Source organism: Podarcis erhardii (assembly GCF_964252035.2).
Source record: "Podarcis erhardii genome assembly, chromosome: 6".
Taxonomy (NCBI): Eukaryota; Metazoa; Chordata; class Lepidosauria; order Squamata; family Lacertidae; genus Podarcis; species Podarcis erhardii.
This window is the reverse complement of record NC_138510.1, coordinates 6,731,684-6,802,434: the sequence shown is the minus strand read 5'-3', so window position 1 is coordinate 6,802,434 and position 70,751 is coordinate 6,731,684. Positions and strand designations below refer to the sequence as shown.

The 70,751-nt window shown below is 48.2% G+C and overlaps 2 protein-coding genes and 1 long non-coding RNA gene across 4 annotated transcripts in view; 2 read left to right on the top strand and 1 right to left on the bottom strand.

Annotated features, from left to right (window-relative positions):
• Window positions 1–10,863, top strand: part of LOC309344905 (ammonium transporter Rh type A-like) — a 13,948-nt gene extending 3,085 nt beyond the window's left edge. The window contains exons 1-3 of one of the 2 annotated variants that reach the window (XM_081867791.1): window positions 4,617–4,766; window positions 6,849–6,923; window positions 9,071–10,863. In XM_081867791.1, the coding sequence (XP_081723917.1) occupies window positions 9,098–10,519 (1,422 nt within the window). In that variant the 5' untranslated portion in view covers window positions 4,617–4,766; window positions 6,849–6,923; window positions 9,071–9,097 and the 3' untranslated portion in view covers window positions 10,520–10,863. Of the gene's footprint in view, window positions 1–4,616; window positions 4,767–6,848; window positions 6,924–9,070 lie in introns of those variants that run through there. The other variant, XM_081867790.1, reaches the window with a different exon arrangement.
• Window positions 10,864–24,221: 13,358 nt separating this feature from the next.
• Window positions 24,222–70,503, bottom strand: PRPF6 (pre-mRNA processing factor 6). The gene is made up of 21 exons (XM_081867582.1): window positions 70,240–70,503; window positions 67,640–67,808; window positions 67,340–67,458; window positions 67,059–67,137; window positions 66,553–66,729; window positions 63,378–63,533; window positions 62,407–62,501; window positions 61,146–61,302; window positions 58,109–58,271; window positions 44,540–44,658; window positions 43,001–43,219; window positions 41,796–41,918; window positions 40,508–40,629; window positions 39,375–39,513; window positions 37,055–37,174; window positions 36,137–36,313; window positions 35,392–35,525; window positions 35,200–35,291; window positions 32,438–32,552; window positions 26,574–26,700; window positions 24,222–25,824 (listed from the first exon to the last, which is right to left on the bottom strand). The coding sequence occupies exons 1-21, from the start codon at window positions 70,464–70,466 to the stop codon at window positions 25,672–25,674; spliced, it is 2,982 nt and encodes a 993-aa protein (XP_081723708.1). The 5' UTR covers window positions 70,467–70,503; the 3' UTR covers window positions 24,222–25,671.
• Window positions 55,495–57,528, top strand: LOC309345224. Its single transcript, XR_014158114.1, has 2 exons — window positions 55,495–56,891; window positions 57,249–57,528. It is a non-coding gene; the product is annotated as an uncharacterized lncRNA (long non-coding RNA).
• Window positions 70,504–70,751: the final 248 nt, after the last annotated feature.

The window sequence follows — 70,751 nt, the reverse complement described above, 5'->3', positions numbered from 1 at the left end:
AAAGGCGCTATTGGATTCAGGTAGCTCATGTAATTTCATGAGCAAAGAGTTTGCAGCTGCACACCAAATACAGACTATCCCATTGAGTAAGCCTTTGCAGGTTACCACGATTGATGGGAGGGAGCTGTTGGGAGGAGAAGTGAGCCAACAGACTGTACCAATGATAATGAGGGTGGCACGACACACCGAACTGATAGCGTTTAACGTAGCCACCTTGGGAGGAGCTCCTATTATCTTGGGTATGAGCTGGCTGGCGCTACACGATCCGCTAGTAGGCTGGCATCAGAGAGTGGTTTCCTTTGGATCAGCACATTGCCTAGAACACTGCAAGGAGGGAGAGGCTCAGGCAGGCGCCAGGGGCACTCTAGCAGGGATGGAAGTGATGGACAAAGGGAGGGTGCCACCACAATACGCTGACTTGCTTGACGTATTCAGCGAAAAAGAAGCAGATAAACTGCCCCCGCACAGACCCTTTGATTGTCAAATTACCTTACTCCCAGGAGCACAATTGCCAGTGGGCAAGCTGTATGCAATGTCAGACAGTGAGATGCAGGAGTTAAGGGAGTTCATTGACAAGAATCTCAAGCGAGGTTTCATCAGAGAGTCACGAGCGGTGGGGGGCAGCCCAGTGTTCTTTGTGGACAAAAAAAACACGGGCAAGCCCAGGCTTGTATGTGATTTCAGGGCCCTAAATGCAGTGTCAGAACCAGTGACTTTCCCTATGCCCAGAATTGATGACATTCTAACACGGGTGAGAAAAGGGAAAATTTTTACCAAGCTGGACCTTAGGGGGGCATATAACTTGATACGTGTGAGAAAGGGGGATGAGTGGAAGACCACTATGTTCACCCCCTTGGGGGCCTTTGAGTACACCGTTATGCCTTTCGGATTACAAGGGGGCTCCGCCTGTTTTCAATCATTCATGAATCACGTCCTGGGGCCACTGCTCTACAAGAACTGCGTAGCGTTCTTAGATGACGTTCTGGTGTACTCAGACAATGAGGAGCAGCATGTGCGAGATGTAAGAGAGGTACTGAGCAAGCTGCGAGAAAACCGGCTGTGGGTGAAACTGGAGAAGTGTCAGTTTCATACCAAGGAGGTGGAATTCCTGGGGTACCGGTTGTCTGACAAGGGATTGGCCATGGATCCCAGCAAGGTTCAAGCGGTACTGGAATGGAAAACACCAAAGACCAAGAAGGACGTGCAAAGGTTCCTGGGCTTCGGAAACTTCTATAGGAAGTTCATCAAAAACTTTGCCCATTTAACAGCGCCCATCACGGATTGTCTTAGTAGCAAAAAGAAATTTGTTTGGACGGGAGAAGCGCAACAAGCGTTCGAACGCTTAAAGCAGGCGTTTGCGTCGGAAGAGCAACTCTTGCACGTGGATCTACAACAACCAATGAGAGTGGAGACTGACGCGTCAGACCGAGCGGTGGGGGCCGTTCTTCTCCAGCCGGGAAAAGATACGTCTGAATGGAGACCGTGTGCATTCTTCTCGCGGAAGTTGAACAAATCAGAGAGGAACTACACAGTGTACGACCGAGAACTGCTCGCCATTCATGAAGCATTCCGGAAATGGCGGCACTTGCTGATTGGGGCGCAGCACAAGGTTCAAGTCCGAACTGACCACAAAAATCTGGAATACTGGAGAACAGCCCGAGTGCTGAACCAGAGACAAGTGAGATGGGCCCAGGAGTTCTCCAAATTCCACTTTGAGATTCGTTACGTGCCCGGCTCCGAGAACGTGAGGGCGGACGCTCTTTCCAGGAAACCTGAGTACTTAGAGGGGGAGGGAGCGCCTGAGGCAAGGCATGTAATCCCTGAAGACCGCTGGGTGTGTGGGGCGGCATTGGTGGGGCAGAGGGAACTGATAGAGGGTACGGAGAACGATGAATACGCCCAAGAGAAACTCAGAGAGCTCCGGAGGACAGAGGAGAACACAGGGGGGTTCGAAGAAAAGAACGGGGCGTTGTATTACAAAGGGGCACTGTACATACCCGACGGGGAACTGAGGGGCAGAGTACTCAAGCAGTTGCATGACAGCCCCACAGCGGGACATTTTGGACAGCACAAAACCATGGGGTTGGTTACCAGGGAGTTTTGGTGGCCCAAGGTGAGGGAGGACGTACGGGAATATGTCAGGGGTTGCGACAGGTGCCAGCGAGCGAAAGGAGAGAGGGTGGCGCCAGCGGGGCTATTACAACCCTTACCCACGCCCGAAAGGCCATGGGAGGCAGTATCCATAGATTTTATGACGGACCTGCCAAAATCCAAAGGCAAAACAGCTGTCATGGTGGTGGTAGATCAATTAACCAAGATGTGTCATTTTATAGCTTGTTCACATGCAGTCACAGCGGAGGAAACCGCCAAGTTGTTTGTAGAACATATTTTCAAGTTGCATGGCGCCCCCTTGAGGGTGGTCAGCGACAGAGGGAAACAATTTACTTCCAGGTTCTGGAGGAAACTTATGAGCTTACTGCACGTAGAACTCAATTTCTCAACTGCCCGGCACCCAGAAACCAATGGGCAAGCGGAAAGGGCAAATGGGGTTTTACAACAATACTTGAGGTGTTATGTAAAGGACAGAGAAAATGATTGGGTGGATAAGTTACCTCTAGCAGAATTTGCCTACAACAACGCGGAGAACGTGTCCACAGGGATGAGTCCCTTCCTGGCAAATTATGGGTGTCACCCCCGGGCATTCCCAGGAGAGGGAGGGGAGAGGTGGAGCGTGCCGGCGGCGGAATATTTTTTTGAAGAGATGGAGGCGATCCACCGTCAGCTTCAACTTAACTTAGAGAAAGCCAAGGAAGAATATAAGAAGCAAGCAGACAGAAATAGGAGGGAAGGTGAAACTATAAGGGTGGGGGACCGGGTGTGGTTGTCCACCCAAGGGCTACCGTTCAAGGGCGGGAGTAAGAAATTGAGGCCCAAAAGATTGGGACCCTTTGAGGTCATACAGCAGGTCAACCCAGTGGCATTCAAACTCAGGCTGCCCAGTCACATGAAATTACACCCAGTATTTCACAGGTCATTACTGTCGCCGTACCGAGAGGGACGCGAGTGGGGGGAGCGTGAGAGAGAGGCCACCCAAACGCCCGTGATAGAAGAGAGAGAGCGCGACATGAACGTGGCAGGAATCATTGATTCCAGGTGGAAGGGAAATCAGGTGGAATATCTGGTAGAATGGGAGGGGGAAGCAGAGTCGGAAAACACTTGGGTACCAGCAGAGGTAGTCAATGACGAGGTTTTAATAGAAACATTTCATCAGCGTTTCCCAAGAAAACCGCAACCCGTGGCTCGATTTAGAAGGGAACACTTTGGGACCACCGATGAGGAAGGAGAGTTTGAAGGGTTCCCAGAGTCAGGGGTGGGTGAAGAAGCCGACTCCGACGAAGAAGAGGAAGACGGGGAGAGAGACGGTACGCCGTGGCCGGAAGTGTTAGAATCCTCGGACGACGAGGAGAGTTCCTTCAGGGGCTTTCCGCCCTCACCGCCAGTGGGAGAGGAGGCGGGAGGGGGTGAAGGGGGCCCTGGGGGGGAGGTGGATGTCAGGGAACTGCCATCGGAGAGACAGGTGGTGGACAGGCTACAGGAGAATAGGAGAGAATCTGCAGTAGAAGAAGGAACCAGCAGGGGGAGTGCAGGAGTCACAGCGGAGGGGAGGCTCTGGGATGCTTCCAGTGAGAGTAGTGGAGAGGTAACGGGACCCCCGTTGGGAACGCCCACCCTTCGCCGGAAACTGTCACGCAGAGAGTCTCGAAAGCGCATGTCTGTCAAAGAGCTTTTATGTTGGCGTAAATTCCGTAGACGCCCACTGTCAGATTACTACCAGCGACTGACGGAGTCATGCTTTGGGGGCTCCATTAGTGCATCGGTTTGGATGACCAGCCAAACCCCAGAGGGATCAAGCTTTTACGCACAAGCAGCTCACTATCCCATCACATTTTATATATGTTGGAACCTGCCCAGAGTGGCTGGGGCAGCCCAGTAAGATGTGTGGGGTATAAATAGTAAAATTACCATTATGGAATGGGACTATTTTCATTGGGGAAAAGTTGGAGGTTATCCTGTGCACACCCAGCATCTTGTACAATCTGGACCCTCGGCAATGGGAGTGCGAGACGAGTGAGTTAGTCCAGCCACCTCTCTAGGCCACCAACCCCTGGCATGCAGAAACATCTGGAGCCCAGAAACATCTGGAGGGCACCAGTTTGACAGAAACTGGTCTTCTCTAACCAGCAATGTCTCTCCAGGGCTTCAGAAAGGCCTTTCCCCCACTATCCGTATAATCATAGATCCCCTTTCAAAATGAAAATCTGAAAAGGCAAGGATCTGAAACCGGCCCCTTCTGCACGCAGAGCGCATTTTCGACCAGCGACAGATCCTCTTAATTTTCGAAATGCCAGGCTGCAATTGCAGAGCATTCCATCCCAATTATGATTTACAATGCTAATATAAACTAGTCCCTGAGAACAGCATTTATATGTGAATTGCGGTCGGGGTGGGGAGATTTTTTCTGCCAACTTCTAAGTGGTACTAACATCCCTGAAGCGCATTCCGGAGACAAACCGGCTCTGGAGTGCTCTCACTAATGACTGGCAATAGGTCAGAAGGAACCTGTTTAACCTGATGGGACGTTTATAAAAGGCCCCAGAGGAGCCAAAAGCATTCAGAACTAGGCTGGCTCGGTTGAGGCTTTAAGTCCAAGACTTACTTCCCCATCCCTCTGGGAGAAGGCGAGAAGCTCATCAGGACAGCGGCCGGTATGTATCTCTGGAGAGTTTGATGATCTGCCTTTGGAATAGACACCAGAATTGAGTGGCATGGGATTAGGGACATCAAGAGCAAATTTGGCCCTCAACACCCTCTCCAAGTGTCTCGATTTTCCAGGGACAGTCCCGGAATTACAAAGCCATTCCAGCTTTTGATTTAGTCCCAGAAAAAAAATATAGAAGTAACTTTTTTAAAAAAACAAAAACTTCAAAGAAAGGCTCAGAAAATAAATATCCCGCTGATGTAGTTCAGAAGCGTCAACAAACCTAGGTTAAAACTTTATAATAGTATTAACTCTTCAGTAGTGTTGATTCCTGCATTGCAGGGGGTTGGACTAGATGACCCGTAGGCCCCTTCCAACTTCAGTTCTGGGTTATAGTAAATGTAGACCAAATGAGAGATTCTGAACCCTTATTGCATTATTGGAAAATACATATCATGCTCCATCCCAGTATATCCTACTGAGGTTCTATAGTCAGTCTCAGACTCTCTCTCTTTTTGAGAGGAGCAGGTGGCACTGTGGTCTAATCCACTGAGCCTCTTGGATTTGCCAATCAGAAGGTCGGCGGTTCAAATCCCCGCGACGGGGTGAGATCCCATTGCTCTGTCCCAGCTTCTGTCAACCTAGGAGTTCGAAAGCACGCCAGTGCAAGTAGATAAATAGGTACCACTGCGGCAGGAAGGTAAACGGCATTTCTGGGCGCTCTGGTTTCCGTCACGGTGTCCTGTTGTGCCAGAAGCAGTTTAGTCCAGCTGGCCACATGACCTGGCTGTGGATAAACGCTGGCGAGATGAGCGCGGCAACCCCATAGTCGCCTTTGACTGGACTTAACTGTCCAGGGGTCCTTTACCAGAGAGCCAGTGTGGTGTAGTGGTTAAGAGCGGTAGTCTCATAATCTGGTGAACCAGGTTCGCGTCTCCGCTCCTCCACGTGCAGCTGCCGGGTGACCTTGGGCTAGTCATATTTATTTGAAGTCTCTCAGGCCCACTCACCTCACAAAGTGTTTGTTGTGGGGGAGGAAGGGAAAGAAGATTGTTGGCCGCTTTGAGACTCCTTAAAGGTAAAGGGGCCCCTGACCATTAGGTCCAGTCGTGACCGACTCTGGGGTTGCGGCACTCATCTTGCTTTATTGGCCGAGGGAGCCGGCGTACAGCTTCCGGGTCATGTGGCCAGCATGACTAAGCCACTTCTGGCAAACCAGAGCAGTACATGGAAACGCCATTTACCATCCCGCCGGAGTGGTACCTATTTATCTACTTGCACTTTGATGTGCTTTCGAACTGCTAGGTTGGCAGGAGCAGGGACCGAACAACGGGAGCTCACCCCATTGCGGGGATTCGAACTGCCAACCTTCTGATCAGCAAGTCCTAGGCTCTGTGGTTTAGCCCACAGCGCCACCCGCGGGATATCAAATCCAAACTCTTGTTCTTCTTCTTCTTTTACCTCTCTCTCGCTCCCTCCCTCTCTCCCTCCCCTATCCTCCTGAGGGAGGGCACATGCTGCAACTTGCAAGGGTATATATTTGACACTGGTTCCCAAGAGTTTTCCCCAGCCCTAGCAAGGGTTGCACAGGATTGAACCTGGCCGATGTTCACCCACTGAGCCACAGCTCTTCCCGTTTCTGTGAGATAAGTAAAGCAGCGCAGGCCTGCTGGAGATGAAAGGGTTATGCTCCCTCTCTCAGCTGTATGTCTATGCTGGATCGTTATCACCACGAATAGACACAAGCGGAGACTTTGCCCTCTGGGGCTTGCAAGGCAGAGAACAGGTGAGGACAAATCATTTCTCAGTCCTTGGGTGGGTTCGGTCGCACCTGTTCAGCGATCGCTTGTAGGCTTTATGCTGGAGATCCAACCATCACATGGAAGTGGGATAGACAGTTGGAATCCCCCTCCCCTTTCCACCCATTGGCTATTCCCGGAAAACAGGGATCAGGTGCCAAGTGTCCATATCAGCAGGCATGTCGTATTTATTACGAATCTGAGGTAAGCACTGTCTGTGTCCTTTCAAACCTCGTCAGAGCACTCTTTCTCCTCAAGACGTAACGGCTCCTTTCCTCTTTCTACAACAGGTGAAGCAAACCCCAAACTGGCTTAGAAGAGAGAACAGCTCGGAAGCTTCTGAATTTGCAAATTCCTGCTGTCAGGCAAGTTGTTGTTGTTGTTGTTGTTGTTGTTATTTATTTGTACCCCGCCCATCTGGCTGGGTTTCCCCAGCCACTCTGGGCAGCTTCCAGCAAAGATTAAAAATACATCAAAATGTCACACATTAAAAACTTCCCTGAACAGGGCTGCCTTCAGATGTCTTCTAAAAGTCTGGTAGTTGTTGTTCTCTTTGACATCTGGTGGGAGGGCGTTCCACAGAGCGGGCACCACTACCGAGAAGGCCCTCTGCCTGGTTCCCTGTAGCCTTGCTTCTCGCAGTGAGGGAACTGCCAGAAGGCCCTCGCGCTGGACCTCAGCGTCCAGGCAGAATGATGGGGGAGTCACAGAGGGTCACCTTCCCCACCCCTAGCGCTCTCGAGAATTTTCTAGGCCATGGTTCCCATCCTACCTAGCCATTGGTGACGCTGCCTGGGGCTGATGGGAGTTGCAGTCCAGTAATGTATGACGGTGACCGAAATTCTCCTCCAAGGTGATAGAAATTCTGTCACAATAACAGCTGGATTTGGCAAGGGTGCATATCATTTGTTTCCTTATACCCTGCAGGAAACTCCAAGATTTGCAGTCTTAGAAAAAGGGAGGATTGTACTTTTGCATCACTGTACAATTTTGGGGGACTAAATTTAAAGAAAATGAGGGGAGATGGTCCAAAGTAGTTGAGCTTTTTTTAGGGGAAATTGCACGCAGCTTCCCCTCCACACCACTATCCATGTATAGGACAAACCCAATTTTTTTGACATGGTTTCTGAGTAAAAAATACATGGGGAAATTCAGTATTTATTTTAAAGCCCTTCAGCATTTTAGTGTGCTTTAGTCCTAATTTTGTACGCAATTTTGCTTAATGTGTACATTTACGCAAGCCGTTTCCCCCTAAAAGAGTGTGTTTCATGTGCTACTTTCGTTTGCATAACCATTTTTATACGCACTATCCCTAATGCATTCATTTATGTGCACATTACCGGCTTGGAGAATTGCATTGCAGCATTCAGAGGACTGCAGATACTGAAGGATAGATGCGTTTCAGTTTATGTTATCGTTTCGATAAGTGGAAATTGGAGACAAGAGTGCTGTTGCTCTCAGGTCCTGCTTGAACCCTGTAAGGACAGGATTCTGAACAAGTCGGGCTTTAGGCGAGGACACACCCCGCCCCCAGGATTTTCTTAGGTCCTTAGGTTTATTTGCCATTTGTCAGTAACGCCAGAAGCCTATGCAACAGTGCACACACGCATCCTGGGGGCATCCTTGGCAGCCGGCAACGTTTGTATTTGCACACATGTCTTTTAATGGTTCAAGAAATCCAAAAACACGTGCAGTTTGGGAGTGCTGCAGAAAAAGAAGCTCAGTTGCCGAACAGTTCCGAATCTATCGCTGGTTAATGTTTAATGCCACTAATAAAAGATAAACAGTGACAGTACCTTAAGCGCAGCGTTTAGACCAGAGCATCAGTTGTGGAAGTTATCAGTCTATTTTTCCCCTATGGGTCTTCCCATATGGTGGTTAAAAAAAGAAGAAAGATTTAATGTCCTATTGTGTTGCGTAGTGCTATCTCCAATCTGCCCTTGAAGCTGACCCAGAAACTCCAGTGGGTGCAGAATGCCACGGCGAGGCTCCTTACGGGGTCCTTACAGCAGGATCACATTCACCCAGTGCTTTACCAACTGCACTGGCTCCCGGTGGAGTACAGGGTCAGGTTTAAGGTGCTGGTTTTGACCTTTAAAGCCCTATGCAGCCTAGGACCCTCGTAGCTACGGGACCGCCTCTCCTGGTATGCCATGTGGTGGACCTTAAGGTCCACAGATGACAACATTTTGGAGGTCCCAGGTCGCAAGGTGGTTAGATTGGTCTCAACTAGAGCCAGGGCCTTTTCAGTACTGGACCTGACTTGGTGGAACGCTCTGTCACAAGAGACTAGGGCCTTGCGGGACTTGACATCTTTCCGCAGGGCCTGCAAGACAGAGCTGTTCTGCCTGGCCTTTGGTTTGGACTCAGTCTGACCCTTATGTTTCCCTCCCCTTATGGTTTTGATCTATCAGCTACTTTTAAAATGAGGCTGCATTTTAAATTGCATGACTACAGCGCTTGCCAATGAACTGGCTGACCCCCTTGTGGTTTTGCATTCCCCTTTCTGCAGGATCTTCTTGGCGTCTCCTGCTGCAAGATGTCCAAAGTGTTCTCCACCAGCCTCCGCTGTCGGTTGCCTGCCTTGCTGTTCCTTTTCCAGGCAGCTGTGCTGGTGATCTTCGCCTTCTTTGTGACATACGATGAGCACACGGACGCCGCCAGCCAGCCTGCTGATGCTGACCCATCCGCCAACCAGGTCTACGCCATCTTCCCCCTCTTCCAGGACATCCAGCTGATGCTGTTGGTGGGGTTGGGCTTGCTGCTGGCTTTCATGAAGGGCTACGGAGTCAGCGCCGTGGCCTGCAACTTCCTGCTGGCCAGCTTCTCCACCCAGTGGGCCCTGGTCGTCCAGGGCTTCGTACACTACAGCCAACATGGGAGAGTCCACCTGGGCCTCTACAACATCCTCACGGCCGAGTTTGCAGCCGTGACAGTCCTCATCTCTGCTGGGGCCATCCTGGGTCGAACAAGCCCCATCCAGCTTCTTCTCATGAGCTTGTGCGAAATCCCTCTCTACGTGGCCTGCGAGTGGCTCATCGTGAGTTATTTCCAGGCTGTGGATGTCGGAGGAACCCTAACCCTCCACGTCTTTGCTTGCTATTTCGGGCTGGGCACTTCTATCGCTCTCTACCGGCCGCAATTGCAGCTGGGGCACCCAATGGAGACTCCATCTTATATCTCCGACCTTCTGTCCTTGGTGGGGACCATGTTTCTGTGGGTGTTCTGGCCCAGTTTCGTGGCTGTCCTCGCCCACCAAGGAGATGCTCAGCACAGGGCTGTGCTTCACACGTGGCTTACTCTCAGTGCCAGCGCCCTGACCTCCTTTGCCACCTCCAGTCTCCTGGAGAAGAAGGGGAAACTGAACCTGTGCCACCTGCAGAATGCCACGTTGGCCGGAGGTGTGGCCATTGGCGCAGTAGCAGACATGGTCATTTCACCAGCTGGGGCATTCGCCCTGGGAATTGTTTCCTCGCTAGCCTGCATCCTTGGGTTCAAGTACATGTCACCGTTCTTGGCCACTAGAGTTCGCCTCCAGGACCAGTGTGGAATCCACAACCTTCACGGCTTACCAGGCATCATTGGCGCTGTGGGCGGAATCATAGCCATCTTGTTGGTGCCGGATGAGGCCTACGGACCTCGCCTTCACCAGGTCTTCCCTCAGCGTGGCCTCCTGCCACAGAACGTCACCCTGGAGGCAACCTTGGCAGGGGAGAACATGGGAAGGAGCACCACGCAGCAAGCTCTCCACCAGGCTGCAGGTCTCGGTGTTTCCATACTCGTGTCCCTTGTGGGTGGCTACTTCACCGGGTTGGTTTTGAAACTGCCTTTTTTAGCACAGCCGCCTGACCAACTCTGCTTTGACGATGCTCTTTACTTCAAGATCCAAGAGTCAACGGAGAACTCGAGTGTTGAGCAGGCTGGTGGTGACCTCCTGGTGCCCCTGAAGGACAAAGCTTGAGGGTCTGTCTGCTTGTGCCTTCAAAGCAGAAATAAAACAGAAGGGCATCACTGAGTGGGAGAGTAACATTTGCCATTCTTTTCCTGGAGTGTCGTGCTGTCAGGGCTGGAAGATTTGAAGTAGGACCTCCTGCTTGGAGGCAGATGGGACAATTGACCCAAACACAGAGGTAGCTTCTGAAGTGAGGGCAGCGAAAACGCAACTAAGAAGATCAAATCATATATATGACTGACACCTTTCTGTGGAAATTAAATCACTGTCCAGACTTTAACATTCAAAAACTTGACTTGCAGAAACTTATTGTTGAATTACAACATAATATTTACAGTCACATGCTTCTCCAAGCATGGGTTTACAGTCTCTTCTTCTAACTTCCAAAACAACTGCATTTGCCTTTCTTTCCAGAGCTCAGCACTCAGTTTTCTGCATCTCAGTTAGGCCATGCCATGCAGCTCCTATGAAATATTTCTGCTTTCACCTTCTCCTGCAGCTTAGCTCTTTTTTCTTCCAAGCAGAGAATAAGCACTCCAATGCTCTATTCAACTTAGCAGTGTTCACAGTGGATTCTAAAACACAGTCATCTTGCTTCACATAAAAAATGGAGTCTCTCCTTCACTAAACACCTCTCATGTGACCAATGTTAGCCAATCACATGAGAACGTCTAGAGAACTCTCTAGAATTCAGCTACCAACCCATCAGATTTAAACACATAGTAATGCATGCAAGCATTTACTGTTTTGGTAAATTAAATCACTATGCCTAAGAGTAGCACAGAGTTGTCAGCTGCTGGGGCACCTAGGTTGATTTCCCCCAACTATTTTAGCAGCTCCAAGATGAGTTGTTTTAGCCTCCCCTTCTCTTGGACTAGACAAAATGACTAGGCCAGGGCTTTGGTAGCAGATATGTTAAGGGTGGGCAACTTTTAGTTACCGCGGACATTTTTCATGGACATTTTTACTGTATTGGACTTGAAATTGCATACACACATACACACACACCTGACCAGGTGTTAAGCACTTTCTCTCGTCCCATCGACATCAGAGGCATGGTTGGTGGTGGGACAAGAGAGAGCCTTGGACCACATCAGAGAGGCTGAGAGTCTTGTCATCTGGGCAGACCAGGACCTCCATCCACACTGCCCAGGCTTGAGCCCTAGGGAGCTCACTTCGGTGCTGCAAATGCAGTGGTTTGACTTCACCCCTGGAGGCATACTCCATTGTATCTCAAGACAGATGGATGCCAACATACACATACAGTGGTACCTCAGGTTAAGAACTTAATTCGTTCTGGAGGTCCGTTCTTAACCTGAAACTGTTCTTAACCTGAGGTACCACTTTAGCTAATGGGGCCTCCTGCTGCCGCAGCGTGATTTCTGTTCTCACCCTGAAGCAAAGTTCTTAACCCAAGGTACTATTTCTGCGCTAGCAGAATCTGTAACCTGAAGCGTCTGTAACCTGAGGTACCACTGTATATGCACCAGAGGGTGAGGAGAGTTGGGTGCAGAGTGTTACGGATATTGAAAATTCGGCATGCGGCGCTTCGACGCATGAGCAAGGAGGTCTTTGCGAGGGAGTGAAGCTTCCCACACTCACGAGGTACCCCAGGGACTGGCCCGAGGACATGTTGGCGCCCTGTCAGCACTCTGGGAGATGCCGGGACGTTCCAGGTCCTCCTCGTGGAGCCAGAAGCCACCACCAAAAAGCAGAAGAGCTTCTGGAAGACGTACTCGACAACGGCGCACTCCCCCCCGCCCCCCGCTTGGCGCAGGGCCACGCGTGAGAAAAGGCCCGAGAGCGAGGCTGGGGAATCGTTAAGGCAAATAATCGCAAACAGACCCGAGAGCGGCCTGTGTTTGTTTTGTTAATTGTCAGCGTAAAATGCTGTGCAGAGCCTGACAAAGGAACACCAGCGCTGACTCCTCCACTTGGGGAAAAGAAAAAAGCATCGTTCTCTTGAAAAACAATCCTGTCTCCTTTCGAGGCAGGAGGCAACCGGGGGGGGGGGATGCAATGCCATGGGGAGGCCTAGGGGGAGCGAACCTCAGGAGTCTGTGTGGTATATGGAGAGTACCAGAGGGTACGGAGGTGGTGCGTCAGAGGAAGAAGAAGAGTTTGGATTTGATATCCTGCTTTATCACTACCCTAAGGAGTCTCAAAGGGACGCGGGTGGCGCTATGGTCTAAACCACAGAGCCTAGGGCTTGCCGATCAGAAGGTTGGCGGTTCGTATCCCCGCAATGGGGTGAGCTCCCGTTGCTCAGTCCCTGCTCTTGCCAACCTAGCAGTTCGAAAGCACATCAAAGTGCAAGTAGATAAATAGGTACCACTCCAGCAGGAAGGTAAACGGTGTTTCCATGCGCTGCTCTGGTTCACCAGAAGCGGCTTCGTCATGCTGGCCACATGACCCGGAAGTTGTACGCCAGCTCCCTCAGCCAGTCAAGCGAGATGAGCGCCGCAACCCCAGAGTCATCCGCGACTGGACCTAATGGTCAGGGGCCCCTTTACCTTTAAGGAGTCTCAAAGTGGCTAACATTTTCCTTTCCCTTCCTCCCCCACGACAACACTCTGTGAGGTGAGTGGGGCTGAGAGACTTCAGAGAAGTGTGACCAGCCCAAGGTCACCCAGCAGCTGCATGTGGAGGAGCGGGGAAGCGAACCCGGTTCACCAGATTACGAGTCCACCCCTCTTAACCACTACACCACACTGGCTCACACCAACTAGCATGGAATTGGTATCTATAGCACATTGTTTTACATGTTAAAGGCCCCAATGTGATGCTCAAGGCTGCCCAGCAGAGATCAGAAAGACCTGTGTCTCAAATGCTGTAGAGACACGGCTGGTCAGGGGTGTCACATGGAAGAGGGAGCAAGCTTGCTTTCTCTTGCTCCTGGGGGTACGACTTGAACCCATGGCTTCAAGTTACAAGGAAAGAGATTCCGACTAAACATCAGGAAGAACTTTCTGACAGTACTAGCTGTTCGGCAGTGGAACAGACTCTCACGAGAGGCGATGGACTTTCCTTCCTGGGAGATTTTTAAGCAGAGGTCTATGCTATAGGTTGAGAGTCCGCTGTGGAATCCCCTTACACTAGGATGCTATGTCTTCTCACACTTTTCTTCACCCTGTGTGGGATGCGGGAGAAATTCAAAGCCAAACCTATAAAACCCACGCTTTCCGAAATGATGCACATCTTGAAATACAGCTATCCTTCGAAAATTCGCACTGCTCTGAATTCTGCAAGGCAGTTTTCCGGCCAAAGAAGGTGTTTTAAAATGCAACATACTAGGGTCAAGTGTGCATGAAAAAAATATACATATTAATGAAAATAAACTACAAAAATGCATTATATTGGGAGAAATCGCTTTGCCAAAACTGGTATATTTGACAAAATTGCATGCAAAAAAAAAAAGTGTATATTAAGAGAAATTTGCACTAAACTGCTGGTGATTTTTTTCAGGAGGAACTTTAAAAAGGGGGAAAGCAAACAGCTGTGGGAAAATGTGGAGAACTGAAATATAAGAAACTGAAAGAAACCAGAATAGACAGCTTCACCCTTCAACCTATGTCACATAGCTATATCTATTTTGCCAGTTGAGGACACATGTTTATTGGATTACATGTTTATGCAAATATCAAAAAGTATTGTGTTGAAAGTGGGCAGAAAAATAAAACAACAACGAAATAAAAACTCTTCACTTGGGCACAAGACAGCCCAGCCGAATAATAATAATAATAATAATAATAATAATAATAATAATAATAATTTATTTATACCACACCCATCTGGCTGAGTTTCCCCAGCCAATTGAGTGTTAAAAACAATACAGCATTAAACATTTAAAACTTCCCTAAACAGAGCTGCCTTCAGATGTCTTTTAAAAATAGGATAGCTGCTTATTTCCTTGACATCTGATGGGAGGGCGTTCCACAGGGCGGGTGCCACTACCAAGAAGGCCCTCTGCCTGATTCCCTGTAACCTCACTTCTTGCAGGGAGGGAACTGCCAGAAGGCCCTCGGTGCTGGACCTCAGTGTCTGGGCTGAATGATGGGGGTGGAGACGCTCCTTCAGATATACTGGACCGAGGCCATTTAGGGCTTTATAGGTCAGCACCAACACTTTGAATTGTGCTCGGAAACATACTGGGAGCCAATGTAGGTCTTTCAAGACCGGTGTTATAGATTACAAGTTACACCTAATAACCCACAGTCGCTGGTCTTCATATCTGGCTGATGGCTGTCCTGGGAAGGAGAACACACACATCAACTAACACTTTTGTTGATCCATGCCTGGTGGGTAGGAATAGAAAGTGCCATTGCAAGAGGCAAGGATGTAGACCTCTACATGCTCCTTGTTCAGGCATGGTGCGAACTGTGTAGCTCCCTCCTAAATATAAGATTCCCCCACTCCCTCTCGGCTTTCCCTTTGGTCTAGGAGACAACCTGTCACAGGCCTGTATAAAACCCTGTTAATAAGCCTGTTAAGCCAGAGAGACAGGGGAACTCACACCCGTAAGAAGCAGTGAGGGCTGCCAACCTGGGTGGCTTTCAAAGATGATGAGGCAAATTTACGGAGGAGAAGACTAGCCATGATGACTCTGCTCTGCCTCCACAGAATGCCAGTTGCTGGAAACTATTAAAAAATGTCCTTGTGCTTGAATCCTACTTGCAGATTCTACACAGGAATCTGGTTGGCCACCATGAAAATGGGATGCTGGAATAGATGGACCACTAGTTCGATCCAGCAGGCTCTTAACTTCATCTTCATTGGTAATCATTCATAGCCGAGTAAGATTGTCTTCCATGAGGTACGGCCTTAACCTTAATCAGGCTTCCTCAACCTCGGCCCTCCAGATGTTTTGAGACTACAATTCCGATCCTCCCTGACTACTGGTCCTGCTAGCTAGGGATCATGGGAGTTGTAGGCCAAAAACATCTGGAGGGCCAAGTTTGAGGGAGCCTGCACTATATGAAGCTTGAATTGGATTTGCAAGGTTTGGTGGCCAGGATACCTATTTAAAAACGCTGGGCAGGGCAGGTAATGGGGGCTGCTCATGAGGGGCAGGCAGTCATCCCTTATCCAAAGTTTCTGTCTTCACACACATACACACCCAAGGGATTCTCTATCCCCTTTCCCCTTTGTTCTGCACTTCACACACCTGCCTGCCTGCCCTCTCTCAGCCTGTCCCATCCTGCCACATCCTGAACGGAATTCCTCTTGTCTGTCTGGAGCCAGCGAGAGGACAACAGATGGACCCTCCCTAAATGGCTCCAAAAAATCAGGACTGTCTGCCGAAAGTCTGGCCCACGAATTCTTATTAACCACAATCACCGGGCCGTGCGCTTGCAGAACTGAGAAGCTGGAAGAGGGTATTTATTTTTTTATTTAATTGGAAATGCATGTAGATGCTGCCCCTTCCGTTCAGGACCTGCAACCATGATCCAGGGTGGCTAACGAGCCTCTGTTTCATCATGTGAGTAAATCATTCCAGCAAATATGAAAAATAAACAATAAAAATCACACACGAGCCGGGGAAACAGAAGCATAAAAACATCGAGTCGTGGCAAATGGAATAAAACAAATTCAGCCAGAGCAGGATTTGCAACACAAAAGATGCAACTACAATCTCTGCGCCAGATGAGCATCTGTTCTCTGCTTAAATACCCAGTCCTGAGGCAGCCTGTGCCACTGCTTTGGCCATTAGGAGTCCAGCTCTTTCCGTTAGAAAAGTTCCCCTGATGTTTAGCCCCAAACTGCTTCCCTCCAATTTACATCCCTTGGCTCGAAGTCCTTCACTCGGGACGTTTGCCCAATCTGCTCCAAAGCAGCCCTTTGGATATTTGCAGGCAGCTATCAAGCATTCCTCATCGGACGCGATTTCCAGATTCCTTACCGCGTTTGCAGAACTCGCCAGTATCATTCCTCCCCTTTGTCTGCTTTCTCACCTAAGAAAAAACCCCAGATGCTTCAGTCTCTCCTTGTAGGGAAAAAACCCACTTTCATTCTCATCCCAACATTTCAGTTGCCCTGTTCTCCGCAATCTGTAGAGTCACGCGTGGGCTGGGAGAAAGTGCAATATAAGTACAATATAATATATTTTTCCAAGGGGCAATCAGAACTGTATGCAGTATTCCAGCCAGGTGCATGTGGAGAGGCCTTGAAGGCTTTCCTGGGCCTTCCTCAGGAACCCCAGCCCCTCACTTGCCCCCCATGGCTGCTCTGGGAGGAAACCTCCCTCACCTCCTTCTCCCCCCTCTCCGCTGCTATTTTGGTAAGAGTCTCCTGTCCCCGTTTCCTTCTTCCGGTTGTTTTGCTCTGATCCCTTCTCCCTGCCTCTCCTCTCTCTCTCTCCTGCCCCCTCCACTCTTTCCTTCCTTCCGTCCTGAGTTTCCATGCCATCATCCCTCTGAGGACATTTGGTGACATTGTTTTTGCTATGAGGAAATCCATCCCTGCTTTCCCCACCCTTTCAGGACTAAACTAGCAACTTGCAACTCCCACACTCCCCTCCGACTGAGATTCCCTTCCCTTCCTGGTCTTCTTCCACTCCCCACCACCGATTTTGAGAAATGGTGGAAAGGGTTAAGCATCCCCCCTCCCTCTGCCCTCCGCCGAAATTGGCAACCTCCCACGCCTGCTTTTCAACGACATAATAATTTGTAAAAATCAAAACAGAAGATGGAAAGAAGATGTGCATTTTCTCCGTATCTTCTGCATTCGTGCACGAACGTTCTTCCGGCCAAGAATCACATCACAACATTTGGAGAAGTGTGATATCTGACTGATTGCTGGGCTATATCCTGCACAATGGTTCAGGGCGGGGGGTGTCAGTGTACATGTGAATTGGCCTGCTCTGCCTCAAAATGCAGGGCAAACAAACTCCTGAAGCATCCCTGGGCTGGAAAACACCCTCACCTGCCTTCATGGCCACCAAAATCAGGTACCATATTTTTCACCCTATCAGATGCACTTTTCCCCTCCTAAAAAGTAAGGGGAAATGTGTGTGCGTTTTATGGAGCGAATGCAGGCTCCATGGGTTCAGCAAAAGCAACGGGAAGCCTCCGAAGTGCAGCAGGAGCGCTCCCGCCGCACTCCGGAGGCTTCGCGTTGCTTTTGCTGAAGCCTGGAGAGCAAGAGGGGTTGGTGTGCACCGATTCCTCTTGCTCTCCTGGTTTCACTTCGCTGGAGAGGCACGGCACAGCTTTCCCTCTCTGCGCAGTGCCCCTTCAGCGAAGCACTGAGGAGAAATGGAAGGGGCTCCGTTTTTCCTGCTGCTTCACTGAAGGGGCACTGCGCAGAGAGGAAGAGAATATATTTTTTTTCTTGTTCTCCTCCTCTAAAATTAGGTGCGTCTTATGGTCGGGTGCGTCTTATAGAGCGAAAAATATGGTAGTTTTTAAAGGCATGTGTGTCTTCATGGATGATAAGGCTACGAATGAATACCAGCTATGAAAACGTCAAGATCAGAGGGAGGATATCTCCGAACACCGGTTGTCCGGGATCTCGAGTGCTCGGGTCCTGTTTGCAGGCTTCCCAAAAGCATCTTATCGGCCACTGAAGGAGGACTGGACAAGGTGGGCTGTTGGCCTGATCCTGTCGGGTTCCTTCTTGTGTAAAGCAAGGTCTCTTTTTAAGGAAGAGTTTTGATGCCTGGGCAACGCAACCGAGGAACTGCGGGAAGGAGGAAGGGGGAACAGAAGGCTGCCTGTCTATGGAGCGTTCATCCTGATGTTTTCAGGAAGATTAGGCAATGTTGGTTATTCAGTGAGCATTCATGCTGTCCGATTGCAGAGAGATTCAATGCCATTGCCAAAGAAGTCTTATCCTGCACTGCAGGGGGTTGGACTAGATGATCCTCAGAGTCCCTTTCAATTACAGTGGTGCCTCGCAAGACGAAATTAATCCGTTCCATGAGGCTCTTCGTATAGCGGTTTTTTCGTCTTGCGAAGCAAGCCCATTGACAGCTTAGCGGATTAGTGCTATTAGCGGTTTAGCGGCTTTTAGCGGATCAGCTGATAAGCGGCTTAGGGCTTAGGAAAAGGGGGGGGAGGGAAAAAACCCCGCAGGAACTCGCAAGACATTTTCGTCTTGCGAAGCAAGCCCATAGGGAAATTCGTTTTGCGAAGCGCCTCCAAAACGGAAAACCCTTTCGTCTAGCGGGTTTTCCATCTTGCGAGGCGTTCGTCTTGCGGGGCACCACTGTATTCTCTCCCACACTTTCAGGCACATTTCCCCATCATGTCCCCCTTTTTACTACCTGCATTAAAATAGATTTCTTTTTACATCAGCTTTGAATTCTGTTGTCGTTTACCTACTTTTTTTTGCTGTGTTTTTAGCTATCTGTGCTTTATCCGTGTTCGTTTTAAATTTTGTGAGCTGTCTCCTGCCCCAGTTCTGGGGAAAAGACACAATACACACACACACACACACACACACACACGGATGGATGAATTTTGGGAAATCAGGTTTGCAGCACTAATTGCACAACCTGGATTTGCCCTGATGTGTCTGAATGCCACCCTAAGACCATGACAGTCTTGAAGTGCCCCGAGTTTCTGCTTCAGACACTTTTCCAGTATGTATTTTAACACTCCAGAACGCTCTTGCTTATCTGCTTTAGTGATAGATTCCTCACTTCTTCTTTTAACTGCCTGTGCCTGTTTTTGTTTTTTTTAAAAAAAGTGGGTAGTTGTGGAAATTTAGCAGGGGAATCTTCTGACAACATTCGTTTCCTTGCCAGGAAAATAAACACCATACAAAACCTTCCCCCTGCTAAAATGTCTCTTGTGCTGGGCTGCTGTGAAAGGCACAGGAGGGGAACTAGTAAAATAAATATAATTAAATATATAGCAATTGTCAGAAAGTGCTGCCTTTTAGGGTCTGGGTATGAATGAGTGAGAGTCTTTCCTCACCCACCATTTTCACCTTTCTGATTTGGCTAGACTGCTGAGACTTCCAGCCGAAGCAAAACATAGCAGCAGGTAAAGTATCAGGTTTCTGTCTTGCTCTCTGTATGATTTGTGGATGGTTCTCAGGCCGATTTTCAGTGTGTTATTCAAAATACGCTCAAAAAAGAGCGGGGAGACTCTCACTATTTAAAGTGAAACCTTGGCAAAACAACCGTTTTTACCAACTGCACATTCCCCTTTCATGCTCACCGGGCAGGATCCATCCCTGTGTGTGTCCCGTCCCCCAATTATCCTGCAAAAAGTGAACAAAGGGGCACAGAAAGCCCCCTTCCACCGAGTCAGACCACTGGTTCCATCTGCCTCAATATTGTCCACCCGGACTGGCAGCAGCAATCTGGGGTTGCGGACAGTGGGACAACACAACTTGTCCTCCCCATTGGCTATTGAACCCGCGACCTTCTGCATGCAGAGCAGGTGCTGTAACCACTGAGCTACGGCCTGCCCTCTTTCACAACCCCCAGACCTTTTCCTGTGGGGTTAAGCAACTCCAGTGAAGCTCATCTGCCGTGCACACCTCAATTTCGCCAAGTATCGCTTGTGTCCCACTTTTGAGTTGGCCTGGACTCCAACCCCTCACTGAATACAGTCACATAAATAGGGCACTGTTTGAATTGACCATAGGGAGGCTCTGACTTTCCTTTCTTTTTTAAAAGGATTGTTAAACGAAAAATTCGGAATGGAGCATGAAGTTACATCTGTATAGATTTCAGGAAGAGACGCTGGACGGCTCTCTACTGCCCCTTGGTGTTGAGGCCAGCAAGGTCTAAGTGAGGGAAAGCCTTAAAAAAAAGTGCACAGTATAGAAATATGCTCTAATGTGGACGTTTCTGCACAAAGGAGATCCTTTATTTTTATTCAAATTTTTTTATTGATTTTCAGAAATTCATAACAAACAGACAAACATACATACATACATACATACATCCTCTTTAAATCTTGGTAACATTATCAAGTGACTTCCTCAAATCCCCTTGGTTGAATTTCATTGTATATCATTTTAACAGTTTTCCAAAATCGATTTTCTCAAAAAATTAACTTGATCTCTTAACATCTTTCATTCTTTCTAACTTAACTTTAAACATCTTAAATCTTCTCCTTACATATTTGAATCCTAAGCCTATTATTTGCAACCTTTTCCAATTAAGTTACCTTAACATATTTAGCTAAATAGTCTTTAAATTTCATCCATTCTTCCTGATACTCCTCCTCCTTCTGGTCGCGGACACTTCCATTCAGGTTAGCCAGCTCCGAAAAGTCTATCATCTTCATCCGCCAATCTTTCACTGTTGGTATTTCTTGTGTTTTCCAATTCTTGGCTAACAAAATTCTTGCTGCAGTTGTGGCATACAAAAATAATTTAACATCTTTTTTGGGCAATTCCAAACCTTAAAGGAGATCCTTTAGACAAGGGCAATGGATGGTTTGGTTTTGAACGAGTGCATTAAGTCAAATGTGTTGTAGCTCCTCAGCTCTACACTCAATGGGTTGCGCTGTCTTTAATTAAGTTTTCAAAGGCACAATATAGGCCAGAATAACCCCTCTGCAGCACCACAAATCCAACTCAATGGTGTAACGTTGGAAAATGTCAATCACTTCTCCTACAGTTACGCATTTTAAATAAAAGGGCACATTCTACCCATGTGAAAACACGCTGATTCCCAGACCATCTGCGGACCAGAATTAGAAGGCGATTGGGTGGGATCTGGCCCCTGGGCCTTAGTTTTCCTACTCATGATCTAAAGGTCTGTCACATGGAGGGTGGAGCAAGCTTGTTTTCTCCTGCTCCCGAGGGTAGGACTCGAACCCATGGCTTCGAGTTACAAGGAAGGAGATTCCGACTAAACATCAGGAAGAACTTTCTGACAGTGGAGCAATCTCCCTCAGGAGGTCGTAGACTCTTCTTCCTTGGAGGTTTTTAAGCAGACTGGATGGCCATCTGTCATGGATGCTTTGGTTGAGATTCCTTCACTGCAGGGGGCTAGACTAGATGGTCCTTGGTGTCCCCTTCCAACTCTGCAAGTCTACGATTCACCAGTGAAAGATGCCAGGTTTAAGTCTTGCCATTACAAGGCACGGCTCCCATTTGAAGCCCTAGTGAGCTACTGATCCATCAGTACTGCTAGAAAAACCTACAGAGGGCGGCTTTCTTTTATACCATTCTTGCCTCTCTCTCTCTCTCTTTTTGTAATCAGCATCATCTAGTAATTTACACAGAACATAGAGAGGAGTTATACAGGCACCCATCCTAATTCAGTGGCTGATCTATAAAGTAGAAAGGGAAAGTAGAAAGGTAAAGGTAAAGGGACCCCTGACCATTAGGTCCAGTTGTGGACGACTCTGGGGTTGCGGCACTCATCTTGCTTTATTGGCCGAGGGAGCCGGCATACAGCTTCTGGGTCATGTGGCCAGCATGACTAAGCCGCTTCTGGCGAACCAGAGCAGCGCACGGAAACGCCGTTGACCTTCCTGCCGGAGCGGTACCTATGTATCTACTTGCACTTTGACATGCTTTCGATCTGCTAGGTTGGCAGGAGCAGGGACCGAGCAACGGGAGCTCACTCCGTCGCGGGGATTCGAACTGCCCACCTTTTGATCGGCAAGTCCTAGGACCCACAACGCCACCTGCATCCCATGGCTGATCTATAGCCGATGGGAAAAAGATTCAAGTGACCTCTAGGAACAGAATCTGCCTTATAGTCAGGCCACTAATCCACTAAGCTCAGCATTGTCAACACTGGCAGTATCTCTCAAAGCTTTTAGACAGGTTTTCTCAGCCCTACCTGCAGATTGCAAGAGCCAAACCTGGGCCCTTCCCTGAGCAAAGCATGCTGTACTGCTGAGGTGCAGTTCTTTCCTCTGGCAGATCTTATCCATTTCACTCTGCATTCCCATCACCCACAATTCAGGATCTGGCCCCATCCAAACCATCTTTGGAGATACAGCAGTGGAACAGCCTTTTTGCTGGGCCTCAGCCCACTGCAAGCAAGTTGGATCTATTCATTGCCGTGTGCACAATTCAGCCTTCAGCCGCCATTGCGGTTTATGGCACAAACACGCAAACTGAATGCAGAATCCTGCGCTGACCAGCTTGGCAAAGGCTCCCAAGGATTTCACAGGAAACAAAAAAGTTACTAAGACGATGGTCAAGGAGGATGCTCTTCTTTCTTTCCACCAGCAGAGGAGGCTGAAGGTAAATAAATCTCCCCTTCAGGAACAAGAACTGCCACAGTGTTTTTAAAAAACCCAAACAAACAGGGCTGTGCTTTCGATATTCTAATTACAGTATAAGAATCAAGTTTGGGCATAAAAATACACGCTGCCCTGTCATTCGGAGAAGGATCCAGGAGAATCTACAGTGGTACCTTGGGTTACATACGCTTCAGGTTACATACGCTTCAGGTTACAGACTCCGTTAACCCAGAAATAGTGCTTCGGGTTAAGAACTTTGCTTCAGGATGAGAACAGAAATTGTGCTCTGGCGGTGCGGCGGTAGCAGGAGGACCCATTAGCTAAAGTGGTGCTTCAGGTTAAGAACAGTTTCAGGTTAAGTATGGACCTCCGAAACGAATTAAGTACTTAACCCGAGGTACCACTGTAATTGTTTTGAACCCAATTATTTTGCCAGAATCTTCAGAGAAGGCTTTTTCAGGGTTTCGCTTCCCAATCCTTTCCCAGAGATTGTACTCCCAAATCTGGCACGTCCAACAAAAAGTGAAACTACATAAAGAGTGGAGTGGGGAGGGCTTTTGGCACTGCAAGATCAGCAACAACAAAACCACTGCCACCCAAAAGTGGTGTAGTGAAAGAGCCCACTTATTAGCCGAAGTAGAGGATTAACATGCCCCATTCAGCATTCATTCGATTGCTTCTAGCAGTTATCCCCTCCTGAGCACTGAGAAAAGGAGAGAGAGATAACACGGGCCCAGTTCACTTGGAGATCACCCAAAAGAAATGATGTTCTTCGTATTATAAATATGGCTGTCACAGGCAAACTGGGCGTCTGCCTCTAAAGCTGGCTTCCTCAACCTTGGGCCTCCACATGTTTTTGGCCTACAACTCCCATGATCCCTAGCTAGCAGGACCAGTGGCCAGGAATGATGGGAACTGTAGTCTCAAAACATCTGGAGGCCCAAGGTTGAGGAAGGCTGCTCTAAAGGCACACACACTAGACATGGAGGGCAGACCAAGCTGCCAAACACCTTTAGGCTCTGAAGATTCCCATGCAGGTTCTCTCATGAGTGCCTGCACAGAGATCACAATGAAGAATTGAGAATGGGGCAGCTTTAGCCTTAGCCCCTACCCTCTCTCCATGCCATTTCTGAATGTAGAAGGGAAACCTGGAAACATTAGAAGTGTGATTGGTCTCAGAGCCCCATGGCGTATGCTGGGGAAACTTACGTGGCGACCTTCGGATATCGCTGGACAACATCTCCCATCTGAAAGGCATGGCATGGGCTACTCCTGCTGTATTTTCAAGTGGTGTATCTCCCAGCCTGGGGCCTTCCATGGTTGGGGGTGACACATGTTTCAGTCCGAAACATCTCGAGGGCAAGACATTGGAAAAGGCTAGTCTACTGAATGTCTGAACAGCCATGCCCCCTTCCCCCTTCCCCCCTTTAGAGGTTTTCCTATAGTGAACACTCTGCTTCCACTCCCACCTACATTTTTTGGGGGGGTCAACTCCAAACAACCGCACTCATCTCTCACACGCAGTAAAGATCAGAGTCAAAAAAAAGTATCACAAAACAAAACAGGATTGTATTTTACAGCTTCTTACTATGTACAACCATCATTGGTTCATGTTCTTTTAAAAAAGACCCACCAAGGTCTCATCCAGAAACACACAAGATATATCTTAACACAGAAGACGTTTTGGGAAAAGAAATGGTGTCAGGGATGCTGGATCGTTTCATCTGGGGATGGGAAAGCTTTGGTGTGTTGTCGTGGGAGGGACTCGAGCAAGGAGTCAAGCTGGGATTTATTTATTTTTTTAAAAAATCCTACACGAAAAAAAGACTTTCATCCAAGGCAGCCACACACGTCCATCATTGGGACATATTTATGCAAGTTCCAGTGAAATGAATGGGAGGTTCACACGTATCTGCTGGGACAATTGTGTTGCACCCATTTATTTCACTGGGACGTGCGCAGGTGACATTCTTGCTGGGCTCTGTGTACAACCCACAGACCTCACCAATCCACCTGTCCTCCTCGAAAGCCGCCTCTTCTGTCTGACACAGAAAGGGGTTTCCTTCTTGCTTTTCCAGCCTTATGCCACTGACTTCTATGGTTAAGTATGTGGACTGCAAAGTCTATTTTCAACTGTTGCTCTACTCCTGTGATACCTTCCTCTTAAGACAGATGACATGTCTTAATTCCGGAGAGAGAAATTTAATAATTGACAAAATAGTCTCTCTACTTTAATGAAGCTAAAGGCATTTTGTTGAGGTTCTGTCCTAACCCCACTGAGCTCCAAACAGGTCTCATCCTGAAGTCAATCTTTTCAACTTTTGCCTTTCAACTGCCATCTGTGGGTCTCTGAGTGATCGTTGCCTTTCAGGCCTCGATGGGGTCACATCTACACAGCAAACCTGAAATGGTTCCAACATCGTAGCTTCCCACACAAGAAGCTCTGAAAACTCCGGAAAAGGTCTTAGGCTTTCCTTAAGGATCCCTAACATTCTCTGTCAGAGAAAATCTCCCTTGTGGAACACCAGGACAGCTAAACTCGTTCGAAAACAGATTATATTTCACTGTTTGTGTTCCGCAGGCTGCCATGCTCTAAACAGCTAGGAGTCACTTTCATCAAGGACACAGTGAGACAAACTGAGTATTGGAAAACTAAAAAGGCTCAGTTGCTTTTCAGAGGTAACACACCAGGTGGAGTCCAGGCAGAGTGAAATAAAATGCTTGCCAGCTGACAGGCCAAGGTTCCCACTATTCATGCTGCAGAATGGCCAAGATGGTAAATAAAGCTCTCTCCCTACACAATCGTTATTTTGCTCATTAAGAAGCGCTTGGGGGAGGGACTGGCCTTCCTTTTAAACCTGACCAGGGAAAAAAGTTACCCCCTTTTCTCTGCCCTCCAGACTCCTTCCAGGAGCCATAGCTTGAGGGGATGAAATCCAAGGGGGGGAAGCCAAGCAAAGAGGCCACGGCGTGGCTCAACAAAGCCTCCTCTTTCCTCTAGAAGGTGTTCTTTATCTTGGCCGCCACCAGCACCAGGATCTCCCCAATCTTGCTCTGCCAGTTGCTGATGTCCTTGGAGACCTCACACCACAGCTCTCCGTGGCGCGGCTCTGCGTTTTCACAGCGCTTTCTCACCTCCTCTTGCTGCTCCTGCAGGGAGAAAACAGAAAACAGCAGAGGAATCAGCTTTAACCATTGACGTCCAGAAAAATCCCCAAGAACGGTGCAATTCTAGATATCTTTACTCAGAAATGAAGTCCCACTGCACTCTGTGAGGCTCACTCACCAGTATGTGCATTTAGGACTGCAGCTTAGAAGGAAGCACATGTTTCTTCCTAAACTCTGACCTGTTATGTGGGTTCAGTTTCCCTGGGCTGAGAAGGCCAATCCACCCCTCTCTATGAATTCCACAGTCCTCAGTCATGTGCATTCAGTTGCTGAAATGACTGGCAGTGTTGGGGCCAATGGAAAAGCTCACCGTTGCAAAGGGGATGCCCTGAGATCAGCCCAAGGAGTTGTGGAACCACAGGCTGGGAGTACTGCACCCTGCTTCCACATATGAAGTAGCAGGTACAATGCACAGCACGTCCTTTTTAAAAAAAGGCCTTTGCCAGAGAACGGCTGAAGCACTTGGAAGGGAGTGACATCCATCAAGAAGTGCTCTTTCGAGAAAGGCAGTCCAAGGGGAGAGATATGGAGCAGGTGAAGGAACTCCCATGAGATCCTTGCTCACCCTCCCCAGAAGATCACTGAAGCTTCTTCCCAAGAAACATGGAATCCTGCTCAGCCTCAGCTTTTGCAGACTTGGAAATGGAAAGGACCAGGAAACTGAGGTGCCCCAAATCAGCAAAATCTCCCCAGCGGGTCCAATTAAAGATTGGCAGATCCCTTGAAGTTACCTCTGTGCCATGCTGAAGCTCGAATTTGTAGAAGAAAGCCCAGGCGTCCCCTAGGTCAGAATCGATCTTCACCGTCCGATGGAACCACTCACGAGCCTTGGTTATTTTACGTTCACTCCAGAACAACCTATGGAGGAAAGAGAGTTAAAGAAGTAGGTGAGCTGAGGAGACCAGCAACACCATTCTGATAACACATTATGCATCGGGGCATTTGCCTTGACCAGTATGTAGTCACACAGCCTATGCAGAGGAAACAACTTTTGGAATGCTCTTCAGAATATTATATTGGCCTTTGCAAGGAGATAAAATGCAAATGCTAAGCTGCCTTTTAAAAGATGAGTCACTACAGGGAAAGCAGTAAATCATCTCCAGCCGAGCCAGAATGGACCCTCTTTAGTTTATTTAGGCAATGCTCATCCACCCTGCAGCACTCCATTCAACACTTGCACAGCAGTCCCATAAATGAGGGACAGAGAAACAGTGACCCTCCAAATGCTGCCGGGACCCCAATATTTATCAGCCGCAGCCAGCATGGCCAAAGCTGACAGTAGCTGAACGCCCAGCAATACTAGGAGGGCAATGTTTTTAAAAATTTCTTTTGAATTTTTTGTATGTGGGGGGTGGGGGTGGGGTGGATGTTTGGTTGGGCTTGGGGAATTTTTTTGATTTTGTTGTTTTTGTAATTTTTACAGTTTTTTGTTTGTATTGTTTTATTGGTTTTGTTTGTTTGTTTGTTTAAAGTGTTATTTTGTTCTTAAGGGGAGGGGTCAGGGCTGCCGGGGAGTGGGCCCCAGCCCACAAAATGGCTGGGGCATGTTCCACAGGGGGGGATGCACTGGGACAACCGATCTCAGTGATCACGGGTAGGAGGAGGAGTTACGCTAAGACTAGACCATGTCATTACAGAGGGGGCAGGTTTAGTCGTTGTCTGAGGACTATTCCTGCCTCCGGGTCTGGTCCTGACCGGATGAATACTAGAATCAGCAAGGGATACCCACATGACCTGAAGGTGTTGCTGTGCAATGCCAGGTCAATGATTCATAAGACCACTGCCATCCATGACTTGATCATGGATGGAGGATTTGACCTGGCATGTGTAACAGAGACTTGGTTGGATGAAGCAGATGGGCCTGTCCTTGCCGCTGCTTGTCCACCAGGTTTCTCTTATGCACAGCAACCCAGGTCATGTGGGCGGGGGGGGGGGGGTTGCAGTGATTTTTAGGAAGTCATTAGTTTGCACCAGGCATCCTATTGGGAAGACCCAGTTTTCCGAGTGCATGTTCTGGAAGTTGGGCAATAGGGGCAGTACAGGATTCCTTTTGGTGTACCGACCTCCCCGCTGCACCAAGGATTCCCTGTCTGAGTTGCTTCAGGTCGTGGCGGATGTTCTCCAGGAGACACCTAGTTTGGTCGTCCTAGGGGATTTTAACATCCATGCCGACACGACCTTACAAGGGGCCGCTCGGGACTTCGTGGAAAGCATGGCCTCCATGGGGCTGTCCCTGAATAAGTCTGGCCCAACCCATAGCCGTGGACATGCCTTGGACCTGGTGTTTACCTCTATGGATGTTGGTGACCTGACACTAACTAAAAGTGAAACAAAAGAAGTGCCATGGTCAGATCACTTCCTGGTGCAACTGGACTTCTCTGCGACCCATCCCCTCTGCAGGGAGGTGGGACCGATTCAGATGGTCCGCCCCCGCCACTTAATGGATCCAAATGGTTTCCAGAGTGGTAGGGGATGCTTTATCCCATGTTGATGGCCTTTCAGCTGATTCCCTGGTGGCCCGCTGGAATGTGGAGTTAATCAGGGCTATTGATTGTTTGGCTCCGAAGCGCCCTCTCCGATTGTATGGAGCCCAGACAGCCCCGTGGTTTTCCACGGATCTGAGGGCAATGAAACAATCGTTGAGACGGCTAGAGCGCCGGTGGCGGATAACTCATTCCGAATCTGACCGGACACAGGTTAGAGCTCAACGTCGAGCCTACCAAGTGGCGATAGCAACGGCGAAGAAGAATTTCTTCACCGCCTCTATTGCATCTGCAGAAAACAGCAGCAGGAGACTTTTTCAGGTGGTTCACAATTTAGCGGAACCACCTGCAACATTGGGGCCCAGTACGGGCCACATGTTCTCCTGCAATGATTTTGCAAAGTTTTTTGCAGATAAAATTGCTCAGATTTGGGAAGAAGTAGACTCCACCGGAGCAGGGCCGGGGTGGGAGAGTGCTAGAGTCCTGTCTAGTCAAGTTGCGTGGGATCAATTCCAATCTGTTACCTCCGAGGATGTGGACAGGCTGCTTGGACGAGTGAAGCCAACCACCTGTCTCCTGGATCCTTGCCCATCCTGGCTTATAAAAGCTAGCCGGGAAGGACTGGGCGATGGGCTTCGTGGGGTGGTGAATGCTTCCCTCCGTGAGGGAGCCTTCCCAGACCCGCTGAAAGAGGCGGTTATTAAACCGCTTCTTAAAAAACCATCTTTAGATGCAGCCACGATGGCCAACTATCGCCCAGTCTCAAATCTTCCATTCTTGGGCAAGGTGATTGAGCGAGTGGTTGCTGAACAACTCCAGGCACGCCTGGAAGAAGCGGACCATTTGGATCCCTTCCAGTCGGGATTCAGGCCTCATCATGGGACTGAAACTGCCTTGGTCGCACTGGTTGATGATCTTCGGCAGGCTAGGGACAAAGGTGAGAGCTGTTTCCTAGTTCTGCTGGATCTCTCAGCGGCGTTTGATACCATTGACCATAACATCCTTCTGGACTGTCTTGAGGGGCTGGGAGCTGGGGGCACTGTCATACAGTGGTCCCGCTCCTTCCTCCTCCGTGTTCAGAAAGTGGTGGTGGGGGATGAGTGTTCAGACCCCTGGGCTCTCACTTGTGGGGTGCCTCAGGGTTCTGTCCTCTCCCCCATGCTTTTCAACATTTACATGCAGCCGCTGGGAGAGATCATCAGGAGGTTTGGGCTGGGTGTTCATCAGTATGCAGATGACACCCAGCTCTACCTCTCTTTTAAATCAGAACCAGTGAAGGCGGTGAAGGTCCTGTGTGAGTGTCTGGAGGCGGTTGGAGGATGGATGGCGGCTAACAGATTGAGGTTGAATCCTGACAAGACAGAAGTACTGTTTTGGGGGGACAGGAGGCGGGCAGGTGTGGAGGATTCCCTGGTCCTGAATGGGGTAACTGTGCCCCTGAAGGACCAGGTGCGCAGCCTGGGAGTCATTTTGGACTCACAGCTGTCCATGGAGGCACAGGTCAAATCTGTGTCCAGGGCAGCTGTTTATCAGCTCCATCTGGTACGTAGGCTGAGATCCTATCTGCCTGCGGACTGTCTCGCCAGAGTGGTGCATGCTCTGGTTATCTCCTGCTTGGACTACTGCAATGCGCTCTACGTGGGGCTACCTTTGAAGGTGACTCGGAAACTACAACTAATCCAGAATGCGGCAGCTAGACTGGTGACTGGGGGCAGCCGCCAAGACCATATAACACTGGTCTTGAAAGACCTACATTGGCTCCCAGTACGTTTCTGAGCACAATTCAAAGTGTTGGTGCTAACCTTTAAAGCCCTAAACAGCCTCGGTCCAGTATACCTGAAGGAGCGTCTCCACCCCCATCGTTCTGCCCGGATGCTGAGGTCCAGCGCCGAGGGCCTTCTGGCGGTTCCCTCATTGCGAAAAGCAAAGCTACAGGGAACCAGGCAGAGGGCCTTCTCGGTAGTGGCCCCCGCCCTGTGGAACGCCCTTCCAGCAGATGTCAAAGCGATAAACAACTACCTGACATTCAGAAGACATCTGAAGGCAGCCCTGTTCAGGGAAGTTTTTAACGTGTGATATTTTAGTGTATTTTTGGTTTCTATGGAAGCCGCCCAGAGTGGCTGGGGAGGCCCAGCCAGATGGGTGGGGTATAAATAATAAATTATTATTATTATTATTATTATTATTATTATTATTATTATTAGTGCCCCAACTCTGCTGCAAACACACAAACAGACCTAATTCGGCCTGCTGCCAACTGGCAGGGGGATTAGGAAATGGAAGACTGTTTAGATTGCCGATCGAACGAACGATGGGCAGAGTGCCGCAGAAGTGGTTCCTGCGCGTGCCCCGTGGAAATGAAAGGGAGCTGCGTCAAGAGACATGCTTGGTGGACTGTGTACAATGCTGAAGTCTGCAACCAAATGAGATCCCCTTCTCCAACAGAGCACAGCTGTTAACTACGGAAAATCCACCTGGGAAGCAGCCAGGCACAGCTGTGGAGGGAGAACTAAGGGCTATGCTTAATTCCAGAGCTTTTCAGCCTGCATGTTCTAAAAATCTGCTTGTGCCCGTTTAAGATTTGTCCCCCAATGAACCAGCTGCACTGGCTTTTGTTTTGTTGTGTTGTGACAGGGGTCAATTTATGCACATCAAAAGACAGGCTGAGTCAAGACCAACAAATCTCATTTGCTGTGATTTGATAGAAAGGTTGCCTGCAAGTCTGAGCTGCATGATTGCGTCTTTGGCTTGTGGCTGATAGAGGAAAGAAACACTACCTGTAAGATTCACACCTGATGCTCTTAGAAGTCATTTGAAAGCCCATTGATTATTATGGGTTGCATCATATCACAGGGCAGGGACACAGGTCACTAGGGCAATGAAACGTTGCTTAAATGACCCGCAAAAGCTAGGCGGTTTTTGTCGAGAACTACAGGAACTCCTCATTTATCCTGAAATCTCTCAGGAACCTACCCATTTGTCTTGGAGTTTAGACTCTCCAAGCCAAGCATTCCAGTGGTTTTGAAAATTTCTATCTCCATTCGTGCAATTTTCTAACCCTTTTGCTATCTTTAATCCATCTGCCCTGGGATTTTTTAAGTTAACGAAGTTGGGGGGTGGGGTGGAATCATTTCAAAGATACATGTACAGCCAAGTAAACCTTGAGCAAATTTAACTTATCATAACAAATTAGTAGTGCTGATCGGGTCATGTACTAAACAACCCCACTCCTGAGTGTCTGTAGCAGAACGCGAGCAAACTGCAGGCGGTTCCGAGGGGCAAATGCTCCAGCCCCATGGGGCATAGCTGGCCAGGCCTGTTGGGTCTGTAAAGGGAGAGCATGCTAGAGCACAGCCTATGCTCCCTAGTGCGTTAACAGGGGAATATCAGGAAGGCAAGCTGCCTTTGTGAGAAGACTGTGTCCGCCTCTACTCATTTTCCATTCAAGGAAAACTGATATTCTCATAACACAGTTTCAAAGCCACTGCAGTACTTGATAATGGCTGACAAATGTGCTAAAAGCATTCCTGTGTAGACAAGCATATGAAGTTGTGTAGACAGCTGAGGCAATTTTAACCTGTTTTCATATTTAAACTTTTCCACATTTTCAAGAAGGGTTGTGAATTTACTGTTTTATCTCTTTGTAAATCATTTCAATTGTGTGTTTGTTTTTTTACAATCAAGCATTGTGTAAATTTTATGGAATTAAATAAGTAAGTCAATAAATAATCCAACATCAGCCACTCCAGCATATGCACCAAAATCAAATCATATGCAGTTTGCTTCAACTTATTAAAAGCTGCTCAAGCTGGAGATCCAAGATTTGTACAATGCTTACTGACTGTTTTTAAACACAACACATAATTTTTGTGATTTACCACAAGTCTTTAAAAATGGGAAATTGGGAGTATGAAAGGAAAAGGAGGCAAGGGGAAGAAGAGCTGTGCAGAGCATGTGCCGACTGTTCCTAACGTCATGCAACTTCTTGATCGCTCAGCCTTTAAGCAAAGTCCACCAAGGGGGACCTGAACTTAGGATTCCAAACTTTTCTTATCCAAAGGCGGCTTTATAAACCCTGCAAGTCAGATTGCAAAGCAGACGCCGTTACTCACTTGGCCACGGCCAGGAGGACGTGGGGGTCGTGCTCACATTTCTTCAAAGCGTCCACACTCTTGGTCTTCCTCTGGGGTCTTGCCTCTAGGAAGATTGCTTCCGACCACAGGATTCCTAAAAGTCAAAGAAGGTTGAAGTCGGACCAGGTAACAGACAGTGGCAAGCTGCTATCGCTTACTCACAGCAGGTATTATAACCTTCTAGCCAGCAGGCTCCCACACACAGAAAAAGACTTCAGCATTTTAATTTGGGTAGCTTTGCATACATTTGCTGTCAGCAGATGCTCGGTACTTCTGCATCTCTCTGAAGACTAAAACCTCTGCAGATGCTAATACTGGCAACACAAACAGAAGGGATTAGATTGCTGAGATCCCCAAACTGAACAGTGTGCTTCTGAATGATGCTTCTCACCTGCCCCTTTTGCATGTCCCTGCTCAGAAGCAACCTCGCCAGGTGGAGTGGAGCTGAAACGTGAGCTTACCAGTAGGCCCTTCACAGCCCAAGACCCTCGTACCTATGGGACCGCCTCTCCCGGTATGCCCCACAGAGGACCTTAAGGTCCACAAATAGCAACACCCTAGAGGTCCCGGGCCCTAAGGAAGTTAGATTAGCCTCAACCAGAGCCAGGGCCTTTTCAACACTGGCTCCAGCCTGATGGAACACTCTCGCTCTGTCTCATGAGACCAGGGCCCCGAGGGATCTGATTTCATTCCGCAGGGCCTGTAGGACAGAGTTGTTCCGCCTGGCCTTTGGCTTGGAATCAATTTGATTCCCTCCCCCTCTATTTGGGGACTTCCCTGGCTTTTTTCTGGCCCATGTAGGACCAGTCTGGAAAGTTAGCCTTGGTGAAGACTTGACCTTTTCATCCCGAAAAAAGTTTTTGATTTGAGTTTCCATTGAAATGAGGCTGTATTTTAATGTTGTATTTTAATCTTGTTTTTAAGTTGTATTTCAATCAACTTGCTTTTATATCGGGTGTTAGCCACGCTGAGCCCGGTCTTGGCTGGGGACGGTGGGGTATAAATAAAATTTATTTTTATTTTTATTATGTGAACCGCTGTTGCTTACTGGGGAGGGGAGGTTGGGATGGTGATGGGGGGTTGGTATGATGCAACCACACTGGAACAGCCAATGCAACACTCAAGCACTGCGCTGACTTCCCCACCAGCTCATTCCCCCAGGTAAGCAACAGTGACCCTTTGTACCTGCCAGGAAGCTAGCATAGCAGCTTTGCACCACCTGGTGAGCCATTTCTACGATTGCGGTGCAGAACTCCTTGCCACAAAAGGTCTCTCTCTAGCCACCCTCTTGATTAAACTTCTGCAGTTACAATAACTATTTGGCCTGAATGTTGTTTTGACTCTTTCCCCCCTGTGCTTTCTAACAAGCTTGAGTTTTGAGTTTTATTGCTGTTTTTCCATACTTGACTTTAGCACTGTAGACAATACTGAGCTAGGTGGACCAGAGGTCTGACGCAAGGGAAGTAAAAAATCAATACATGGGGAGGGGGGCGGGAATCCAAATAGCAAACCGTGAAATCCAACAACTCGGAGCATGACACCCAGTTTTGTGCAAGGAAGCAACACAGGCAAGCTGCCCATTTGGGGCTGGGCTGAGGGGGAAATATCCCATGTGGGCTGGGAGGGGCTTGGTTTGTATTGCGGCCATCACCCCATCTGGATAGCTCGGATGAGCTCAAGCAGCACACCTGAATCTTGCAAAGGAGACTTACACAGATGTGCTTTCATGACTCTTTGTTTTAAAGCAGGCATAGGCAAACCTGCCCTCCAGACTACAATTCCCATCTTCCCTGACCACTGGTCCTGTTAGCTAGGGATGATGGGAATTGTAGTCCCAAAACATCTGGAGCACAGAGTTTGCCTGTTTTAAAGGGCTTTATATCCTACATCTGCAACCAGCCCACCCTCCCCAAATCAGCCCCTTCCTTCATTTAATTACTACATAGATAAAAAAAGATTTTTTTTTTTAACATCCTGGTGATTACTACAAAAGAACATTTTTTCAGTCACTGCATTCATTTCTCAACATTCAAGAACTAAGAAATAAGCCCTGGTGGGCCGAACTGACCGTTTTCAATCTCTTTATTTGCTTAGTATCAAAGGAGGGCTTTTTCTCCATAGGAGGCGGCTTGGCATAGAAGATAAGCGTTAAGGTTGCTCTGGGCACCTTTGCTGTAGGCAAGCCAGCCATTCATTAGGACCACCCATAGAGAATTTTAACTGCCACAGATAGACCCACACAGAGCCTCTCTCAAGCATCAGCTCTCCAGAGATAAGCAAACAAGACTGAGTGCAAGCCTCCAGAGGGAGACGTGTCAGGAAACTGAAACATGCACCACCTGGTAGACATCTGATCAGAGTTTTGAAGGAGAATGAGGCCTTTGTAGACTGGGGCTTAGCGGACCAGAAAGAGGCATGGCAATGTCAAAGTTCAAACCCATGGATTGCCCAATATCTATTTGCATTGAGGGAAAAACCACAGATCCTGCTGACACTGTATGGTTGTCCTAATGGCCAGGACAGGGAAAAGGATGCTATGGAAGTACAAAATGCAGACAGGTATCATGTGAGGGGGGGGCCTCACACAGTTTGAAGGGCGGGCACATTGAGCTTGCTTTAGAAGAGGCGTGCCAGCTAGCCTAAAGCTGTGATGCTAATTGAGAGGGTTGTGTTTTTAAAAGAAGTTAACTCAAAGGTTAAGCAAAGGCCAACACACGAAAGAGAAACGACCCCTCTGTCACCTGAGTTGGGACACTCTTGCAGAGCCTTGGCCATCAGCGTATTGGCGATGTTCTTCAGTCCAGCTCTGTATTCTAATCGCACGGATTCCAACCTGCAGGAGGGAAAAGCACCACGTTTCAAGAGGTTAGCAAAGCTGCAGGAGATTTCTAAGAAATGAAGGACATGAAATCTCCGTAGGTTCTCTTGCTCACCACAGGTCTTGGTTCTTTGGATTCTTTAAGCGAGACTTCTCCAAAATGGCTCTGGCTCGGGTGAGCTGGCCGACCTTCTCCTCCAGCCTGGACAACAGAAGCCAAAGGGGTATGGAACCGGGGCATTTCTTCAGCTGTTTGGAAGGGAATAAAGCCTTACTCAAGGAGCCACAACTGCGCACACCATTGCAGTCACAGACACTTCGGTTGCTGAAAAGACCTGTGGGCTACAAACCTTAAGTATTTATTGGATTGGACTCTTTTCATTGCAGGAGGAATTATCTCTGCACCATCATGGAATGGGGGTTGGAGAAAACAAGAATTTATTTGTCCTTAGACAACTGTTCCCGTTAACAAGTCCAAGCTGGGCACATCTATGGAGAGCCTGGTTTATTGATCAGATACTTAAGAGCAGCCTCGCTAGTCAGTCACTTTCCCGGAACAACTCATTAATCCTCACGGACAAAATCTGTCCGAGCCAAACAGTTAATGCAAAGGCATGCAAGAATTACTGGGATGGGAGTGAAAGAAGAATTGCTGGCATGCCTGATAAAACGTTGACACTGACCGCAAGGTTGATGCAGTGGCTGCAATGATCTGAGCCAGGAGCCTGACCTCTACTGCTTCTGTTTGGCTTTCCACAGGGACGCTCAACTGCAGAGGCTACTGCTGGAGCTTTCCATCTTCTCCCCAAGGAATGAGGAGGAGGCGGGGAAGAGGAAAAGGTAGCAGTTTGTGCCCTTACCCCTTGGTTATAGGCATCTCGGGCTTTTTCTATCAGTTCCTCCTGCTCCTCTATTTGCCCCTTCATCATCCACAGCTTAGGGAAGTCTTCATAGTGCTTCAGCGCTTCCTCGCAGAGCTCCTGAGCTGCAGCAATGTTCCCAAGAACCCACTCGAGTTTGACAGACTTCATGAAGACCTAAGAGGATGAAGGTGAGGGGAAGAGAGAGATCATCTCAAAGACCGTCACAGCCAGACCACACGTATTCCAGTCCAAACACACCCACAGCTTGCAAGAGCTATTATGCCCCATAAATACCGTATTTCTTGCTCTATAAGACTCACTTTTTCCCTCCTAAAAAGTAAGGGGAAATGTGTGCACGTCTTATGGAGTGAATGCAGGCTGCGCAGCTATCCCAGAAGCCAGAACAGCAAGAGGGATTGCTGTTTTCACTGCGCAGCGATCCCTCTTGCTGTTCTGGCTTCTGAGATTCAGAATATTTTTTTTCTTGGTTTTCCTCCTCCAAAAACTAGGTGCGTCTGGTGCGTCTTATAGATCGAAAAATACGGTAACTTTTTGTACTGTTTGGTTGCTCATTTCAACAAATTTAATCGAGTTTGTACTGGACCATGAACACTTGGGAAGCAAGATGTTTAAAATATTAAAAAGCAACTCAAGCAAAACTATTGAAAAGACCCAGACTGTAACTGGTCCCAGAGCAGATGCTTCCTCTTGTAATATGTCACAGGCTCAATCCCCAGCACCTCCAGTTGAAGGACTTGAATGATGAAGGATTGGAAAAAGACCCTTTGCTCAAACCATCACCATTAGACTAGACAGAGAAATGTGTCCAGGTCTGTAAAGGTGGTTTCATACATTCACTGGGACCTGGGTGGTGGTTTCAATGCTGAAATACCCGCAGAGCTATGCATGGCTTACCCTGGCTGTTGGGGCGCTGCTACGAGCCTTGGCCAACAACCTCCTTGCTCTTTCGTATTCGTTATTTTCAGATTCCAACTTCACCGCAGCCAGCCAAATCTCCTCGCTGTTCGGGTTGGCCTGAATAATAACAGAAGGGCAGACAAATATACGTAAAGGAAAGAAGTGGAGGGCGCTAAAAGGATGTTGCTTCTTTGAGATCCACCAGCCCTGTTCTTGCTCTATTCCATTAGAGGTAGCAATTCATGTTCTTCACAGAGTGTGGTGCATGAAAGCCCAACACTACACAGTCCTGTTGGCAGTTCAGGAATCAGATACCACCTTCTGATTTGCTCAGTGGAAGCTGCCAATGGATCTCTGATGGATGAGCTACAGTGCTGAAATGGCACTCACCAAACACGGGGTTTATTTCTTTCTTTCTTGTGCCAATATCCCACCACTCCTCCCAGTGTGAGTGAGTGTGTGTGTGTGTGTGTGTGTGTGAGAGAGAGAGAGAGAGAGAGAGAGAGAGAGAGAGAAATGTGGGGCCACTACACACACACACAAACAATTTTACAAAAATTAAGAAACATGTAATTTTCCTAATAATTATTTGCAAAACATGACAGGCCTCATCAAGGAGAGACACAGAGTAATAATAATAATAATAATAATAATAATAATAATAATAATAATAATAATAATAATAATAATATTTATACCCCGCCCATCCGGCTTCCCCAGCCACTCTGGGCTGCTTCCAACAAAATATTAAAATACAGTAATGCATTAAACATTAAAAGCTTCCCTGAACAGGGCTGCCTTCAGATGTCTTCTAAAAGTCTGGTAGTTGTTGTTCTCTTTGACATCTGGTGGGAGGGCGTTCCACAGGGAGGGCGCCACCACCGAGAAGGCCCTCTGCCTGGTTCCCTGTAACTTGGCTTCTCGCCATGAGGTAAGTGCCAGAAGGTCCTTGGTGCTGGACCTCAGTATCCGGGCAGAACAATGGGGGTGGAGTCATAGACGCATGGCTCTCTGTTTTATGGCCCCACTCAACTTACATCACTTTTGCTTCAAATGGGACAAGACAGCGATGCCAACCTCCTCTTTCCAATGGGAGCAGCAGAGGCAGTTCTGTGGACTTTCCTTGTCTGACCAGGCCAGCAACAAAGCATACCCTCTTTCTTTTTCACACTTCCTTCGGGTTCCTTCCTTGGGAACCTCGAAGCTGCTGCTGGCTCAGGCACTTTCCCTCCAGGCAAAGTGCTTTTAAACAACTGCATTTAAACAAGCAAATGACTACTCAGAAATATTTGTCTGTCAATCCTGAGAATTCATTAACACACTCAAAACAGGGCTCTTCAAATAAAACAATCCGGCTGGCAGTTTGCCTATGAGCAGCAGAGTATGAAATATGTTCACTACTGGCTTCTGATACCAGTTCTGGCACAGAAAACCACACAAAATCCAGGCTCAGTCCCCTGATGCCGTGGCCTTTGTCACACTAGAAGAGAAAAGTGGGCAGGTGCAATTTCTAATAGCGCAAACAAGTTCATCGAGATGTACAGGCAGCCCTGGTGCAGACCTGAAAACAGCCACTTGCTTGGGGTGAGCAAAAATCTCCTCAAAGTGATCAAGCACAGGTGCTTGTGTAAAATGGAGAAGAAATTAAAGTTTTCCTATGTCCTGCGTGAACAGGCCCAACCCTCAAAAAATGGTGTTGAGCTTTTGGCAAGGCTACCTTCATCACTGTAATGTTGCAGGAAATGCTAAAACATGGTGGGACTCTGCATGTGGAACGGACTCCCCAGAGGCCCACCTGCTGCCAACATGATAATCTGTTAGGTATCAAGCATTTTTTCATTCCCCCAGAGCTTTTAATGCATTTTTTATTTTTATTTTTTGTATCTTTATCTCATTTTTCTAAACCACTCTGCCTGCTCCACTGAAGGGTGATATATAAATCTTTAAAATTCAACTGTTTCTTGCAAAAAGCAGTCACTGAGGAAGGCTGTTCAGTGCTGAAGCACTTGCGATAAAGATTAAGCAATATGCTTAATCTTTTATCCAAGTTTCCAAGAGACTTAGTGAAAAGACCAAAATATTGGGTAAAGAAAAGTCAGGGTATTACAGCCAACATTTTATTTAAATATGAAGGGCACATAGTGGATTATCTGGATTCTGGTGATTAAAAAATTTCAGCTATAGGATCCCGCTGTATTTCATTGTCATGGGACAAAATACAATCCCTCAATGAGAGAGCGCTTCTTGCTTGTAGCATCACGTCTTGTCCCCATGATAATGGACACAGCGAAGGCCGCGCAAAGAGACGCACACTCACCTGGAAAGCCAAAGCCAAGATACTCCTGGCGGCAGGGACGTCTCCAGCAAGCCATTTCGATTTGGCTCCCATGAGCCAGAGGACTTCGGCTTTGGGGCAGTGAGCCACGGCCCTCTGCAGGAGAGCCTCTAAGGATTCCCTGCAGGGACAAACGAGAGCACCAGTGACCCAGAACGCTGAGCTCCGCATATTGTCAGCCAGTATTAGCCATTGCTACCGTCACAAGAGCCCAGAGCCATAACCTTTCCTCACTTATTTCATCAAGGAGGTTTCAAGAAATGCTGTACCATGACACAAACCGCTGCCCACTTAAAACTACAAAATCAGCTTCTGGAAAACACTCTCCAATGTGGTTCATTGGAAAAGGTGAGTAATAAGAAGCAGAGCAAGGATAGCTCGTATTTTCCAGAAGACACTGCCGATAAGCATCTTTCAAGCCATCTACTTAACATATTATGGATCACAGTACCCAATACTTCTTTAAAAAATGAATCTGTCAGATGGCAAGGGTGGCTGCTCACGAGTAACCAGGCAGGACTCCGGCCTGTCTTTTACCGGTTTTATTTAGGTGCAAACTATTTACAGTGCAGAACCCGAAAGTTCATGTCTGCCTCAATCGCTAGCAGAATCCGGGAGTGCCTGTTTCCTGGACCTCCTCCAGCATAAAAGCCTCGTTACGCCCAGCCTTTTCCTTCCCTCTTTGCGCTTTAGACTTCTGGGCGGGGTGGGCGACGGAGGGGGCGTGCTTCCCTCCTGGCCGGCTTTGCCAGAAGTGGTGCTGAGGCTCCCACCAGCATCCTCTGGTCCTTTCACCTCTTCCCCACTAGAGGTGGGGTTTTCCTCATCACTCATCACCTGAAGAGGAACTGCTTCGCAAGATTTTCGGAGGCTCCCTCTAACACAACTGTCCCTCTGTGTGCCCCCCCCCCCCAGTTCTGATGGCAGTTCCCTGACAAATCCTACGAGAAGGATCATGGAAGAATATTTCAGAGATCTTCTTCCTTAAATGGGATAGGCCTATCTACAAAAGGGGTTTCCCCTCCCAAGATGCAACAGGTGAAAGCAAACACACACCCTGCAAAAGTAACCATCATAATGAACTGGGATCAAGCAGGACCACGAATGTAACGTACCTGGTTCCATGATTCTTTTCAAAATAGGCTGCTCGCAACCACACACTTTTCTTGCTGGGGAAGACTTGTAAGGCGTAGGCATAGATTGCCCGGGCGCATTCAAGCGCATTGTGAGCGACGCACTGTGGGAACACGAGAACACAAAACTATTGGGGCTTCTGCGACAAAGAGCAAAGTTGGTCAACATTTATGTATCTGTCTTTTCATGACTTTTGTGTGTACACACTCAACAAAAGGGATTTCTGTGTATTAGTTTCTCTGTCAACCAGATGATTCTAGAGTGGTAAAGAGGGTTGATTTTCCCCCAGCTTGTATGGATGTGTGTGGATTCCAGTTCAGTTTAATAATTCAGAGTGATCATGGATCACTCTGATCAGGCTGATCATTGTCCAGGATAACTGCCCCAGACTAAGAAGCAGTATCGCCTTGCGATTTGCCCTAAAATTGGGTGCAATAGCCACAATGCAAAACACACGAGAATGTAGCGAGAATGTAGCAAATCTCTTCTTTACAAGGACTTCACGGAGCGGCATGTAGTCACATCTCAAGTTGCTTTTTTGGAATCCAGACGCTTGGAATTGGTTGTGCTCAAAACAGGTTTATGTGTGAAAGAGTATGCATAACAAAAGAGCCCTCTAGGTTAAGAAATGAGAAACGCTTCTTAAACATATTCGCACCAGGTTACGCAGTCAAGTTCCACAAAATACAGCTGTGGACCAGAGCTTTTGCACACATCAGAATACCAATGGAATCAGTTTTTATTAGCTAGCACCATGGCCTTCAGGGAGGCTCAGATGCAGGCCAGCACAGCGTGGAGAAATAAAGTTATCTCCAGCCACCGATCCTAGAAAGTCCACACCACTCACCTCTCTAGATTCACTATCCTGACCCATTACAGTGGTGCCCCGCAAGACGAACGCCTCGCAAGACGGAAAACCCGCTAGACGAAAGGGTTTTCCGTTTTGGAGGCGCTTCGCAAAACGAATTTCCCTATGGGCTTGCTTCGCAAGACAAAAATGTCTTGCAAGTTCCTGCGGGGTTTTTTCCCTTTTCCCCCCTTTTCCTAAGCCCTAAGCCACTTATCAGCTGATCCGCTAAAAGCCGCTAAACCGCTAATAGCGCTAATCCGCTAAGCTGTCAATGGGCTTGCTTCGCAAGACGAAAAAACCGCTATACAAAGAGCCTCACGGAACGGATTAATTTCGTCTTGCGAGGCACCACTGTAGTACCACACATTAGGCAGCTGATCCAGGGTTAGCAAATTTTTGCACTTGGGATCTGAACTTACGCTGTCGGCATCTTCCATCCAGGTGTGCTTCCGGTCCTCTTCCTCAATCCCGATCCCAATCACGGCTCTCATGACTGCCTGGCATGTCGCCACACTCCCAGCTTTATCACACTCCTCTGCATCCTAGAAGCAACATCACTACAATTCATGCTGGGCACGGGAAATTCGGGACTCGACAGAGATGCAACAGCCAGTTTTTATAGTATTGTATGTTGAAAAGTCTACTTTTCCGCCAAAGTGGTACCTATTCATCTACTTGCACTTTGATGTGCTAAACGGCGTTTCCGTGCGCTGCTCTGGTTTCGCCAGAAGCAGCTTAGTCATGCTGGCCACATGACCTGGAAAACTGTCTGCAGACAAACATCGGCTCCCTCGGCCAGTAAAGCGAGATGAGCGCCGCAACCCCAGAGTCATTTGCGACTGGACTTAACTGTCAGGGGTCCAGTTACAGATAGGTAGCCGTGTTGGTCTGCCATAGTCAAAACAAAATTAAAAAATTCCTTCCAGTAGCACCTTAAAGACCAACTAAGTTAGTTCTTGGTATGAGCTTTCGTGTGCATGCACACTTCTTCAGATACACTGAAACAGAAGTCACCAGACCCTTCTACATAGTGAGAAGGTGGGGAGGGGTATTACTCAGAAGGGTGGTGGGACTGGGTGATTGGCAGATAGCTGTGATGAGCCTGTTGACGACTCTTAACGACTGCAATAGGTCTTGCAGGAAAAAGCAAGGGGTGAGAAGGTGAAAAATGTCAGGGGTCCTTTACCTTTACGTTGAAAAGTTTGAATAAAAAATATTTTTTTAAAAAAAAAAAAAAGTCCTGCTGTATTCGGTGGAGCTTCCTCCCAGGTAAGTGTAGATAGGATTATAGCCTCTTTTTTAAAACTAAAACAAAATCTACCTCTCCTCTTCCACAGCACTTCCTGTATCTCACCACAGTTACACCTGGAAAGCATCTGGGATTTCTCCTGCCTTTTCCCACTCTATCCATCTTTGGCAGATGCCAGTCTGGAATACTTTAAGGTCCAATACATTTATTCCTGTCTGAGCTTTCGTAGACAAAATGGGAGACACTCAGACCTATGGTGAGATCTACTGAATGCCCCTCGAGCTATACCCACAGCATCCACCTTGAGCACATGTTACGGTGAAAAACGAGGTCATTCTTAAATAGGGTTTCCAAAGAGACAATCCAAAGCAGTACCTGAATCCATTGCTCCCGGTTTATTTCCACCCCGTTGGCCCTTAAGGAGGTGATGGCTCGGTCAATGATCTTCTCCACCATCTGAGTGTTCCCGTTGGCCTCCTCAAGTTTGGCAGCTGTGATCCAGATGTGCCTGTCTGTCGGAATGTTCTCACGGGCCTTGTTCAAGACTTTGCGGGCGTTCTCGTACGTTTCCAGCCTCGCTAGGGCAAGCCACAGCTGTATTGCAAGGGCAAAAAGGGTTGTCATTAAGGCAACAGAACTTATCACCATGCAGATTTAACAGCAGTTGATTCTCCAATGTCTGTTCTTTCTCTCTCCCCCCTTTTTTAAAAATAAAAAATGGATTACAAGAATAGCCAAAAGTGAAATAAAAAATGGAATTTATAAAAACAGCAACAAAAAAAGTCCAAAAATTATTCACACCCCAGCTAACTAGTCTATCTCCAGCAAAATCTCACATAACATCTCAAGGATAGGAAGAGAAATATAAAAACCCATCAAACACTCAACTACCAGAACGTAACTAATTTGCTGTTTTGCTACATTCCACTGCCATAACCAATGATTGCTAAGCAGCTTCAAACCCTGGTTGGAGTTACTGTGAGTAACCCTGGTGCTGACACGATACTTAACCAGAGCCAAGGCCTGCAGGGGAATTTGCACTAGAAAACGAAAACACAGGAGGAAGCACAAGCAAAACGAGAGCCTGCTCCACCACTCTTATGGCATGGTTAAGAGATTGCCTGTATTAAGTCTGCAATAGCACAATAAGCATTTGAAAATTAAGATCTGTTTTAGAAGTTCAGATTTACTGATTACTGCTCATTTAACTTTTTGCAAGAGGATTGTATGACTGAAGCACATTCAGGGGGGAGGGGACTGCAGCAATAAAACTACTAGCACATCTGCAAAGCTAAGCAGGGTCTGGTATGTTTTCGAATCGGATGGGGGAAACCGCGTGTTAACATTCCTACATTGCAGGGGGTTAGACTAGAAGGCCCTTCCAAGTCTCTAATTCTATGTTTCTGTTATTCCTCCTCCCCCTGCTCCCCTATGCCTGCCCAGTGGGTTGCATTTTACATTCGAAATGAGATCCATACATATGAGAAATCGCTAGGATTACAATTGTGTTATTAGAGGCTTCAACTGGATTTTAATGATGCAGCATAGCCAAACTGAAGCATGCGCACTCATTATTTGAGAGTGGTAAAATAGGATGGGATAATTTTGATGGGAGTGAATTAAATTTGCAGTGGTAGCAAAAAAGAACTCTTCCCAGTAGCCATGGAAGTTGATCTCCCATCCAGTTCTCAGATGAATTTGAGAGATGGGGGAAACCTATCTTTTGTACTTCCCACTGCTAAACTGGGGAGTGGCAAGCAACAAACAAACCCCAGTTCATTTTCATTTGGGGGCCACTGTCTTCCCCGCCCTCAAATTCCACAGTTGTCATCTGAGATTTTTCATCCCAGTCTTATTACAAGACCACCCAGAGCACAGTCTGAAGCGGTGAATGGGAGGGATTCGCCAGCTTACTTCCACGCTGGTGGGGCAGCATTCCACAGCTCGGCTGAGCATTATCCTGGCATCCTCAGGCTCTTCCAGCTCCACAGCTGCTTTCCACAAGCGGACAGAGTTTGGAACATGCTCCAGTGCTAGAAAATAGTAAAAGGAAAACAAAAGATCAGTTAGGTTGAAGGAGTCTTATCCAGAGTAGGCTGATGACCAAACGATCACTAGAGCATTACTTGCAGATTCACCACAAGGGGCAAAACCTCTGAAGAGTGCAGGTGAACTGCCAGTGATGACTGACAAAACTTTCAGTGGCATACTAGATTTGGGAAGTGGGAATATGCTGTCCTTAAAAAAGGGTGACTTGCCCTAACGGGGAAGAAAAATTATTTAGCTTCTATTTCTTCTGTAGCTTTGACGTTTTCTAAAATTCCATCTCCAGCTTTCTTACATTTAGACGGCAAAGTTATTATAGAATCAAATAGTGCAAGAGGCAGATTTGAATGACAGCTCAACTGTTAACCTTAGCAAGCATAATCTGAGGCTTCTTTTTTTTGCAAAAACCTCAGATCTTAACCTAATAATTCTGCAGAGGCTTCCTCTGTGACCAAATGCATACTTAAATCTCTTGTCTCCCTTACTTTTCTTTTTGGCCTTAACATCCTGCTTGAGGAAGAAGTTCTGTACAACTTGAAACGCTCAACAGCACATTGTGAATTTGGGCTGGTTCTAATAAAAGGCATTATTTTTTCCCTCTCACTTCCTGTTTGGAACATTTCTCTAAATGGACCCACACAACTAGCTGCTTTGCTTTTCAAAATAGTTGCGGGCAGTTTTAAAGGACACTCTTCCAAAAAGCAATCAATACCGTGCCCCTAAAACAGATTGTTTTGGAAAAGTTTTCTTAAAATGCTAAGGCCTGGCTTTAATAAAGAAAAAGCTGCTGAACCCAAGGATGATTTTCTTCAGCAACCCAGGGCAGTCTCTCCCTCTGCTTATGAAAAGAGACTCTAAAAAGGCAATTTTAACCAAGCGCCTTTTCAGCAGACCTGCAGAACAGCGTTAGAAACTAAGATATGAAAGCTAAGAGCTAAATGGCACCTTAAACCTAGGTTATGGGCGCAACAACAGAACATCTAGGCACACTTTTTATAACAAGAATACAAAGCTGAAAATGAATGAACTGCAACTAAAGTATTATGTTCATTTGTCACATGGAGTAGTTCTTCCCCTGCCCACCCCCTCTAAACACTTTTAGGCGCAGCACTGCATTCAGAGCTCAGAAACTGCTTGTGCTATTGAAATTCCCTGTCGCAAAATGCGCCTAGAACAATGGGAGTTTCAAACACTACTGCAGAACCTCATGTCCAAGGTGGCAACAGAAAGAGTCCTCTTTCTTCCTGCATGTGGATAACCTAGAAAACTGAATGAAACGATTTTATGGGCAAAATCCCAATCTGCCTGAACGGGGTTTCCACCCTTTTGCTTGCCTCGGTGAATGTGCTGTCACATCCGGGGAGCAGGATAAATAGCAGTGCTTCCCTCCACCCATGGAGCTTCTGGTGGGGTGGGGGAGAAGAGAAAGAAAACCGTCCCCAGAATTCCCTGGCAATCCCCGCTCACCACCACCCAGCTCGTAAGGCTGGGAAGAAGGCTGGCGGGAGTGATTTGGCTCTTGTATCGTCATGATGTCCTGGGCACCTTAACTATAAAACAATCAAACCAGAACACTCCTTCCCACCAATTGCTGCTGAGCACTTCAGCTGTGTAGGCAGAACCAGGTCTTGGCAACCAAAGCCAGACAAAAAAATCACAAGACCTTGGGACTAAAACTTTCAACTTCCACAAATCTGTATCTTCTTCATGGAAAATGATATACTCCGTGTAACAACATTGTTGTTGTTGTTTAGTTGTTAGTTGTTTAGTTGTTAGTTGTTTAGTCGTGTCCGACTCTTCGTGACCCCCTGGACCAGAGCACGCCAAGCACTCCTGTCTTCCACTGCCTCCCGCAGTTTGGTCAGACTCATGTTTGTAGCTTCAAGAACACTGTCCAACCATCTCGTCCTCTGCCGTCCCCTTCTCCTTGTGCCCTCCATCTTTCCCAACATCAGGGTCTTCTCCAGGGAGTCTTCTCTTCTCCTGAGGTGGCCAAAGTATTGGAGCCTCAGCTTCAGGATCTGTGCTTCCAGTGAGCACTCAGGGCTGATTTCCTTAAGAATGGATGCGTTTGATCTTCTTGCAGTCCATGGGACTCTCAAAAGTCTCCTCCAGCACCATAATTCAAAAGCATCAATTCTTCAGTGATCAGCCTTCTTTATGGTCTAGCTCTCACTTCCATACATCACTACTGGGAAAACCATGGCTTTAACTATACGGACCTTTGTTGGCAAGGTGATGTCTCTGCTTTTTAAGATGCTGTCTAGGTTTGCCATCTCCTTTCTCCCAAGGAGCAGGCGTCTTTTAATTTCGTGACTGCTGTCACCATCTGCAGTGATCATGTAGCCCAAGAAAGTAAAATCTCTCACTGCCTCCATTTCTTCCCCTTCTATTTGCCAGGAGGTGATGGGCCCAGTGGCCATGATCTTCGTTTTTTTTATGTTGAGCTTCGGACCATATTTTGCGCTCTCCTCTTTCACCCTCATTAAAAGGTTCTTTAATTCCTCCTCACTTTCTGCCATCAAGGTTGTGTCATCTGCATATCTGAGGTTGTTGATATTTCTTCCGGCAATCTTAATTCTGGCTTGGGATTCATCCAACATAGTACACATTTTAGTTGTGGGAGGGGGGAGTGGCTCCATGTCTCCACTTGCCCTCCTACCATGATGTTTAGCAATGCATACAAACACATGGGACAACCGTAACTTCTCTTGCTCCAAGAAACAGAACTCATTGAAGCAAGCTGAGGCAGGGAAACTTTCAAAACGAAGATGTCTCATCACACTTTTTTACACTGCTGAATGTAGAGAGGGGAGAGAAAGAGACGAGGGGCTGCCATCTACAGCAGCAGTCACTAACTCACGTCACTATAGCCCCATGAGACACCAGATGCAACTCTGAATGCAGAGGCATGGATGCATTAATTACACTAATGGTGGCGATGGATGCATTGTTAATTATGCATGGTGGGGGAAGTATGGCCCACAACTTGGATTATTACCTATTAATTGCCCAACCCTTCCTCAAAAGAAATTCAGGGTGGCATAAATAGGACGGTTATCGTGTCAACCACCCTGTGAGATAGTTATGGGCAAAGAAAAAGCACCGAGTGAGCTTACTGGCTGAACAAGTACTTGGATCAAGGGGTCTTTAGTTTAAGCCAATACTAATTTCGCAAATTAGATGTCGATCCTTAGAATCCCAAAACTCCCTTTTCCCAGGAAGGAAAGACAACCAGAAGCTGGGAAGAAAGGCTGGTTAACTAGGGGAATTTGACTCTGCTGAGCCTCACGGTGAGACAATATGGAAAGATCAAGTCCAGCTGGTCAGACCAGCAAACAGGCCTAATCTAGCAGCTTTTATGGGACTCAAGAGGTATTCTGGTCACCAGATCAAAGAGCTATTGCAAGCTCAAGTCCTTACACTGGACATGCCACTTGCCCCATCCTTGTCTAGGAGGCAGCCAGTTAGGTCAGAAAGGTAGAACACAATCCTCTATGCTGAATTCATTTCTGTAGCACCCAGGTTAAAAACATCACATGAGAACCACACACCACTTCCAACCACGTGTGTCAGGGTTTTAGGGAGAGAGGAGACAGAGAGCGAGGGCGAGGAGGAAGAGGACGACAACGAGCCGAGGTTGTCCCAAAGTCCGTCTAGCGAATCAGAGGATTCCCAGAAGGGAGCCCCCCTGGTCAGGCCAAGGGGCAATAGAGAGGGAATCAGTCAGAGAGAGGGGAACGAAGAGGGAATCCCCAGTGGGAGTGGCAAAGCGGGACCAGCTCCCCCGTCGGAACGGAGTAGAGGGGGGGGAGTTGCCAGTGTGTCAGAAAGAGCAGGACAGGAAGGAGGAAGGGGGAGGAGTTCGGAGCAAGACGTCCTGCCTGAAAGGGAGGAGTGTAGTACCGAGAGCAGCGTAACTGTAGAAAGGAAGGTCAGAGGCAACGTACGCGCGCCAAGTTCAAATATAGAGGCGCGCGGAAATGAGGAGAGCTCTGAGGAGGAGCCTGGTGCCAAAGCACGAAGGAGGGGGGAGCAGGCGGGAGAAGACTCAGCCTCTGGGGAGTCCCGGAAAGAGGGAAGACAGGGGGGCAGGAAGACCCTGCGGAAAAGGAAAGAGAGGAAAAGGTGGAGCAGTACAAGCCTCTTAAATTGGTGCAGGGGAGGGACGGACTCAGAGGGGACTTCTAACATCTAAGGGTAACAGATGCGGAGCCACGGAGTTTGGATGTAATGACGACAATGATCTTCAATAAAACCTTTTGTATATAGCTTGGACTGGACTTTGGTCTCTTGTGAGCTGGGACCCAGGGTGGCTCTGACAGAAAGTCCCCTCCAAAGAACGCAAAATTTTTTTTTTTGCAAAGCTCACGAACGGTGACAGCCATGACTGCGGAGGAGCAGTTGACAGCGCTGCGAACTACAGTTTCCGAACTCACTGCTGCAGTCCTTGCGTCTCAGAAGAAGCATGACGAAATGGAGAAGCGCTGCCAGGACCTGCAAACAAGGTGGGAACGTGCAAGCAGGGAAGGGTTCCCAGGGTCCAGATCAGAGGGGATTGGACTTGGACGGAGGGGGGGCAGCCTAGTCACCCACTTCGATGGGAACCTGAAGCACTACCCCAGTTTCAGAGCAGACGTTTTGTATGCATTGCACTTGCTTCGTCATGACTTTAAAGATGAGGAGGAGAAAGTGGGGTTTATTGTTTCTCACTTGCATGGGCCGGCCAGAGACTGGTTGCGCAATTTGTGGCGTGAAGATGGCCCTGCCCGCCGCGATGCAGATGAATTCATTAAAGCGATGGATGCCTGCTTCCAGTCTACTGTAGATGTGGATCTTGCACGCAGGGAAATTTTTGGATTGCGGCAAGGCAAAGCCACTGTGCGTCAGTACCATTCTAGATTTTTTGCTTTACTGACTGCGCTAAGCTGGGAGAAGGATTGTGCACCTGTGAGGGATTTGTTCTGGGAGGGGCTCAGCGGTCCCATTAAGGATGAACTTGCCAGGGGAGACAGACCCCAGACCCTGGAGGAGCTTGTGCAGAGGGCTTTGGCGATTGGGATACGGCACGAGGGACGTCCTTGGCACACTGAGGAAGAACGTCAGGTGCGTCCACCAGCGAGGACGTCTTCTTTCATCCCCAGGGAGTTCAGTCAGTCACATCCTTCGCCACTGGGAAGGCAGGGGGAGGAGCCCATGGAACTTGGTGGTGCTAAGGCTCAAGCAACAGCCAGAGCCCCAGCTTCCGGTGCAGTGAAGGCAAAGCCTCCTAGAGGGACCAGGAAGTGTTACATTTGCGACAGTGCACAGCACATGGCGAAAGAGTGTCCCCAGAGGCTGCAGAAACACACTGCAGCTTTAGCAACTGTTGCAGCAGAAATGATGCAAGCAGAGCAACCTCAGGGAAACGACAGTGCCTGGCTGGAAGCAGAGCTGCTGGGGCTCAGCCAGGCGAATCTGTAGAGCAGTCCCCAGCGCTTTTGCAACGCACAGACCCTTTACCACCCAAGCCAGCGGTGCAGCTCACTGCAACACTTCAGTTGCCGAATGGAACCACCCTGGAAGTCCCCATCACGATTGATTCTGGGAGCAACGCAGATTTTGTGGGGACGCACTTTGTCAAGCAGCATCGCATAGCGCTTCTGCCAGCGACAACACCTCTGAACGTAGTCACGGTGGATGGCAGGAAATTGCTAGGAGGACAAGTTGTGCAACAGACGCCTCCCATGGTGATGAGGATTGGAAATCATCGAGAAGTCATCAGCTTCAATGTCACCCGCCTTTCAGACACGCCTATAGTATTAGGCATGAGTTGGCTGGAGAGACACAGTCCTGCTGTAGCGTGGTACCAACGGCAGATCACCTTTTGCTCATCGTACTGTGCTCAACATTGCATCCAGTCCAGCCAGGAGGAGGGAGCTGAGCAGCAGTTGCAACTTGGCATGGTGCAGGCAGTACCCCGCAAGTACGAGGGGTTCCTGGAGGTTTTCTGCGAGAAGGAAGCTGACCAGTTGCCGCCCCACAGGCCTTATGATTGTGCCATCGACCTGGTGCCAGGGGCGCAGTTGCCGACTGCAAAGCTGTATTCCATGTCTGAGGACGAGATGCAAGAACTCAGGGAGTTCATAGAGCACAATTTGAAGCGCGGATTCATCCGAGAATCGAAAGCGGTGGGGGGCAGTCCTGTTTTCTTTGTAAAGAAGAAAGACACGCCCCAGAAAAGACTCATTGTGGACTATCGATTCATAAACAGTAAGACCAAACCCAAGGCCTTCCCCATGCCCAAGATAGATGATCTCCTGGCAACCGTAAGGAAGGGGAAGATCTTCACCAAATTGGATCTGCGTGGAGCGTATAACCTCATACGCATCCGGGAGGGCGATGAGTGGAAGACGGCCATGTTCACGCCTCTGGGCACGTACGAATACAGAGTTATGCCATTTGGTCTCCAAAATGGATCTCACGTCTTCCAAGCATTTATGCATCACGTGCTAGCGGGACTTCTCTACAAGAAATGCGTGTGTTTCCTCGACGACATCCTGATCTTTTCGGAAACGGAGGAGGCCCATGAGAAGGACGTAAAGGAAGTCCTGCAGAGACTACGGGAGAACAAGCTCTACGCCAAGTTAGAGAAGTGCCAGTTTGATGTGACGGACGTGGATTTCCTAGGCTACAAGCTGTCCGACAAGGGGCTGGCCATGGACAGCGCCAAGGTCCGCGCGGTGTTGGACTGGAAGAGCCCTCGCAATCGGAAGGAAGTCCAAAGATTCATCGGCTTCGCCAACTTCTACCGCAAATTCATCAGAGGTTTTGCAAAGGAGACGGCAGCGATCACGGACACTCTCAGTTCCAAGAAAAAGAGGTTCGTGTGGACGGAACAGGCGGAGCGCTCTTTTCAGAAGCTTAAAAGCCTTTTCGCCTCCGAGGAGCAGCTGCTGCACGTGAATCCAGGCAAGCCCATACGACTAGAGACCGACGCGTCAGACAGAGCGGTTGGAGCCGTACTCCTGCAAGAAGATCCACATGGAAACTGGAGACCCGGTGCCTTTTACTCCAGAAAGCTCAGCAAAGCGGAGCAAAACTACACCATATGGGACAGGGAGCTGTTAGCCATTCACGCAGCTTTCAAAGCGTGGCGACACTTCCTCATAGGAGCCAAGCACACAGTACAGGTCCGCACGGATCACAAGAACCTAGAGTATTGGCGCACGGCGAAGCTCCAAAGCCAGAGGCACATGCGCTGGGCGGAATTCTTCGCGGATTTCGACTTTCGGATAGAGTACGTCCCAGGAGATTCCAACGTTATAGCCGATGCGCTATCCAGGAAACCGCAATATCTCGATGAAGCGGCGCCTGTAGCAGCCAAGCACATTTTCGCACCGCAGGCGTGGTCGTGCGCTGCCGCCACAGTAGATCTGGACGCGGTGCGACGCGCGTTGCAAGTGGATCAGTTCGCACAGTCCAAGATGGAGGAATTGCGCAGAGGTGTGCAGAGTGGCGAAGAGTTCCAACTACGCGACGGGCTGCTAACTCGCAAAGGTGCCCTCTACGTGCCAAGCGACGAGCTTCGCGCAAAGGTTCTGCAGCAGTTGCACGACGCCCCCAGTGCGGGCCACTTCGGTAAGGAGAAGACAATAGAACTGGTGGCAAGAGACTTTTGGTGGCCCCGGATGCGTGGAGAGGTAGCGGATTACGTCGCCAGGTGTGACACTTGTCAGAGGTTCAAGCCAGTACACCAGAAGCCAGCGGGGCTGTTGGAACCGCTGGAAACGCCACAGCAACCGTGGGAGAGGGTAGCTCTGGACTTCGTTACTGACCTGCCCAGCTCCAGGGGGAAGACGGCGGTACTGGTGGTTGTGGACCTGTTCACCAAGATGGCGCACTTCATTCCATGCGCAAAGGTGGCGACGGCGGAACAGACTGCCAAACTCTTCATCGATCACGTGTTCAAGGTGCATGGGCTGCCGCAGTCCATCCTGTCCGACAGGGGGCGCCAGTTTGTTTCCAATTTTTGGCAGAAGCTTTTGGGTATCCTGAACGTTAAGATCAACCTCACGTCGGCGAGACACCCACAAACCAACGGCCAAGCTGAGAGGGTCAACGCGATCATGCAGCAGTACCTGAGATGTTACGCCAACCAGCGACCAGCAGTTTGGGTGGACTACCTGCCGATGGCAGAGTTTGCCTATAACAACACGAAGCACGCGTCCACGGGGGTGACGCCGTTTTTCGCGAACAATGGTCGTCACCCCAGAACCTTCCCGGGGTTCGTGGCACCGGGAGAGGGGGTGCCGCAAGGAGCCGACCAGTTTGCAGCGGAGCTGCAGGAGGTGCACGAAGAGTTGCGGAGACATTTAGAGCTGGCCAAGCAAGCATATAAGGTGCAGGCTGACAAAAACAGGAGAGAGGGAGAGGAGATCCAGGTGGGGGACTGGGTGTGGTTAGCGGCCCAAGCGATGCCAGCCAAGTCGTTGGCCAAGAAGAAGCTGGGGCACAGGCAGTTAGGGCCGTACCAGGTGGAGGCTAAAATCAACCCTGTAGCCTTTCGACTAGCCCTCCCCGAAGGTTCCAGAGTGCACCCGGTCTTTCATAGATCGGTGCTCACTCCCTACAAGGCACCGCACAGGTTTCAGGAGTCTGACACAGTCACGCAACAACACACTAAGTCACAGGAGAGGGAGAGGGCGCCTAGGGCCGAACCACTCAACGAGGTCACAGAGATCCTGGACTCGAGATGGGGGCAAGAGGGAGTAGAATATTTTCTAGTCAGAGAGGGTGCCCCAGTCAGTGCCAATGGTTGGGTGCCGGGCTACGCCTTAGACGAACCTCTTTTAAAAGACGAGTTCCATGCCCTTTTCCCTCATAGACCCATGCCAGCCGAGTACTTTGATGACTGGCTCTTTACGCCCACATGTTCAGGCAGCACTTTCCACGGCTTTTCTTCAGCTGAAGAAAGGTCGCCGGACTCCAACTCGCCCAGGGGATCGTGTTCGGGGGTGGACACAGAACCCTCTTATTGGTGGGACGAGCAACCAGAGGAGGACTGGCGCAGGAAATGGCTGACGGGACCTTGGCAGGCAGCACCGGACCAGGTACCAATGGAGGAGGGAGAAGAGAACACCTTGGGTCAAGAACCCGAATTCGAACACTCGTACAACGAACTGCAAACAGAGGAGATGGAGGTGCAGAATCTGTATCCTGCGTCCGCCTCCGAAGAGCGGCAGCTTCCACAACCTGCACCCGATGAGAGAGAGGGGGGAAGGGGGGGCTTCGAGGGGGGGATGGATGTCAGGGTTTTAGGGAGAGAGGAGACAGAGAGCGAGGGCGAGGAGGAAGAGGACGACAACGAGCCGAGGTTGTCCCAAAGTCCGTCTAGCGAATCAGAGGATTCCCAGAAGGGAGCCCCCCTGGTCAGGCCAAGGGGCAATAGAGAGGGAATCAGTCAGAGAGAGGGGAACGAAGAGGGAATCCCCAGTGGGAGTGGCAAAGCGGGACCAGCTCCCCCGTCGGAACGGAGTAGAGGGGGGGGAGTTGCCAGTGTGTCAGAAAGAGCAGGACAGGAAGGAGGAAGGGGGAGGAGTTCGGAGCAAGACGTCCTGCCTGAAAGGGAGGAGTGTAGTACCGAGAGCAGCGTAACTGTAGAAAGGAAGGTCAGAGGCAACGTACGCGCGCCAAGTTCAAATATAGAGGCGCGCGGAAATGAGGAGAGCTCTGAGGAGGAGCCTGGTGCCAAAGCACGAAGGAGGGGGGAGCAGGCGGGAGAAGACTCAGCCTCTGGGGAGTCCCGGAAAGAGGGAAGACAGGGGGGCAGGAAGACCCTGCGGAAAAGGAAAGAGAGGAAAAGGTGGAGCAGTACAAGCCTCTTAAATTGGTGCAGGGGAGGGACGGACTCAGAGGGGACTTCTAACATCTAAGGGTAACAGATGCGGAGCCACGGAGTTTGGATGTAATGACGACAATGATCTTCAATAAAACCTTTTGTATATAGCTTGGACTGGACTTTGGTCTCTTGTGAGCTGGGACCCAGGGTGGCTCTGACAACGTGCATCAAGTGTGTACTCTCAAAATGTGTTCCAACTTTGTGAACTCTGCCCCTTCCAGACCACCTGGTTACACAGGGATTGAAGGTGGATGGGGAAAAAGCTGAGCACAATTCAGAGCTAGATCATTTGCTGCTTAACCTTAAAGTAAGACCATTAAAAAAAGAAGAAAATGGGGTATCTTTCATTTTCCTTATAACTAGAGTGTGGTGATATTCTCCCTTTAAGACTAGCATGTGGGTTGTGTGGGAATTCGTTAGAAATGCTAGAATAATGAGCTTAAACACAGCTGTCTCTCATTAAGGCCTCAATGCCAGTATCGAACGGTAATCACAGACACATGATGGGAGCAGGTGCTGATTTATTTGGGCGGAAAGGGTGAACTCCCATAGTCAGCGTTCCCTTAAAAATGGGATTGGGGTGAGCATAAGCAGTTCTCTGATCATGGAAGGTCAGCGCCTGTTCAGACCTTAGAAGTTATTTTGCCTCAGCCTACTAAGATTTACAGTGGTGCCTCGCAAGACGAAAATAATTCGTTCCGCGAGTCTCTTCGTTTTGCAGTTTTTTTGTCTTGCGAAGCATCCCTATTAGCGGCTTAGCGCTATTAGCGGCTTAGAAAAGGGGGGGGGGGACTTGCAAGACTCGCAAGACGTTTTCATCTTGCGAAGCAAGACCATAGGAAATTCGTTTTGCGAAGCGCCTCCAAAACGGAAAACCCTTTCGTCTAGCGGGTTTTCCGTCTTGCGAGGCATTCGTCTTGCGGGGCACCACTGTATATGTAAGTGTCAGCTAGCTAGATAATATAGTTTTGTTATTTTTTAGCCTTGAGCAGTCTTAATTTGTGTAATTGTTTGAAGCTTTTCCTTTTTACAGACTTTGGCTTTTAATAAAGTTTCTTATACAGTGGTACCTCGGGCTACATACGCTTCTGATTACATACGCTTCAGGTTACAGACGCCGCTAACTCAGAAATAGTACCTCGGGTTAAGAACTTTGCTTCAGGATGAGAACAGAAATTGTGCTCCGGTGGTGCGGTAGCAGCAGGAGGCCCCATTAGCTAAAGTGGTCTTCAGGTTAAGAACAGTTTCAGGTTAAGAACGGACCTCCGGAACGAATTAAGTACTTAACCTGAGGTACCACTGTAAGCCTTTACGGAAATTGGTCTTGCTTGGGTTTCTGAACCTCCTGATCTTGACTACGCTTTTCGAAGTGGGTCATTCATCACATCTGGTCTTTCACACATGTGGCAGAAAAAGCCGGGTGAGGAGACAGAAGAGCTGCAAGAGATCGGTGCCTTGATGCACTAAGAAACAAAACCTTCTCCAAACATCGAGCTGGTGCTGGCTCTTTAATTACACCCACAGCAGCCCGCAAGAGATAATGATTGCATCTTCCTCTGGCTCTGAGGCAGCAGAGGCCGCTTCCTGGAAATTTACTGCGACAACATTCTGACTAGTTGGATGTTCGCCGTCCTTCATCATGTTTATAGTCGCAGCAGGGGGTTTTCTCCAAGCACTTCTCTAAATGCTGGATGACAGGCCCTGATGTTTTGAAACACTACCCAGCAGGAACCGGCATGTTCTTGCAGCGAGTGGATTCAATTCCCACACATCAGGAAGAACGCCTCACATACTGTTGTGGCTTTATCACATATGCCCAAATAACACTAAATGAATACCCGATCCAGAGTCCACCCTTTCTACTCTCACCTGCCATCAAGACACAAAGCACCCGCTTTTGAGTAACTCATTGCACGGCTAGGCTGACTTTTACATGGCCTAACCAGATGGCCTTTCAACCACAGGTGAGCACTCCACAGGGAGACAAGGTGCCAGTTTTGGGGATAAAAGACCTATATAAGCAGGTCCAGCCCATGTGGCTAAGTCATTTCTAATTTCTCCAAGCCACTGAAGAGCAACTTACAGAAAAGCAGCTTCAAGCAGAAAGGTTAGCATTTCTTAAGACTCTGTTAACTCCTGAGAACAATGGAAGCCTAAGGTTCAGCACAATATTTAGAGGGAGTAAAATACAACTTGAGGTTCCCCTCCCCCCACTGCCTTTGGGGTGAAAAGTAAGAATTTACTAGTGTTCTATGTAAATACGTACTTACGTAGGCCAAAGTTTTCTGGTAGAAAATAGGAGTGTATATGTTAACTAATTACAAAAGGTTTAAAAGTTTGGTCTTTGTATACAGTGGTGCCCCGCAAGACGAACGCCTCGCAAGACGGAAAACCCGCTAGACGAAAGGGTTTTCCGTTTTGGAGGCGCTTCGCAAAACGAATTTCCCTATGGGCTTGCTTCGCAAGACGAAAATGTCTTGCGAGTTCCTGCGGGGTTTTTTCCCCTTTCCCCCCTTTTCCTAAGCCCTAAGCCGCTTATCAGCTGATCCGCTGATAAGCCGCTTATCAGGTGATCCGCTAAAAGCCGCTAAACCACTAATAGCGCTAATCCGCTAAGCTGTCAATGGGCTTGCTTCGCAAGACGAAAAAACCGCTATACGAAGAGCCTCACGGAACGGATTAATTTCGTCTTGCGAGGCACCACTGTATTCTCCTTTCAAGCGCCTATCTATAACCAGAGGGCTACACGTTCACCCACTCTAGTTGCTTCCAGCAAGCTCAGGGCAGCAGAAGCAAGCTCATGCCTTCCAAGTTCCAAGGGGCAGGCGGCACCTTTGGCTTTGGATACAGGCTGTGCCAAGTAGCAGAGATTAGACACCCCACAACCACCATCATTCTACCACCCTGAAGGGACAAAGATGCTATTGAACCAGGGCTATCTGTGGATCCCCAGCTGCAATCATGACAGCTTTTTTTTTTTTAAAGGCCACTGCGTGTCTATCTTGTTCAAGGGGCCATCTAGGTTGTGCGTTATGACTGCCTGTTTCCGTCCCTTACTTCCTAGGGGCCTTCTATCAAACCACTGAGCCAGCAGATGAAAGCACAATGAATCAGGAGAGCCACCTGGCATCAAAAAAATTAAAGCAGGTCTCAGGTGAGCTACCTCAGAGATGGAATTCAAAAGGTACCAAAACCAAAAAGGTCCTCACCCTACCTGGCACCCAACATACTTCCGAAGAATGGAGCAAACAGAGGAGAGCCTCCAGTTAATGATCTTGGTGACTTGAGCCGAGTTGTGTGGGGTAAAAACAATCTAACAAGGACCCAGGGCATAAGTTTTAAAAAGGCAAGTACTTTTCCGTCCAACGCTTTTTGAGGTGAGCTTGGAAACAGGCCAGGAGTCGAGGCATGTGTTTCAATACAGGCAAGATGCAGTCCCCTTGCTCAGTCCTAGTTAATAGCCCAGCAGCTGCACCCTGAACTAAACATAATTTCCAATCTTGTCTTCAAAGGGAGCACCCGGCAGCACTTCAAAGGCAGCGCTCTCTCTCTCTCACCTTTCCGAAGGACACGCTTCTTTGCTCGGATGTCTGTCTCCAGCTCTGCTGCTCTGATGTAAATCCGGACTGACTGTGGAAGGTGGCGAACGGCCTGGGCCACCACAGCCTTAGCAGTATCCCCCGGCTGCAAGCGGGCAGCTTCCAACCAGACGTCTTCACTCTGTGGAAACCAGGAGAAAGAGACACTGGATTGCAATTTAAGCAACGGATGGAGAAGGTTAGGCTCAAAGTGGGCCTCCAGGCCTCTACCTGGCCTGCGTGACCCTTCCTATGCCTTCCCCCCAAGTCACACTCTTCACTGGCCCCGCTCCGCACCACCTTAAGAGTCTTTTCTCTGGCTGGAATGTGTCATTTACATGCAATAATGCCTCTTGCTTGCCATTTCTCCAAACTAAGAAGTCCCAAATGTGGCAGGCTTTCTACATAGGGGAGTTGCTTAATCCCCTTGATCATTTCACCGGCCCTTTCCTGAACCTTTTCAAACTGTTCTCCACATGCGGTCACATCATAGATTTGCATAATAGGCATTACGATATTGGCGTATATATTTTTACGCTTTCTCAAAATATTTATTTATTTAAAGTGATTTCCCCCCCCCCCCACTCTTCAGATGAAGAAGGGGAAAAAAGAGGCTCCCCAAAGCAGCTTACAGCAATCAGTAAAAATTTGGTCCCTGCCTACCTGCTTACAATCTAGAAGTCAGGACACAAAAGCATGGGGTTGTGCAAGGAGGAGGAAAAAAGCAAAACGGGTGTTTGTTCTTGTCAGTAGCACCAGAGGCCTGTGTGTGCTGGCTCTGACCAATGGAATGAATCCAAAATTCTTTGAAAAACTAGATTTTGGAAGCAGGATGGAATTATACAGTTAAATATGTACTGGCATAATTCATTCAGGTGGCAGTATTCTAGACTTCCTGATCATAACATTCTGTACTGGCAGTTTTATTTTCAATTCCTTTTCCAATTATCCCTAGCATAGATTTGCCCTTTCCACTGCCATCGTACATTGGGTCCACATCTTCATAAAACTAAGTCAGTCCACTTTCTCCATAATTTGCAGAGTTCTCTTTCATGCCCTCCTTCTCCTGTCATGAACCAAGGACAAGGAATCTATGGCCCTCTACTGCTGGACTTCCAGCTCCCATCAGCCCCAAGCAGCATGGCCACAGTTGTCAGGGATGTTGGCACCTGGCGGTCCAACAACACCTGGAAGGCTACAGCTTCCCTACCCCTGCCATAATCCGAATATCCCCAAACAGATTTTGCCTTGGTCATCCTTGGTAGCAGAGCCAGTGCAGAAGGTGGCACAAAGTGGAGGAAAGCAGAAAGTAAAGATGTCTGTCTCAGCAGAGCAAAATATTTAATAAGCAGAAAGGAGAATGAGGGCCCAGAAAGCAGGATGGGGAACCACACATCACAATGCTTAATGTGTTTTCCTAATCACCACTGACATTTCCACAGAGCATGTAAAAGCAGCTGTAAGTTAGAGCCACAATGCTCCTTTTCCCAAGGGGATTAAAATAATAATAATAATTGCACCAGATCAGAAGAATCTTTATTTGAATCAGCCACTAGCCATAGCAATAAAATAAAAGGTACTGAAGATAGAGGTAAAAACTTAACCATACAAAAAAACATTTTGGAGGTTTACATCAATAATCAAATAATAGATCTTATTCTAAATGCCCCTGCTAAAATGTTGGCAGTTTTTGCTGTCACCTGGTTATCTTGATCTGTTAGAAGGACACAGTAGCAATGCTTGAGCGTCCCGACATGGACAATGATAGAGGGGTAATAACCTCACTCCTCAAATCTTTATATAAAGAGTGCAAACAGAAGCACATGAGCCACTGACTCAGAACTGCCAATCTCCATCCACACAGACATAACCGATTTTCCAACGGAGTTTTTTTGAAATCGACCCTCAAGTACAGCCAAAGGCAGTATATTCAATCTTGCTGAAGTGAAAGTGTGTCTGTATTTTGGAACTGTTAAATTTTGCAAATAGGGTGCCAACGTGTCAAAATGACTAGGTGGAAAATAATTTCCTTACCGTGGCCAAATTATTCTGTTGCTCAGTATGATATGGGCACTGTCTAATTAAATTATTTGCTTTACTGAAGCCCTGTGTTAATAACTGTTGTGGTGATAAACCAGAAAATTAAAGCTTTTGGTTGACAATTTTAGTCCAAGCGCTCTCATAACAATCTTGCAATACTAAGGGCAGTAGACCAGCAAATAGAAAACTTCAATGGAGCAAACCCGTCTGGGAGCTCCCTAGCGCCTCCAATCCCAGTGGAGTGCACTGGAAATGTCAACCAGCTGACAGAGGCTGTTGTTAAGCTCCCATTGCCAAGAAACAACTGGGAGCACACTTCAAGCTCCCAATTCTGCCTCTACAGTTGTGTTGTAACCTAGATTTAAAAAAAAACGGGGTAAAGGACCCCTGGACAGTTAAGTCCAGTCAAAGGCGACTATGGGGTTGTGGCACTCATCTCGCTTTCAAGCCAAGGGAACCAGCATTTGCCCACATACAGCTTTCCGGGTCATGTGACAAGCATGACTAAGCCGCTTTTGGAGCAACGGAGCACCGTGACAGAAGCCAGAGCACACGGAAATGCCGTTTACCTTCCCACCACAGCAGTACCTATTTATCTACTTGCATTGGTGTGTTTTCGAACTGCTAGATTGGCAGGAGCTGGGACAGAGCAACGGGAGCTCACCCCGTTGCGGGGATTCGAACCGCTAACCTTCCGATCAGCAAGCCCAAGAGACTCAGTGTTTTAGGCCAAAGTGCCATCCGCGTCCCTCTGTCTTTACCTTTGCCATGTCCAATATCACATATGATGTCAGGTGTGGGGCTGGGGGGGTGTAGTTTGGGGTAAACAGCCTCATGGGCCAAATTAGGCCTATAGTGTGAAGGGTTCCCACCACCGTCTTAAGTCACAGTGATCAGCAGAATTTATTTTGTGTGCAAAGTGACAAGAAACCAGCGCAGGTACTTAAGGAGGAGTCCTGGAAAATGAAATGCTCACCTTGGGACACATTTCTGTCCCTTTCATGATAAGGTTTCGTGCTACCTGCAGTTTTCCAGTCACCTCTTCCAAGCGCGCAGAAGCAATCCAGGCTGGCGGGTGGTGAGGGTTTGTCTCCCGCACAGACTTCAGTAGCAAACGTGCTTTCTTGATGTCACTGGCAAGGGGAGAAAATGCACCGAGAATAACTTGGCATGCTTCTACATCACACCAATTCACCAACACTACAGACTTCTCCTGGGTAATAAATGTAATCATACGGCAAAGGTATAAAAGTAAATGGCGAGGACAGAACAGGGCCCACGGTTTGTGGGGAAGGTTACAGGAAGGAAGCAAAGGAACAAAGGAAGCGAGCTGGCAAGCAGAGTCTGGAAGATGGTGGAATGGATAGGAGATTTTTTTTAAATTGCCTGCGAGAACAAAGACAAGGGGCTAGAGGAGAAAGAGGCACGGGTCCGACAAACTAAGGGAGTGGTGTATGTTTGCATGTACAGTGGACGCTTGGGTTGCAAACGTGATCCGTGTGGGAGGCATGTTCGCAACCCGCGTGGGTCACGATTCAGCGCTTCTGCACATGCACAAAATGCGATTTAGCACTTCTGCGCATGTGCAAGCTCCGAAACCTGGAGGTAGCCTATTCTAGTACTTCCGGGTTCGGTGCGGTGCGCAACCCAAAATTGCGTAACCTGAAGCGTCTGTAACCTGAGGTATGATTGGCAAATCAGCCACATAATAAATTAATCTGTAAGAGTCAAAGATGCTCTCTTGGAGGCAAACCAGGTAGAGGCAACTTGAGAGTGTGCAAGCAGGGTCTGCCTATGCACTGGCACCAACTTCTGGGAAACCTGCACATCCCACTTTAGTCAGCTCTGCCCCATTAAGCAATGGCCAAATAGGACCTACGGGACACACACAGTCCTTTGAATCCTTGCTTCTGGAAACAGGATGGGGGAGTTGACGTTCTGTCTGGTACCTCCCACCTTAGTGGTTTCTGCATTCTGTGTCACAAACAAAGGCGGGACCCTGAACCATGTGTAGATCACTCAAAGCAAAGGGGCCTTCTTGCACCAAGGGTGGCGAACCTATGGCCCTCCCAATGTTGCTGGAGTACAGGTTCCATCATTCCTGATCGTTAGCTATGCTGTCTGGGGAAGATGGGAGCTGTAGTTCAACAACATCCAGCTGGAGGGCCACAGGCTCACCAACCCAGCTCTTGTGACGAGAAAATCTAACAGCCAAATCAGTGCACCTGATGACTTACTTGATATCTCCACCGTGTGTGGGAATCATGGAATTCAAATCAGTGAGGTAGCCCTTGGGATCCACCACCGTTTGGCCACTCACAGAGTCAGACACCTGGAGATGTAAACCCAATGATTAATCAAGTGTTTGATAACAGGTAGGTAGCCATGTTGGTCTGCCATAGTCGAAACAAAATAAAAAAATTCCTTCCAGCACCTTAGAGACCAACTAAGTTTGTTATTGGTATGAGCTTTCGTGTGCATGCACACTTTTTCAGATACTTCACCATCATCATTTTATTTGTATGGTGTCTTTCCATGGTTAAAACCATGCTCAGGGCAGCTTACAACATGACAAGATTTACACAGTCACAAACATAACAAAAACCATAAACAAATAAAGCGCATCAAAAAGCAACAACCAAACTGAAATGATTTCTGCATAAATTATAATAAGATCTAAAAACAAAGGTGCAAAAATTAGTATCATTAACAACAACAAAAACCCAAACAAAACACTCTAGACAATAACACAGCCCAAGAGGGTTTTCAACAGCTTTTGTAGCTGGAGTCAATCAAGGCCCTGCCCTCCCAAGCCAGGTAGGGAAAAGGCCAGCAAGGCAGGGAGCAGGTCTTCCAGGATCCACTGCCAAGATGGTCTCTGGCCTCGTCAGCAGGCCCAGATTTTGTAGCCAGTGTCATTAAATTTTATCACTCAAGCCTCACTAACATACACACAAAGAGACTTAAAAGAAACTCAGAAAATAAGATCACTTTGTTCTGCAGAATTGGGAACCCCCCCCCCACACACACACTCTTTGTTCCAACAACCCTATATTTGGGGTTGGGGTTGGGGAGAATAACCCTGAAAAATAACCTCTCAGTGGCAAGCACTCACTTTTCTGGATGCCAAAGCTGACAGTTCTAAGGCCCAATTTCGTACGTCAGGTTCAATAAGCAACAAAAATCCGCTTTGTTCCTTGATGCTTACCTGGCTGAGTCGCATGTCCATCAAGGTGTTCCTAGCTTGGCCAATCTTCCTCATGTCCAGCTCACCTGTCCCAGGAGTCATCAGCCCAGGTGTCATTCCTCCTGGATAAGGTGTGTTTAAGCCCCCAGGAAAGGGAGTATTCAGCCCACCAAATTGCTGTTTTTTAAAAAAGGGGCAAAACCAAGTAAGTTAGTGCAAAAAGAACACCCAAATCTCCACCATAATCTTAGCCATCAGTTTTAGTGGGAGGGGAGGGGACTCTCATCATTGTGGTAAGTGGGTTGTGTACAGGATTATATACTCCCAGGACTCACTACAAAATGATGGTCACCAAGGGGAACAGAAAGCTTTGCTGTCACTGTACTACTGCCTCCATGATCAGGGCTTTAGTTTTCTCACTTGTACTAGAGAAAGTAAAGCAGGACACCAGAACATATCACTGGGGTGAAGGCTAAAACATGACAGAATGTTGGAAACTGGCTTTTACACAGACATATTTTGCTGCATTAGCAGAAACTAGTCAACTAGCTATATATTACAAGATAATTTGACTGAAGGGTTAGCGAACTTTCTAAGCTTATCCTTATATATCAGACAGGAAGTTGGAACCATGATATCCACTTAGAAGCAACACTGATTCCACACAAAACCTTCCCACAATCACCCAAGGTGGCTCATTGCTATTTATGGAATGTAATTTATAGAATGTAATTTAAAGAATGTCATAAAAACTCACCATAAGACACATCTAGAAAAGCAGAAACAAACAAAATGGTAAAACTATCTGGGATATGTTCCTACCTCCACACTAGCAAATAGCCTTTTGAAACAGACGAGCAGTATGAAAACAGAGGAACGTTATAATAATAATAATAATAATAATTTTTTATTTATACCCCGCCCTCCCCAGCCAAGGCCGGGCTCAGAGCGGCTTACAAGCAATAATAAAAACAAGATGAATGATTACAACTTAAAAACAAAAATAAAATACAACATGAAAATAATGGAACATTAAAATATTAAAATGTAGCCTCATCGCAGGAGGAGAAGGAAAAGAAAAAAAAGAGAGGGAGGGTTCATGGATGAACCTCTTGGGAAAGATCATTCCACAGAACTGGGCCAACAATATGAGGATTTTTTTTCATTCAGGGGAGCATACAAATAAACAATACCCCACCTGAAATCCGAAAAGGCAGGCCTGCAAAAGCTGCAGCACATGATCGTTCTGATCACACTGAGGATTTGAAGGGAACTGGCTCTCCTCCCTTCATAGGTTGCCCAAACCCAGACAGTGTCCAGATTAAAATGTTGGATTCACAGGGGTGGATGGAATTAAGAATTCAATGCAAATAATGTCCCTGACCTGCAGCAGCCAATTCCTTTCCATTCCCATCAGCAGAGGAATGTTGATAGGCATTAACTTTAAAGTTGCTCCGACAATTTTTATGCAGTCTGGTGTGACTTTAATGATTACACAAATAATGAGCCATATGATGGAAGAGTATCCACAGTTTACAGCACAGTCTGCTGTGCATGAAGCACATACAGTGGTACCTCGGGTTAAGTACTTAATTTGTTCCGGAGATCCGTTCTTAACCTAAAGCACGACCTTAGCTAATGGGGCCCCCATTGAGATTTCTGTTCTCATCCTGAAGCAAAGTTCTTAACCCGAGGTACCGTATTTTTCGTCCCATAGGACGCTCTGTCCCATAGGATGCACCTAGTTTTTTGGGGGGAAATAAAGGGGGGAAATTCCTTTATTTCCCCCCCAAAACCAGGTCGGGGAAACCGAACCAGGTCGAGGAACAGCGGGATGGCGGCGCTGCGCCTCCCTGCTGTCCCCCGAGCTTGAGGGGCTGGCCGATGCCTGCCCGGCGCACGGGGAGCTCTGCTTTAGTGCACCCTGCCCGCCGGGCGGCAGGCTGCTATCCGCAGTGTGGGGAGCCCTGCGGGGAACTCCTGCAGGGCTCCCCACGCTGCGGATGTCTGCTCTGCTTCAGGGCACCCTTCGTGCCGGGCGGCACTCTGCTATCCGCAGCGTGGGGAGCCCTGCGGGGAACTCCTGCAGGGCTCCCCACGCTGCGGATGTCTGCCCGGCGCGAGGGGTGCTCTGCTTCAGGGCGTCTCTCGCGCCAGGCGGCAGGCTGCTATCCGCAGCGTGGGGAGCCCTGCGGGAAACTCCCGCAGGGCTGCCTAGGCTGTGGATGTGTTCCCGAAGCGCCGGGCACTCTGCTTTCAGCGCGCCCAGCGCTCCGGGAAGCAGGCTGCCTAGGCTGCAGATGTCTTCCTGAAGCCTGGAGAGCGAGAGGGGTCAGTGCGCACCGACCCCTCTTGCTCTCCAAGCTTCAGCGAAAGCCTGCATTCGCCCCATAGGACGCACCCAGATTTCCCCTTCATTTTTGGAGGGGAAAAAGTGTGTCCTATAGGGCGAAAAATACGGTACTATTTCTGGGTTAGCGGAGACTGTAACCTGAAGGGTATGTAACCCGAGATACCACTGTATTTTATTTTTTCCCTTTCCCCCTCCCTATAAATTCTAATTGTTATTGAGACAAAATGTTTTTTTACTTATGATCACCAATCTAAACAATAAAACATTACTATACATTATTTCCTATCTGTAATAACTTTGGTATAAACACCTTGTCGCAACTTTGTTAATATACTCGGAAATGTTTGCCCGAGTGCCTATTGTTGTTTTATCTTTTATTTTAATTTTATGTAATTGTTGCATGTCATATGCTCTAATGTAAACAAAGGCAGCTCTCAATGCAACCAAGTTAAACAGTTTAAAGATGAAAATGAACAAAAACTACAGTGGTGCCCCGCAAGATGAATGCCTCGCAAGACGGAAAAATCGCTAGACGAAAGAGTTTACCGTTTTGGAGGTGCTTCGCAAAACGAATTTCCCTATGGGCTTGCTTCGCAAGACGAAAATGTCTTGCGAGTTCCTGCGGGGTTTTTTTTCTCCCCCCCCCTTTTTCTAAGCCGCTAATCCGCTAATCCGCTAATAGCGCTAATCCGCTAAGCTGTCAATGGGCTTGCTTCGCAAGACGAAAAAACCGCTAGACAAAGAGACTCGCGGAACGGATTCTTTTCGTCTTGCGAGGCACCACTGTATGTTACAAAAGAAACCTCTCTCAGGTGGACCTGCATCCCTCCCCCGCTTTCTCACCGTTTGCCGGGGATCCACGGATGTGTGATTCTCGCCGGACTGCAAGTGCTTTGCAAAGAAACTGTCAGGAACAGGGGTCAGCTTCTCATAACGTGGATTCCTTTGGCGTTTGTTCCTTGCATCACCAACTTCAGGGATACTAAGCCACTCTTCCTCAGTGACCTCAGCTAGTTTTCTCTACAAAAAATGCAGACAACATAATTACAGTGCCAATCAGTGTGTCACTGAAATACAGTTTTGATTTCTCCCTCTTTTTCATCCGTAACTTCTTAAAAGTTATTCCTGGTGTGCAAATGAGGAACAGACACTCCAAGTGGTCTGGAGAGTCAGTACCTGAACCCAGGTCTCCCAAGCTGAAGTCCTATGTTATTCACTGGTCCACTTTGATTTAATAATTGATATCCAACACATAATACACAAACATTTTTCTGACTCCCCTCCTCCCCAACGTAATTTTCTGATTTCACCTCTGGAGAACACACACACACACATTTTTCTCTCCTTACTTTCAGATCTGAGAACTGCTGCTGAATTTTTGGCCGTTCCATTCGGTACTTTTCAATCTCTTCTTTCTCACGCTGTTCTCTAAAAAATAAAAAAAGCACAGGAGTCAACCATGCAGGCACCCATTCCTATTTCCAAAAGGGAGATAGCAAGTACTTTTAATACTTCAGGACCCCATGTTCAGGCCAAACATATAACCAGAGAAGCAACAGGCAAGGTTCCACTGCAGAGGCCCCAGATACAACCAGCATTTATCTCAATGCTGAAAAAAATCACCTCCTACCTTCTCTCTTTTCTCCTTTCATCCATCCTTTTATCCAAAGCAGCGTAAATCGCATCAGCTTCCTCATCATCTTTTTCATAAGGTCCACTGGAGAACAGACTTCCAGCATATCCATTGAACTGCGAATGACAAAAAGGTAGTGTTAACTGCAAGAACCCCGTATCCACTAAGCACACCCCACAGAACCACAGCTAGTAAGAGTAGACAGGCTAAAGGGGGGCAACGGTCTGAGCACTATGTAGCTTTATGTGTACATTGCCATTAATGTCCATCAAGACAGTAAGGCCAAAGACGCATCACCTCATCGTAATTGGTGTCGTTCAGATCTTCGTCGTCGTCATCCGCTGCCTGGTTTTTCTTCATCTGGTCCCCAACGGTCCTTTTCCCTGGCGGAGCATGGCGGTCATCCACAGGGTCATTTGCATCCCGAGCAGGGCCAATGTCCGAGCGGGTAGTGAAACCTGTAGCACTAGACGGAAGAAAGCAGCCAGTTCAGTATGAGGGAATTTGGACAAGGGACTGGGCACCAGTCCTTCAAATTCAGAAACCCTGCTCCAAGTCCTACCTAAATCCAGGATTGCTAATAACCCCTCAACTGTAGCAAGGGAGAATGGTCCCTGGATGCTCAGGATTAGCAAATTTTAAAAGCTAATCTTTACTTTCCAAGGTTACCAGTGTGCCTTAAATTTTTTTTTTATATATATATATATATATGCTTTCGTAGATTTTCACGGGTACAGGAATGCAGGTTTTGGTGTCCTCGGGTGTCTTCCCGTGTAAAAGTTGGGGTGTCTAGGCGACGTTTCGACGAGGTCTCACTCGTCATCTTCAGGCTGGTGCTTTCGGCTTCTTGTTACTGGAACAGAGCAGGATCTCAGTGTTTGAGTTCCTATAAATACTGTAGAGGGGGTGTGGAGGCTATACACCACACCCCCTCTACAGTATTTATAGGAACTCAAACACTGAGATCCTGCTCTGTTCCAGTAACAAGAAGCCGAAAGCACCAGCCTGAAGATGACGAGTGAGACCTCGTCGAAACGTCGCCTAGACACCCCAACTTTTACACGGGAAGACACCCGAGGACACCAAAACCTGCATATATATATATATATATATATATATATATATATATATATATATAACTTTTATCACCTTTTATATATATAAAACTTTATATATATATATAAAACTTTTATCACCTTTTTTATCACGCTAGGACATATTTCTTTTTTTCTTTTTTATAAAGAATTTCAACATAATATATCAAAACATATAATATTCATTATTTTTTTCCCTTTCCCCCCACTCCCCATCAAACCCTGCCTCCCCCCGCAGACTCTTCCCTCAGCTCCTCTCTGATTTCTCAACACATGTTATTCTCTGCATATTATAAAATTATATAAATCCTTATATTATCTATCTACCATGTTATCAATCAATACATTTGTGTATGTTTATTCAAAACCTGCCAAGGAGTCCAATTCATTTTGTTGTCTTTTTAAAACACTAGGATATCTTTCATGTGCGTACATATACTGAATATAAAATACTGAAGCAGGTCTTCAGTGAGTGTATAAACCTGCACAATACTGGCACCCATTGAATCACAGAACTGTAGAGTTGAAAGGGACCCCGAGGGCCATCTAGTCCAACCCCCTGCAATGCAGGAATCTCAACTCAAGCATCCATAACAGATGACCATCATATACCGGCATACCTCTGAATGCCAATTGCTAGGAATCACAAGTAGGGAGAGCACTGTAGTACTCAAACCCAGCTTCCCATGGGCAACTGAGGCAGCTTTAAGTGCCTAGACTTTTGTTTGTTTCTGTTTTTGGAATACCAAAAATGTGTCTGAGACTGAAAATATCCCAAGAAATCTGCTAATTTTGCTGCTGTGGTGCTTTTCGTTGCAACCAATGTTAACATGTCAGGATAAAAAAATAAATAAATAGATGTCCAATATGGATTTTCAAACACAAACTTATCCAGGGAAGCAGACCTGAGTCACCGTCCTCTGACACAAAGCACATGGCTTTGTTTTTGAACATTTTCCTGCACTGGGGCACAATGGAGTTAGTCAGTGTTAAAATAAACTTCCTAGGTTGCAAAGCGTATCTGAGCTTTGTGGGGAAAGAGGAGACACAACACCCTTCTCCCAAGAGCAGGGTTATAAACGCAAAAAAGTAAAATATACATAGACTTTCCAAAAAATGAAAGGCAAATACATTAGTAGTAGTAACAATAATAATACAGTAATAATAAAGCCACAGGGTGAGTTTATTATTATTTATTAAATTTGTATACCGCCCTTCATCCACAGATCTCAGGGCAGTTCACAGCATGTTTTCATTATTTCCTTATCTTTCGTAACTTGCCAATTTTTAAAAATGGGGGGGAAAGAGTACTATTCAGGGAAGGGTGCCGTTTCCTTTCACAGAATCACAGAGTTGGAAGGGACCCCGAGGGTCATCTAGTCCAGCCCCCTGCAATGTAGGAATCGGAAGGCAAAAAGAACTCTGCACATGCTCCAGGCGTCGGGCCCTTGAAGCCTTTCAAAGGCTACACAGACACGCCTTGCTCCGAGGAGGAAATCACCCTGCCTATGGGTACAATCGGGAAGCAAAAAGAAACTCTGCACATGCTCTAGGGCGTCGGGCCCTTGAAGCCTTTTCAAGGCCCCACGCAAACACGCGCGCCTTGGGTGTGCGGAGAAGGCACTCTGCGTATGGTCAGAGGCACCTCAGAGCCGAGCAAAGAAACGCTGCAAGGGCGGCGAGGGAAAGGCCTGACCCGAGGAGGGCCCACGCGAGGAGGCAGCCGGGCCGAGGCCCACCCGCCGTCGCCGCCACTTCCCGGGGCCGCTTCCCAACTCCAGCGCCCGGCCTGGGCCCACTCACCCTCGGCCCAGGCCCGGCACGTAGCCCAGCGGCGCGGGCATCCCCAAGAAGGGCTTCTTCTTCCTGTTCATGGTGCCCGTCAGAGAAGCCGTCAGGCCCGAAGCGCTGCCGCCTCCGCCGCCACCCCCGCCACCCCCGGAGCTCGCCGCGCTGGAGCCCGCCGGAGCCGAGGCCCCGGAGGCCGACGAGGAGGCCGACGAAGACGAAGAAGCGGCCGCGGCAGCCATGATGGCGGCTGAGGAGGAGAAGACGCGGCGGGAGGCGAGCGAGAAGAGGGCGGCGAGGAGGCCGGGCCTAGCCGGTCCTGCTCCGCCTCCCCGGCGGAGGGGCGGCCTCAGGTAGGCGGGCTCGCGGCTTCTTCTCCTCAGGCGGCCGGAGCCTCGCTGGGCCTCGGGCGCGTCGCGGAGACGACTCTGAGGGCGGGAAGGGAGGGAGGCGGCGAGGGAAACAGGGCGGCGGCGCTGTTTTTTATTACTTAATTCATCGTCATTATTATTATTATTATTATTATT

Bases quoted from the DNA above. Each gene is read 5' to 3' on its own strand.
- PRPF6 (XM_081867582.1), bottom strand. From the start codon at position 70,466: ATGGCTGCCGCGGCCGCTTCTTCGTCTTCGTCGGCCTCCTCGTCGGCC. The intron at 67,459-67,639 runs GTGATGCGTCTT...TGTCATTCGCAG, and splicing joins ACGACACCAATTACGATGAG to TTCAATGGATATGCTGGAAG. The intron at 58,272-61,145 runs GTGAGCATTTCA...TGGTTTCCACAG, and splicing joins GGACAGAAATGTGTCCCAAG to AGTGAAGACGTCTGGTTGGA.